The sequence below is a fragment of the Homo sapiens genome, chromosome 8 (assembly GCF_000001405.40).
Source record: "Homo sapiens chromosome 8, GRCh38.p14 Primary Assembly".
NCBI classification, from domain to species: Eukaryota; Metazoa; Chordata; class Mammalia; order Primates; family Hominidae; genus Homo; species Homo sapiens.
In genome coordinates this window covers 76024408-76085355 of record NC_000008.11, presented here as the reverse complement: position 1 = coordinate 76085355, position 60948 = coordinate 76024408, and the positions used below count along the sequence as shown (strand labels likewise).

General features: G+C 35.2%; 1 long non-coding RNA gene across 1 annotated transcript, besides 1 other annotated feature; it reads left to right on the top strand.

The window, feature by feature from the left end:
- The first annotated feature begins 9321 nt into the window (after positions 1–9321).
- On the top strand, positions 9322–41114 carry LOC105375906 (uncharacterized). The gene is made up of 5 exons (XR_929059.3): positions 9322–9462; positions 10624–14209; positions 15074–15220; positions 37148–37325; positions 40363–41114. It is a non-coding gene; the product is annotated as an uncharacterized LOC105375906 (long non-coding RNA).
- Positions 35877–37574: an enhancer, noted in NCBI's record as "VISTA enhancer hs891". NCBI's record gives its function as "enhancer in: neural tube[6/8]" and the evidence as "EXISTENCE:transgenic organism evidence [ECO:0001131][PMID:17130149]".
- Positions 41115–60948: the final 19834 nt, after the last annotated feature.

Here is a 60948-nt window from a genome sequence, read left to right as displayed (position 1 = left end):
ATAAAGCCAAATATTTACACCCAACTGATCTTTGACAAAGCAAACAAAAACGTAAAGTGAGGAAACTATTTAACAAATGGTGCTTGGATAACTGGCTAGCTACATGCAGAAGAATGAAGCTGGATTCTCATCTCTCACCTTATACAAAAAATCAACTCAAGATGGATGAAAGACTTAGTTCTAAGACCTGAAACCACAAAAATTCTAAAATATAACATTGGAAAAACTCTTGTAGACATTGGCTTAGGCAAAGCCTTCATGACCAATAACCCAAAAGCAACTGCAACCAAAACAAAGATTAATAGATGGGACGTAATTAAATTAAAAAGCTTCTGCAGAGCAAAAGAAATAATCAGCAAAGTAAACAGACAACCTACAGAGTGAGACAAAATATTCACAAACTATGCATCTGACAAAGGACCAATATCCAGAATCTACAAAGAACTCAAAAACATCAGCAGAAAAATAACAAATAATCCCATCAAAAAGTGGGCAAAGGACATGAATAGATAATTCTCAAAAGAAGATATACAAATAGTCAACAAATGTATTTTTAAAATGCTCAATATGACTAATTATCAAGAAAATGCAAGTCAAAACCACAATGAAATACCACCTTACTCCTGCAAGAATGTCCATAATTAAAAAATCAAAAAATAACAGATGGTGGTAATAATGTGGTGAAAGGGAACACTTTTACACCGCTGCTGGGAATGTAAACTAGTACAACCACTATGAATAACAGTATGGAGATTCCTTAAAGAATTATTTAATAAAAGTAGAACTACTATTTGATCCAACAGTCCCACTACTGAGTATCTACCCAGAGGAATAGAAGTCATTATATGAAAAAGACACTTGCACACGCATGTTTATAACAGCACAATTTGCAATTGCAAATATATGGAATCCACCTAAATGTCCATAAACCAAGAAATGGATTAAGAAAACTTCGTAAATATATATACCATGGAATACCATTCAGCCATAAAAAGGAACAAAATAATGGCATTTGCAGCAACCTGGATGGAGTTGGAGACCATTATTCTAAGTGAAGTAACTCAGGAATGGAAAATCAAAACTCATATGTTCTCACTTATAAGTGGGAACTAAGCTATGAGGATGCAAAGGCTTAAGAACGATACAATGGACTTTGGGGACTTGTGGGGAGGTGTGTGGAGGGGTAAGGGATAAAAGACTACACATTGGGTACAGCATACACTGCTCAGGTGACAAGTGCACCAAAATCTCAAAAATCACCACTAAAGAACTTAGTCATGGAACCAAACACCACCTGTTCCCCAAAAACTATTGAAATTTAAATAAAATAAAATAAAAGCTGTTCTGATGAGGTATTAGATCAAAATGAGGAAAATCTCATTGAAAACTGGAAAGAAGTCCATTCTTGTTACAAAGTGGCAAAGAACTTGGCTGAATTTTGTCTGTGTTCTAATGCTTTCTGGAAGGCAGGATTTAAGAGTGATGAACTAGGGTATTTGGCAGGAGAAATCTCTAAGCAAAGTGTCCAGAGTGCTGCATGGCTTCTCTTAACTGCTTATAGTAGAATGTGAGAAAAGATAAATAAATTAAACATAGAATTTATAATAAGAAGAGAAACAGAACATGGAAATTTGGAAAATTCTCAGCCTAGCTACATAAGAATTTTTTAAAACATGTTTAGGAGAGAAAACCAAGGGTACAGCTAAGTGACTATGTGAAAAAAAGATTAGTCTGGATACAAGGAAGCCAGATGCTACTGATCAAGACAATGGGAGGATAATTCTGAAAGCATTTTGGAGATCTTTGAGGCTGCTATGCTCATCACAGTCCAGGAGTACTAAGGACAGAAGAGTTTCAAGGGAGTGGTACAGGGTGCCATTGGGACCTTAGGCCTTTCTGTCCAGTGCCACAAGTCTTTACTTCCCACATTCCAGTGAAGCACTCCTTGGCCATCCTAGCTCAAGAGTGCCCAGGTGCAGCTCAGCCTACTTCTCCAGAGAGCACAAGCAGTAACTCTTGGTGGCATTCACATAGTGCTAACTAAGCATGTGCACAGAGTGCAAGAGCTGTGGAAGCTGCCTTCTTCTACCTAGATTTTAAAGAATGCCTTGGTGATCCCTGTAGCCCAGGTAGAGAACTGCCACAGGGTGAGGCTGTCATAGCGTCCCCACTAGGACAATGCCTAGTGGAGAAATGGGGTATGGACTAACACCCACAGTCGTCACAGGAGCAATTCTCAGTAGAGTTGTAGTGTTTGGGCCACTGCAGAGAGCCCTATAAAGGTATTGCCTAATAGAGTTACGGGGTCATGGCCACCCCCAAGACCCCAGAAGGGTAATCCCACCAGTGTGCAACTTTAACCTGGGAAAACCAAAGCATGTAACTTCAATGCATGAGAGTTGCAGCCAGCAAAGCTGTGAAAGGGGGGTTTCTCAGAGATTTAGGGATCCAATCCCCATCTCAATGTATTCAGAGGGTGTAACAGGGAGACAGCATTATTCTCAGTCCTCATGATTTAACATTATTTGCCTCATTGAGTTTTAAACTTACTTGGGACCTGTTATTCCTTTCTACTTTCCTATTGCTCCAGTTTGGAATAAGAATGTCTATCCTCTGCCTGTCCCATAGTTGTATTTTTGAAGCACATAACTTGTTTGATTTCACAGGCTGACAGCTGGTGAGAAATTTACCTCTGGATGACTCATGCCTTGAGTCTCACCCATATCTGACTTGAATGATATTTAGATGAAACTTTGGACTTAGACTGTAAAGTTGATGCTAGGTAAGTTTAGACTTTTGGGGTTATTGGGATGGAATAAATGCATTTTTAATGTGAGAAGAACATGAATTTGTGGGGGCCGGGGGAGTAATAGTATGGTTTGAATATGTGTCCTCTCCAAAATTTATGTTCAAACTTAATCTTCCCCTGTGGTGGTATTAAGAGGAGGGGCCTTTTGGGAAGTGATTAAGCCAAGAGGACTCTGTTCTCATGAATAAATTAATTCTATTATAAAAGAGGCTTCAAAAAGAATTTGCCCCTCTTGCTCTTCTGCCTTCCACCCTGTAAGGATATGGCGATAAGGCACCACGTTGGAAGCAGACAGACTGGGCCTTCACCAGACACTGAACCTGCCTGTGCCTTGATACTGGACTTCCAGGCTCCAGCACTGTGAGATATAAATTTCCATTGTTTATAAATTACCCACTGTCAAATATTTTGTTATAGCATAATAAAAGGAGTAAGAAAAGCCCAGAAATAAATGTTGGCATATATGGTCAAATTATTTTGACAAGGGTGCCAGACCATTCCATGAGGAAGGAACAATATTTTCAACAATTTGTAAATGGCCACATGCAAAATTACAAGTTACCCAACATCATATGCAAAAAGGAACTCAAAGGAATCGAAGACCTATTGTTAGACCTGAGGCAATACAACTCTTAGAAGAAAACTTTATGACACTGGATTTGGCAATGATTTCTTGAATATGACACCTAAGACACAGGCAATAAAAGAAAAAATAAACCAGACTCTGAACAATTTTTAAATGTAGGTACTAAAAGACACTACGAGCAGTAAACAGGAAACCCACAGATTGGGAGAAAGTATTGCAAATCATAAATCTGATAAAAGATTAATGTCCAGAATTTGTAGGAAATGCCTAAAACTCAATAACAACAACAACAACAACAACAACAAAAAACAAACTAAAAACATAATTTAAAAATGGACAAAGGACATAAATAGGTTTTTCTTCACAGAATATATAAATATAGTCAGCAAGCACATTAAAACATACTGAACATTCTTAATCATTGGGAAAATGCAAATCAAAACTACGAATACAGTACGAATGTATTAAATACCACTAAAGTGTACATCTAAACATTATTAAGATGGTAAATTTATGTTATGTGTATTTTACCAAAATAAAAAAATTAAATTACATGAAGTCATTATCACAACCAAGGTAATAGACATTTTCATGAGTATATGTATATGTCGAAACTCATCAAATTGTATACATTAAACTTGTAATTTTTTAAACAGCTTTGTTGATGCATAATTGATATATAAAATTTTTCCATATTTAATGTAAATAATCTGATAAGTTTGGTCATATACATACACCCATAATGTTGTCACCATAATCAGGGTAGTAAAAATATCTATCAACTCCAAAAGTTTCCTTGTGGCCCTCTGTGGGTGGTGTGTGTGTGTGTGTGTGTGTGTGTGTGTGTGTTTTAAGAGCACTTACATGAAGGAGAATTATTGCTCTATGGGTATAAAGTTTCACTTATGCAAGATGAATAAGTTCTAGAGATTCCCTGAACAACATAGTGCCTATAATTAATAATACAGTATTGTGCACTTAAAAAGTTGTAAAAAAATTAGAACTAATTAACTTTTTTTTTTTTTTTTTTTTTTTTTTTTTGCGACAGAGTCTCGCTCTGTTGCCCAGGCTGGAGTGCAGTGGTGCGATCTCGGCTCACTGCAAGCTCTGCCTCCCAGGTTCATGCCATTCTCCTACCTCAGCCTCCGGAGTAGCTGGGACTACAGGCACCCGCTACCATGCCCGGCTAATTTTTTTTGTTTTGTTTTGTTTTTTTGTATTTTTAGTAGAGACGGGTTTCACCGTATTAGCCAGGATGGTCTCGATCTCCTGACCTCGTGATCCGCCCACCTCGGCCTCCCAAAGTGCTGGGATTACAGGCATGAGCCACCACGCCTGGCTAGAATTAGAACTAATATTGTTTATATGCTCCCAGTAATTCTAAATGGGCATTCACAGTTTTAAATGTCATCTAGAATAAAACAAAATCCACTGGAAAAAATCACGCTAATTTCCAAAATACAAAACACTAGCCTAAATTTGTCATTCCCCAAGAAATAAGTATATTTTTTGTTATTCCCTTATAAGCTATTATAATCATTGATTTATCCATTCTTTTATTCATCTTATTCATATTGATTTCATAGTCTTAATTCAAAAAGCATTTATTGTGCTTATTACACTAGTCTCTATTGTAAACTTGAAAATGATTGTTTAGTGCCTAGTACATGAAACACAGTTTTGTAGCCCTTGTGGGAGATACAATAATGGACTTTCCTCCAAAGAACTTATTGCATAGGGAATATAGAAAACATATATGAACAAAATGCAAAAAAAAAAAAATAAGAAACAGAACTATATCAAAAATTGGCATAAAATGCTGAGAATTGAGAAGTGAGAAATGCAATTTCTGATTGAGAATATCAGAGAGGGATTTTTGAAGATGGCTTTTAAGCAAGGCCATCAAGAATAGATAAACTTGATGACACTATGTAGATAAAAATAATCATGTTCTATATAGTTTCTTGTTTATAATAGCAAGGTACCTGCCATTTTGAATTGTACAGACAGCCAGAAATGTCCATGCTTCTCAACTTTCTGTAGTGGAAGAATCTAATAGTAACTGAAAAATCGATAGTTTTAGAAACCATAGCCAGAAATTCTAAAGTATTAAAAAAGATTAATTATTCCTTCTCACATGGAATATTATTTGTGCCTTATTTCAATAGAAACTTATCCTATTAGATCAATGAAGGAAAGATGGTGAGAATTAATACAAAATCTAGATTTTTGGAAAAATAGACTTTAATTCATTTTTAATTACCCAGTACATATAAACTATCGAAGTACTCTATTTTACATTCCTAAGGAGGACGGGTTTAATAAGAAGAAAACTTATAATTTTTATGTTAGTTATTTGTTGGTAAATTGAAAGTAATGAAAACAGTGTTTGGAAATTGGTTGCTCTCTAAATGATCACCCACATGGATCTTTATTGCACTTTTAATTTGTTTAAGTTTTTTTATTCTTTTGTCATATTTGCTAAAAGATAATCTGAGTGGCTTTAAATATGTTTGGCTTCTTGATTATTTGTAAGAATGTTAGAAACAGTTATTGCAGTTCTTGTTTTTTGTGTTTTTTTGGTTTTGTTTTGTTTTTCAGTGATCATGAGGTTTTAATGCCTCTCCTAACCCAGGATTAAAATAAACATGCAGCTATTCAGGATAATGTTATAGAGAGGAGCTATATATTTAGCATTCATTGAATGACCTCTTAAGTAACCTAACAATTAATGAAAGGCTTCTTGGCAAATAGTAGAGGACTATCCTCCACACTGGACATTCGAGGTTCTTATAACACAATTTTTGAGGACCTTCACTTTATGTACTTTTACAAATAAATCAAGAAATAATAGTATCTTAAGGAATGATAGGTGCACCTTTTTTTTTTTTTTCCTGAGACAGAGGCTCGCTCTGTCGCCCAGGCTGGAGTGCACTGGCCGGATCTCAGCTCACTGCAACCTCCGCCTCCCAGGTTCAGGCAATTCTCCTGTCTCAGCCTCCTAAGTAGCTGGAATTACAGGCGCATCCCACCACGCCCGGCTAATTTTTCTATTTTTAGTAGAGACGGTGTTTCACCATGTTGGCCAGGCTGGTCTCAAACGCCTGACCTCGTGATCCGCCCGCCTTGGCCTCCCAAAGTGCTGGGATTACAGGCATAAGCCACTGCGCCCAGACAGGTGCACTTTTTAATTAATTCATTAATTTAAAAAATACCTAACAATTATCTGTTATGTGCAGGAAGCTACATTAGATTATGTTTATTATTTGGAATAAGTTAATTTGAAGGAAAATTGGATCACATGTTCATCCATGACTAAATGATGCTAATATGAATAAATTTGTGCCAGTAGGCTATAAAATGGTTCTTAGTATAAGTTGATTATTGATTATACTGCTTTGAATGAAGCCAACACACTATTTCTCTAGTTTGTTTTAAAAATTACCACAGCATTATATTTTTATTCAATAAAATTGCACGAGAGCTTCCAAATCACAACTTCGAGTGTTAACAAACTGACTGAGTTTGGTAAACTAAATTAATAAAGGAAACATGGTTTGAGACTTACCTGTTTTTGGAATGGCTACAGATTTTTCAGGAAGCTCTAATAATAACTTTTTCAATAAGAATCCTATTGTCACAAGTTTCTATGTTTGTTTTTTCTTTTCCCAAAGAAAAGAGCCTATCCCTAAATAAACATTTCCTCAGAAACCAGAATGCCATCTACTGGTAGCCTCCAAAATTTTGTTAACTTTTAAACAAAACAATTTATGTTAAATCAGTTTAAAATAAAAAATATATTTTTAGTGAAGAAACATCTGACTTTTGAGGTAAATATGTATGTTATCATGTTCACATGTTTAAAAATTGAGGGATTTTTTTATATATACACTACCTTTTATTGCCATGATAGGAAACCATTTTCATGTGGTAATATAAATAATATAATTATCAAAAGGCTAATATCATCACAATATTCTTACTAATTAGAAGGGGAAAGATTCTTTAAATAAAAAATATATTCAAGGTCAAAAATATTTTTAATAGTTCTATATGTCATTAGGTCAACAATTTACATTATAGCTCATTTGATCCAAAGAATATTGATGGCAATTATCCATAGCATAGATATGATAACTTTATTGAAAAAGTATTTATAAGAAATACTTTTGACTGAACAAGACTCTTTGTGGAAACGTTTTCAAAATGTATTGCTAACAATATCTAATTAGTCTTTCTCAGCAGCTCAACATAATATTGAACTTATACCTATAATATAAATATGTATGTTTTAAATGTTTTGTTCAACTGATTCTGCAGTAAAGGAAAATAATGAACAACGAAAATCCCTTTAGATTTTAAAGCACCAAGAGCTTTTTAAAAAATAATCTATGAATTATTTTAATTATGTAATGGTTTACTACAAGCCTTGTATTAACTTTATCTTTTATTGTTCTTTTATGCATAATCTTACACATTTAAAAGATTTAATTCTTCAGTCTTAACAAGAGTAGAATTCACACAAAGATTATAAAAGCTTAGATTCATATCGTGATTGGTTTGGTAAAGCACCCAATTTCCCTTCATTTTCCAGAGGACTCATCTCGTTGGTCATCAGTAGAAAACTTTATGGGAAGCCTAAAGGTAGCCATGCTACCTTATAAATGTGCATAGTCCATGCATAAGAATGCATTTCAGGAAATCTTGAATTCTTATCTTGGTCTTTTTCAGTTAAAGTAGGAGAAGAATACTTAAAAAGTAAGTCCTATCAGTCGAGAAAAGCATTTTTAAAAGGCCATTATAAACGAAGTTCTCAGAACTCTGTCTCCAGCAAAGATATAAAGGTTACAAATTGCCTAGGCAGCCCTACTATATGATCATCTTATTTTAAATACAGATTGTCAGCAACTTTGAACCATGCAAGTTCATGATAAAATTGAGAGAAATACAAAATATATATGAAGAACAAGAGCATTTTCCTGCATCGGAATTTAAGAGAGCACAAAATATTCAATAAACTAGCTTTAAATTTGTGATTATTTTGGTAAAAAGCAGAGAAGAGAGTGTTAATTTATTTTCAATTTTTAATGCATATTGATATATGATGAAATGTTTTCTATTTAAATATTATAATTCACAGAAAATAGTATAATTACCTACTAAAATTTGGAATGATCAATGTAAAACTACTTCTTACAAAATTTTGTAAGCTGTCCTCAAAAATGCAAGAGATGCTGAACACTAATTCATAAAGAAAATTAAAATTAACTTAAACACATACATGGATATGTGTTTGATCTCTTATTGTTTAAATAAAAATTCACAAAGCAACTGGACTATATTGCCATTATAAAAGAAAGTGCAGTAGTTTAGATCACAGTAGTAGTTTAGAACATTTTTGTAAAATGAATTAAACCATTGTATATCATCTACTCTTGTTTCCATCCTGAAAAAAATTTCTGGTAGCCAACTGTTTTGAAATAAATTTTTCTGCAGTTGCTATAGTGATGACAATAAAGTTATTGCTTCTATTTGTGTGATAGAGGTTTCTAGCAGAACACTTGAAAAGGTAAGCTAATCAAAATGAAGACACTGTTAGTTCTCATCTTCAAGGCAGCTTTCTTGAATTTAGTTCACAATTACAGGACTCAACCATTGTTGACAATTTCATTATATACATATAATCATAATATATTTTAATATAGCTGTAAAACATTATATAACAAAGATGAGCTCTCTGTTTTTAATTATAGGCTAAAGTCATTGGACAAAGGATATTTAAGTTAATTCTGAACATTCTGTGAGAAAATCAAGGATTGAATCAAAGATCCTACTCCATTAGCTATTTTTGTCCATTACAAAGCTTTATTTTTTTAACAATACAATGATTGTATGTTATTTTGTTTCGATGGTACAGCTTGTTCAAGTCTCATTTCATCTCAATGTTGATGCAAACTAAAGAGCTTAAAAGCAGACAGTAACTTGTCAACTGGATGAATCATCAAAGACATGTCATGGATAAAGTAGGATTACATAGAAGCAAGTTCTGCCACAATGACATGAAAAAGTAATAGTATTTACCTTAAAACATTTGGAGAATTGAAATAGCTTTAAAAATTATTGGGTTAGAGAAAAAATATGCAAAACAGCATGTACAAATATAGAAGGTATTTCATGTCATTTTTATAAACAAGCAGAAATGTTTATTTTGACTATCAAAATCCAAGTGATTAGTTTAAAATAACCACAGTTCAACAAAGTATTTCACTAAACTACTTACCATACTTGTAATCATGATTGTACTATAAAGATACGTAGCACTTGTATGCTACAAGACCTATGGATATTTAATATCAGAAGCATACATATTATTTTTTTCATTAGCTCCTAAGAATAACTCTTGCTTTTAAATAAGCTATATTATAAATGATGTGTATTAGTTTTCTATTGTTATATGACAAATTGTCACAAATTTAGTAGCTTAAAACAATACCTTTTTATTAATGAGTCCAGACACAATGTGACAAGCTTAGGATTTCTGGTCCTGATCATAATTCACTCATTCTAAGGCTAAAATCAAAGTGTCAGCCAAACTGAGTTCTCATCTGGGGGCACTAAGAAAGGATGACCTTCAAGTGCATTGAGATTATTGGTAGAATTAAATTGCCTGTGGATGTAGTTCTGAAGTACTTGTTTTCTTGCTGGTTATTAGTTGGGGAGCCACTCCATTCCTAAAGGCTGCCTGCATTTCTTGTCTCATGTTCCCCTCCTCCTTCAAAGCTAGCAGTAGAGAATCTCTCTTGTATGGAATTCTCTCATGCCCTGAATCTCTGACATTAGGAAAAGTCCATTTCTTCTCCAGGGCTCTGCTGATTAGGCCAGACTCACCCCAGATAAGATGTCCATCATTTTCAAAGCCCCAAGGATTATGCAGGGTGCACAGACAACAGGGCAGATGTTTTGGGGGCCATCTTTGAATTCTGCTACCATGTGATGCAAATGTAATTGGTTATTCCATGAGATAGAGTTGTTGTTTCAATACAGACTCAAGATAAATCACAAGAATAAAGTGCTGTCTAAAAATATTGATTTAAAAAAATCTGTAAGATTTTCTTAAAATAAAAAATGAGTGAATTGAGATGGGAAATTATTAGTATTCATACAGCATGATGCAAAGGGCAGAAGCTAATTGGAGCCCTCTCTTACTGTCCAAAATTTTCACTCATAGGAGACCATAATCATAACCCAGAATCAAATGGCACTGAAAGGTGACTCAAGAAGTTTGTAGAAGAACTCTGATCAAGAATTTTAACTCAGATAAGTATTCCTATCATTATTTTTCTCTATTGGTGGTCATTGAGCTGGCTCTAAATACTTGGATACATAAGGAAAAGATACAATAGTTAATTTTTTGTTGTCAAGTTAGGAAAACTTGTCATGAATATTTATGTATCACCGTTGTAGTCACACAGCATGGATTTAGTGTTGTATTCTTTCACTTATTCCCCTTATGATCTAGAACAAACTCCTAGGATCTTCAGTTTCATTACTTGTAAAATGGGCATAATAATAGTATGTGATATCATTGTATTAAAGATAATTGGGACAATGCCTGTACGCCAATTCCTTTATAAAACCAAGTGCTCAAAAAATGGTAGTTATTATTATTTTTATTATTATTTTATTGATTGCTGAAGGCTTTATGTGAAATGACTGCTCTGAACTGTACTTGGAGCAAAAATATAGAATTTTAATGAATCATCACAACACTTTATGATATAGATATTATTATCTCAATTTTGTATTTAAGCAAACTAATTGGGAATGTTATAAAGCATGCTCAAACTGACTGGTGACAGAGTGAAGATTCCAAACCAGGTCTATGCTTTTAGTCATTCCTCTTTACTATACACCTCTCTTAAAAGCCACAAGAGACCATTCACTTCAATTACCTATTCTGACCTCATAAATAGATGGCTGCTTAGTTCTTGGTATTTAGGGGAACTAAAAAATGCCCTTCTCCAATATTACAAGTATCAGAGAACATTAACTAAAGTATTTACCACTTTCACCCTGAGGAACAGAGAAGCCATGTTGGACATAGGAAGGACAGTGGGAAACTGAGAACACCAAATATAATGTTTATTCACTGTATGATTTTGGTAAGGGCAGCCGTTGATAAATGTTCCTTAGTATTCTCTATTAAAAAACCAGAAAACTAAATATTAAGTATCTGCATGTATATTTATGAATGTTCAAATGAGGTGTCTATTAATTTCAGAGAACACATACACTGAGACAATTGCATTATATACACCACTGTTCTGGTACATTTATTAGTGGTTTCAAATCATGTAACAAACACTATCTAAGTCCTCTTGGTGACAAAGGCAATTGTGTGCAAATTCCTGATGATGGAATTAATAATTTATTTTACTATGGGCATTTTAAACCAGAAGTTTAAATTTAAAACAGGTATTCTTCAAAACAGTATAGTTAAAAGGCCAGAGATGTGAAGCCATAACCTGACCAATGACATTCAGGTCATGAGTAAACATATGGTCTGCCACAGTGACTCAATTAACCATCCATCAATGTAATTGCATAATACATCAGAGGAGGTAGTCTCCTACCAGTGAGGGTCAGCATCCCCTATTAAATTTAACAGGAAAAGCATCACTTTGCCATTAGCTTCTTTGGCTATATATTTTTAAATATTTTGAAAATACATTCGATACTGTATTTTATACTTACTGTTCTCTGGAAGAAATTTTTGACAAACTGATATTTGGGCTGCTGGTTAAGAAATAATTCTACTTATAATAAAGCTGGCATAAATGAAAAGCACAACTTACAAGACAAGTATTGCATTTTAATCAATTCTAATCACGTTATTGTTGAGATAAGAAAGAAGGAGGTATACCATTTATACATTATGTAAATTGTACATAAAGTTAACATGTTACAAACTTCTATGAAGAGATATGGCTGAACTGGTTTATGCAATCTTTGTGAACATTAAACCTTCTTGGCATAGTACACATGATAAAATAATGGCAATGCCTTATTAAGTAATTTTTTAAAAAAATGTATGGGGTATTAAACTAGATTGTCAGTATGATAGAGAGCTTGAAATCAAGAACAAATAAACATAATACTGGGTTTATGCTTCATAAGCAAGATGTACTTAGTAAATCAGGAAATGCTCTGTTCCTATCTGGTATGTTTCTCCTTCTTTTGAGGTTCACATCCTGAGGGAGAGTTGTACATTATTAATGTTATGTGCATTTAAACCTACACCTTAGCATCAAGAAAAAATAGTGGAGAGAACTTAAAAGAGATATTTTAGCTAATAGATACATAGTTCTCACTTGCATTGTATGCAACCTGCATTCCCTTTGTAGACAGAAAGTAACCATTGGCCAAGGCCCTATTCCTATAGGATTATTGATATAGAAAAAAATGATACCCCTAGATTTCTGCTTTCTTCAGGACTCCACCTTCCTCTGGTATAATACAATTTTTTTCTGACCTACAGTTGTTTGATATAAAATCTTACTATATTTTTTGTTTTATTTATTTTTGGGGGGACTTGGCACATCACTTTAGAATAAAGTACAATATTACTAAATAGTCAACTAGAATTATAAAATATTAGCAATATTTACCTTCTAACAAAACACAAGCTGAATGTATTAACTGATTACCAGTTATATTAGGTAACAGTTTGGAAAAAAATGGCACAGGGCAAGAAGAAAAAATGAACAAGTCTTCAAAAATTGTTCTAAGAAACTAAACTACTGTGGCTATCGGCTCTGATGAGAATGGTGAAATTGTTTGGAGAGGAAACCAGACATTGCAATGAAAAAATAATCTCTATTACTAAAACTAACTTAAAAAGCCAATATCTATATACTGTTTACTGTGAGCTCAAGTAAGAACTATTCCCTATTTCAAAACTGTCAGTCCTCCCAGTCCTTTATATTTGCATTATCAACAAGCCTGTATATATTACTGAAAATTCTTTAGTGTTAAGTATACTCTTTTTAACAATTTTTTTCTGGATATAGAGATATAATCATAGAATAAAGTTCTTCTGGAGTTTGAAAACAACTTTTGTCAGAAATACATTGTTTTCCTAGAAAGTCATGAGGGTTGCTGAGATTATTCTTGCCCATCAAAATCTCTGTCTCATTAGTTATGCCATACTACCTAGGGAAAATATCAACAGTGTTCTCCTCACGCATAGGCAGCAGGTTCTGTGTTACATCAGTACCAATGCCAAAGCCTTGGCATGCTGAATTAGCAAATTCCACTTGGAAACTGAACTGCAACTGGCTTGCTTTTACCATTACGGTTGGGCTTGCAGGCTACCCTGGTTCACCTGCTATGCCACTGTACTGAGGAAATATAATTTTTGTGAATTAGTTCTGTCTGATAATACTTTATACTTTCTCCTATTTTTTTTTAAAAAAGATGTAGAATTGATAGGGATTTACTTAAAATAAAATTAGTCTGTTGTAACTCCTTTATGCTTCACTTTGAATAGATGAGCCAACGTTTTACTTGAGTGAATACATAAAGGCCATGATAGTTTAACTTTTACAACTCTCATTATTCTACCTCCAAGCTTATTTATCCCTTGTTTGCTCCTTCCTTACTTCAGGGGTCAATAATTTTTAATGAGATAACTGAAAGGAACAGTTTTGGGGGTTTGGAGAAAGGTAAAATCATAATCACCAGGAATTCATTGCAGAACTCCACGTAATTACTGTGAAGAGACTGAAGTTTTCAGGCCCCACTTGAATTACCAGGTATGAATAATTACCATGGAGAACTTCTGCTCTGCATGAAATTATGTTACTTTACACACAATATTATTAGTTATTACAGAAATGCAAAATAAATCCAGAATAATTTACCTAATAGAATAGCAACTAAATAAAATTTAGAACTGACAATTGCAAGTGCTGACAAGGATGTGGAAGAACTTGAACTGTCATATATTGCTGGTGAAAATGCAAAATAGTATGATATGGAAAACTGTTTGACAGTTTTTTGGTTTTTTTTTTTTGTAAACTTAAGCGTCCGCTTAGTGTATGACCCGGTTATTCCACTTCTATTTATTTACCCAGGAAAAATAAAATCTATAGTAACAGGAAAACCTGTCTATTAAGGTGCATATAAACTTTATTTGTAATAGCCTAAAACTGGAAGCAATACAAATATCTCTCAAGTGAGGAATGAAAAACCAAAATGGAGAATGTTCATACAAGAAAATATTACTTGACAATAAAAGAAACTGACTATCGAAACACAGAACAACATCAATTAATAGTAAATTCATTAGGATGAGAGAAAGAAGCCAGACTTAAAGGCTGCATATTCTCAGTTCAACTTCTATGAAATTATAGAAATGGCAACATTGTAATAATGGAGAGCAGGTTATTGGTCACTATGGGTTAAGAGTGAAGGGAAGGTTTAAATATAAACAGTACGAAGAACTTTTGGATAGGATAATGAAACTGTACTGTATATTGATTGTGGTGGTGTTTACACAAGTACATGCATTAATCAAAACTCATAGAACTGTTCACCCAACAGTGTTAATTTTAATATATGTATATTTAAAAATCCGAATAACACATACTTTGCACATTTTAATTTGGAAAAACTAGGGTCCCTTTAGAGTGAAAAATGTATGAATCTCTTCCCTGGAGTTGTAGAGGACTTGGATATACATTCTAGAATATGAAGATTGATTGAAATTCTTAGAAGCAGAAAGTGGAAGAGAGAGACAAAGTGAGAAGAAAAATAGCTGCATGGTGAGTGTATATTAATGACTGGAAGGCACATTGGAATGTAGTTAATTTCCTGCAATCAGTAGCTACTTCCATAATAATTACACATGTGTAATTCCTTCTCTCTATATATAATTGCATGTGTGTGTGTATATATATATACACACACACATACATAAAATTGTGTATGTATGTATATATATGTCTCTGTATATAATTGTGTGTATGTGTGTATATAGATACATATATGTGTATATATACATGTTTATATGTAAACATACCTATACCCATATATAAGCATATATATACCCATAAACATATATAAAATAGATATTATATATTATAATATATATTATATATATAATATAATGTATAATATATAAATCTATATTGTAAATTTAAATAAATTATAAATCTGTAATATATAAATCATATATATAATATTATAAATCTATAATAATGCTGTCATACCAGGTTACTAAAGCTAAAGCTTTAGTTTTAGTAACCTGGTAGCAATTGCACAATACTACTCTACCATTTATATGGACTGAATTTTTTTTATATGTTTCTATTCTTAATCTTTCATGGGCTCTGATGAGTGTGTCTAAATGAGATAATGGATGCTCTTCCTGTATGCTCTTTCTGAAATTTATTTCCACTTTTGGGATGGAAGTGACAGGTACTGACAATTGGCCTAAATTGAGGGTTCTTAGGATAAGACATTGTTCCTCTGGAAGCCTATGATTACTAAAATTAGAGGAGACCAGGAGGCTTGCTCAACTAAAATTAGAGGAGACCAAGAAGGCATCCATGTGACAGGGGAGAGACAAAGGTGGCCAGGGAAGATTTGATACACACAAGATTTATATTATAAATAAATGTATTGATGATAATAGTGGCAAGTTTTCTCACTGTTATATGAGACTTCCATTCGTGCAAAGGGAGAAAACTAATGTAAACCTTGCCCTGTGTTGCTGAATTGGGATTGGAGATACCAGTGTGAACTCATGGTTTTCAACATAGACAGTTAGATATGTAGTTAGAGAGAGAAAGATAAGTATATATCAGGAAGGGTTAGAGGAGAGAGAAATAAGAGAAATAGAGACAGAGAAATCGATATAGGTTTGTGTGTGGGCGTGGGGAGGGTATCTTTCCACTGAGTGGGCTGGGCCTGGGAGCAGTGAGATACCAATAGCCATGAGCTCACCTAGACCCAGATCTTAATCCCTAAATATTATTCTTCATCAAAAGCAACCATTTATCCTGGGAGAAATGATAAATAGCCATTTTGTGGGGAGAAGTTCTTTGTTAGTGAAAGTACAACATGAGCCTGGAACATCTTCTTGTGCCAAAAACTTAAAAAGTGCTAAAAGAATTATGAGACATGCCAATAAAACACAGAAGTCAGCCTAAAGTGTTACTACTCACAAAATCTGGTATAAATTGAGCATTAAATTACATAATGCTATAATAAATTATAACCCATTGAATAAAACAATAGGTTATTATTTTATATTTGCAAACAGGATTCCATGAGGCCAAACTGATATATTTAAAAACACACATGTCAAGAACAGAAAGTTTTTTGCTTATAGTAGGATACTAATATATGCAGTAAAAATTATTTTTTCTCTTCATTCAGCAAAAATTCTGGATACAATACACTATTATTAACTGTAGGCCTCATGTATTAAAGGTAATGGCAAAACTGCAATTACTTTTGCAATAAACTATATATTAGATCTTCAGCCTTGTTCGTCCTACATATCTGCTACTTTGTATCTTTCAACTTTAATCTCTCTATTTTCCTCCTGGTAATTGTTGTTTTCTCTATCACTATATATTAGACATTTTAAAATTTTAGATTGCATATAAAAGTGAGATGATGCAATATTTTTCTTTTTCTATCTGGTTTATTTCATTTAGCATAATGTCTTCCAGATCCATCCATGTTGTGGCAAATGGCAGAATCTCCTGCTTTTTAAAGATTGGATGATATTCCATCACATATACAATAGTTTCTTTATACATTTGTCCGCTGACAGACACCTAGGTTGTTTCCATATCTTGCCTGATGTGAATAATCCTACCATAAATATGTAAGTGCAGATATCTTTACAAGGTGCTGATTTTAATGTCCTTTTGTTTAGTCATATGGTAGTTCTATTTTTAATTTCTTCAGGTATGTTCATATTGTCTTCCACAATGGCTGTACCAATCTACTATTTCTACCAAGAGTATATAGGGTTCCCTTTTTTTCCACACCCTTGCCAACATTTGTTATTGCTTGTTATTTATATAACAGCTGTTTTAAGGAGTGTGAGGTGATATATCAAGGTTGTTCTGATTTGCAGTTTTCTGGTGATTAGTGATCTTCAGCACCTTTTCATTTATGCATTGGCCATTTTTATGTCATCCTTGGAGACATGCCTATTTTTGTCCATGGACATTTTAAAATCAGGTTACATATTCTCTTGCTATTGAGTTGTATGAGTTCTATATAAATTTTTGATATGAACTGCTTATCAGATACATGGTTTGCAAATATTTTTTCCAAATACATAGTTTGCTTTTTTGTTGTGTTAATTGTTTCCTTTGCTGTGAGAAACTTTTTAGTTTGATGCGATCTCATTTATTTAATTTTGCTTTTGTAGCCTGAGATTTTGGGGCGATATCTACAAAATTCTTGCCAAGGCCAATGTTAAAAAGCTTTTCCCCTATGTTTTTTTTCTCTTTCTAGGAGATTTGTGAGTTCAGGTCTTCTGTTCAGATATTTTATCCATTTTGAGTTGATTTTTGTGTATGGTATACCATAAGGATCCATTTTATTTTTTTAGCATGTGGCAACATAGTTTTGTCAGAAACATTTATTGAAGAGACTATCCTTTCCCCATTGTGTCCTCTTGATGCTGTGTCAAAAATTGATTGACCATATAAGTTAGGATTCATTTCTGGGCTCTCTATTCTGTTTTGCTCGGCTATGTGGCTGTTTTCATATCAATACCTTACTATATTAATCACTCTACCTTTGTAATATAATTTTACGTCAGAAAGTATAATAATATAATGTTAAATCAGAAAGTGTGATGTGATGCCTTCAACTTTTATCTTTTTCTCAGAATTGCTTTGGCTATTTGGAGTCTTTTGTTACACCATACAAATTTTAGAATTGTTTTTTCTATTGCAGTGAATAATGCTACTGGTTATGTTGTTTATTTGTGTATAGAAATGCCATAAACATTTGTATGTTGATTTTGTATTCTGCAACTTTACTGACTTTATTTCTTTCTCTTTGAAGCAACTTTGAATGGGAGTTCACTCATGATTTGGCTCTCTGTTTGTCTGTTATTGCTGTATAAGAATGCTTGTGATTTTTGTACATTGATTTTGTATCCTGAGACTTTGCTGAAGTTGCTTATCAGCTTAAGGAGATTTTGGGCTGAGACAATGGGGTTTTCTAGATATACAATCATGTCATCTGCAAACAGGGACAATTTGACTTCCTCTTTTCCTAATTGAATGCCCTTTATTTCCTTCTCCTGCCTCATTGCCCTGGCCAGAACTTCCAACACTATGTTGAATAGGAGTGGTGAGAGAGGGCATCCCTGTCTTGTGCCAGTTTTCAAAGGGAATGCTTCCAGTTTTTGCCCATTCAGTATGATATTGGCTGTGGGTTTGTCATAAATAGCTCTTATTATTTTGAGATACATCCCATCAATACCTAATTTATTGAGAGTTTTTAGCATGAAGGGTTGTTGAATTTTGTCAAAGGCCTTTTCTGCATCTATTGAGATAATCATGTGGTTTTTGTCTTTGGTTCTGTTTATATGCTGGGTTACATTTATTGATTTGCGTATATTGAACCAGCCTTGCATCCCAGGGATGAAGCCCACTTGATCATGGTGGATAAGCTTTTTGATATGCTGCTGGATTCGGTTTGCCACTATTTTATTGAGGATTTTTGCATCAATGTTCATCAAGGATATTGGTCTAAAATTCCCTTTTTTGGTTGTGTGTCTGCCCGGCTTTGGTATCAGGATGATGCTGGCCTCATAAAATGAGTTAGGGAGGAATCCCTCTTTTTCTGTTGATTGGAATAGTTTCAGAAGGAATGGTACCAGTTCCTCCTTGTACCTCTGGTAGAATTCGGCTGTGAATCCATCTGGTCCTGGACTCTTTTTGGTTGGTAAGCTATTGATTATTGCCACAATTTCAGAGCCTGTTATTGGTCTATTCAGAGATTCAACTTCTTCCTGGTTTAGTCTTGGGAGGGTGTATGTGTCGAGGAATTTATCCATTTCTTCTAGATTTTCTAGTTTATTTGCGTAGAGGTGTTTGTAGTATTCTCTGATTGTAGTTTGTATTTCTGTGGGATCGGTGGTGATATCCCCTTTATCATTTTTTATTGTATCTATGTGATTCTTCTCTCTTTTCTTCTTTATTAGTCTTGGTAGTGGTCTATCAATTTTGTTGATAGTTTCAAAAAACCAGCTCCTGGATTCATTAATTTTTTGAAGGGTTTTTTGTGTCTCTATTTCCTTCATTTCTGCTCTGATTTTAGTTATTTCTTGCCTTCTGCTAGCTTTTGAATGTGTTTGCTCTTGCTTTTCTAGTTCTTTTAATTGTGATGTTAGGGTGTCAATTTTGGATCTTTCCTGCTTTCTCTTGTGGGCATTTAGTGCTACAAATTTCCCTCTACACACTGCTTTGAATGTGTCCCAGAGATTCTGGTATGTTGTGTCTTTGTTCTTGTTGGTTTCAAAAAACATCTTTATTTCTGCCTTCATTTCGTTGTGTACGCAGCAGTCATTCAGGAGCAGGTTGTTCAGTTTCCATGTAGTTGAGCCGCTTTGAGTGAGATTCTTAATCCTGAGTTCTAGTTTGATTGCACTGTGGTCTGAGAGACAGTTTGTTATAATGTCTGATCTTTTACATTTGCTGAGGAGAGCTTTACGTCCAACTATGTGGTCTATTTTGGAATAGGTGTGGTGTGGTGCTGAAAAAAATGTATATTCTGTTGATTTGGGGTGGAGAGTTCTGTAGATGTCTATTAGGTCCACTCGGTGCAGAGTTGAGTTCAATTCCTGGGTATCCTTGTGAACTTTCTGTCTCGTTGATCTGTCTAATGTTGACAGTGGGGTTTAAAGTCTCCCCTTATTATTGTGTGGGAGTCTAAGTCTCTTTGTAGGTCACTCAGGACTTGCTTTATGAATCTGGGTGCTCCTGTATTGGGTGCATATATATTTAGGATAGTTAGCTCTTCTTGTTGAATTGATCCCTTTACCATTATGTAATGGCCTTCTTTGTCTCTTTTGATCTTTGTTGGTTTAAAGTCTGTTTTATCAGAGGCTAGGATTGCAACCCCTCCCTTTTTTTGTTTTCCATTTGCTTGGTAGATCTTCCTCCATCCTTTTATTTTGAGCCTATGTGTGTCTCTGCACGTGAGATGGGTTTCCTGAATACAGCACACTGATGGGTCTTGACTCTTTATCCAATTTGCCAGTCTGTGTCTTTTAATTGGAGCATTTAGTCCATTTACATTTAAAGTTAATATTGTTATGTGTGAATTTGATCCTGTCATTATCATGTTAGCTGGTTATTTTGTTCGTTAGTTGATGCAGTTTCTTCCTAGCCTCGAAGGTCTTTACTATTTGGCATGGTTTTGCAGTGGCTGGTACCGGTTATTCCTTTCCATGTTTAGTGCTTCCTTCAGGAGCTCTTTTAGGGCAGGCCTGGTGGTGACAAAATCTCTCAGCATTGGCTTGTCTGTAAATTATTTTATTTCTCCTTCACTTATGAAGCTTAGTTTGGCTGGATATGAAATTCTGGGTTGAAAATTCTTTTCTTTAAGAATGTTGAATATTGGCCCCCACTCTCTTCTGGCTTGTAGAGTTTCTGCCGAGAGATCTGCTGTTAGTCTGATGGGCTTCCCTTTGTGGGTAATGTGACCTTTCTCTCTGGCTGCCCTTAACATTTTTTCTTTCATTTCAACTTTGGTGAATCTGACAATTATGTGTCTTGGAGTTGCTCTTCTCGAGGAGTATCTTTGTGGCGTTCTCTGTATTTCCTGAATCTGAATGTTGGCCTGCCTTGCTAGATTGGGGAAGTTCTCCTGGATAATATCCTGCAGAGTGTTTTCCAACTTGGTTCCATTCTCCCCATCACTTTCAGGTACACCAATCAGACTCAGATTTGGTCTTTTCACATAATCCCATATTTCTTGGAGGCTTTGTTCGTTTTTTTTTATTCTTTTTTCTCTAAACTTCCCTTCTCGCTTCATTTCATTCATTTCATCTTCCATCACTGATACCCTTTCTTCCAGTTGATTGCATCGGTTACTGAGGCTTCTGCATTCTTAACGTAGTTCTCCAGCCTTGGCTTTCAGCTCCATCAGCTCCTTTAAGCACTTCTCTATATTGGTTATCCTAGTTATACATTCTTCTAAATTTTTTTCAAAGTTTTCAACTTCTTTGTCTTTGGTTTGAATTTCCTCCTGTAGCTCAGAGTAGTTTGATCATCTGAAGCCTTATTCTCTCAAGCCTTTTTCTCAATACTTACTTTATTTCTAACAGTTCTAACAGTTTTTTGGTGAAGTCTTTGCACTTTTCTACTTATAAGATCAAGTCATCAATAAATAAGGATAATCGTATTTGTTCCTTTCTGATTTGAATACATTTTGTTTGTCTGATTGCTCTTAATAATACTTCCAGTACTATGTTGAATAGAAGTGGCAAGAGTGGGTGTCCTTGCCCTATACCAGACCTTAGAGAATCAGCCTTCAGCTTCTCTCCATTGGACGGTGATGCTAGTTCTGGGTTTTTCATAAGCAGCCACAACCACTATTGTGTTGAGCAACTTGCATTCTATACTGTTGAGAGTTTTTCTCAAGAAAGGATGTTGATCTTTGTTGAATGCTTTTTCTGCATTAAGTGCGATGATCATGTGGTTATTATCTTCCATCAGCTGAGATGATGTAATCACATTCATTCACTTCCATCTGTTAAGCCAGCCTTATATGCCATGGATAAATCCCATATGATCATGATCTTTTTGGTATGTTGTTGAATGCTGTTTGCCAATATTTTATTGAACAATTTTGCATCAGTGTTTATCAGAGGTATTGTCTTGTAGTTTACTTATGATGTCTTTGTCTGGCTTAGGTATCAAGGTGATGCTGGTCTCATAAAATGTGTTAAAAAGTATTTCCTACATCTCTACTTTTTTGAAAGAGTTTAAGAAGTATTGGTACTAATTATTCTTTGAAAGTTTGGTAGAATTCAGCAATAAATTCATCTGGTCTGTAGCTTTTCTTTGTTGAGAGGCTTTTAATTACAACTTCAATGTCTTTGTTGTTAGTCTGTTCAGACTTTCTACTTTTCCCTGATTCAAACTTGGTAGGCTCTATTTTTCTAGAAACTTATCAATTTCCTCTAGTTTATTGAATTTGTTTGCATATAATTGATCATAATATTCTTTATGATCTTTTTAATTACTGAGGTATTTGTTGTAATACCTTCACTTTCACTTCTCATTTTATATATTTGAGTCTTCTCTCTTTTCTTCTTAGTTATTTTAGCTGAGTTTGTCAATTTTGTTTCTTTTTTTTTTTTTCAAAAAACAAACTCTTCAATTTGCTAATTTTGTCTATGGCTTTTTATTTTCTATATGATTTATTTATTTTCTAATCTTTATCCTTTCTTCTGCTAACCTTGAGTTGAGTTTCTTCTTCTAGCTCATTGAGGATAATGTAGGCTATTTATTTGAAATCTTTCTTCCCTTATAATGTAGATTTTTATTGCTTCATGTCATAGGTTTTTGTATGTTGTGTTTCAACTGCTGTGATTTGTTTCAAAATATATTTAGATTTTCCTTTTGACTTCCTTTTTGACCCATGGTTATTCAGCAGCATGTTGTTTAATTTCCATATATTTGTGAATTTTCCAAAATTTATCCGTTTTTGATTTCTAATTTTATACCACTGCATTCAGAAACAATACCTGATATTATTTAAATCTTCCTAAATGTATTAAGACTTGTTTTGTGGCATAACGTGTGGTCTATTCTGGAGTGTGCTTCGTGTGCATAGAAAAGAATGTGCATTCTGCTGCTGTTGGATGGAAAGTTCTATGAAGGTATGTTAAGTCTATTTTGCCTGAAGTGCAGTTCAACTCCAGTATTTCCCTGTTAATTGTCTTTGTAGTTGTCCTGTCTATTGTTGAAAGTGATGTATAAATAGCCTACAATTATTGTGTTGCTACCTATTTCTCCCTTTATGACCATTAAAACATTCTTTCCCTATTTAGATGCTGATTGCTATAAAGAAGTATCTGAGACTGAGTAATTTATAAAGAGGTTTAATTGGCTCATGGTTCTGCAGGCTATATCGGAAGTGTAGTGCCAGCATCAGCTTCTGGGGGACCTCAGGGAGCTTTAACTCATGGCAGAAGGCGAAGCAAGACAGGCCCATCACATGGTGAAAGCAGAAGCATGAAAGAGGGAGAGTGGGGCTTAGGGTGCCACACACACAATTTTAAATGACTAGATCTTGCATGAACTCAGAGCGAGAGCTCACTTATCACCCAAGGGATGGTCCAAGGCATTAATGAGACATCCACTCTTATGATCCAAACATCTCTTACCAGGTCCACCTCCAAAATTGGGGATTACATTTCAACATGAGATTTGGGTAGATAAAAATATCCAGACTATATCATTCTGTCCCTGACCACTGCCTCAAATATCATGTCCTTCTCACATTGCAAAATACAATCATGCTTTGCAATAGCCCCACATTTTATTAGTCCGTTTTCACACAGCTACAAAGAACTACCTGAGACTGGGCAATTTATAAAGAAAGGAGGTTTAATTGACTCACAGTTCCATATGGCTGGAGAGGCCTCAGGAAACATAATCATGGTGGAAGGTGAAGGAAAAGCAAAAACCTTCTTACATGATGGTAGGAGAGACAGAAAGTGAGAGGGGAACTGCCAAACACATTTAAACCATTAGATCTCATGAGAACTCATTCACTATCATGAAAACAGCATGAGGGAAACTGCCCCCATGATCCAGTCACTTCACACTAGGTTCCTCCCTTGACATGTGGGGATTACCATTAGAGATGAGATTTGGGTGGGGGCACAGAGCCAAACCATATCAGCCAAAGTCTTAACTCTTTCCACATTAACTCAAAAGCCCAAAGTCTCATCTGAGACAAGGCGAGTCCTTTCCACCTATGAGCTTGTAAAATCAAAGGCAAGTAATTTACTTCCAAGATATAATGCGAGTATAGAGTTGGGTAAACATTCCTATACCAAAAGGGAGCTGGCCAAGGCTGCAGCCGGCTCCCTCAGCTTGTGGGGAGGTGTGGAGGGAGGGGCGCGGGTGGGAACCGTGGCTGCCGGGGTGCTTGCGGGCCAGTGCGAGTTCCGGGTGGGCATGGGCTTGGCATACCCCACACTTGGAGAAGCCGGCCGGCCCCACCAGCCCGGGCAGCGAGGAGCTTAGCACCTGGGCCAGCAACTGCCATGCTCAATTTCTCGCCGGGCCTTAGCTGCCTTCCTGCTGGGTAGGGCTCGGGACCTGCAGCCCACCATGTCTGAGCCTCCCCACCTCCGTGGGCTCCTTTGTGGCCGGAGCCTCCCGGACGAGCGCTGCCCTCTGCTCCACGGTGCCCAGTCCCATTGACCACCCAAGGGCTGAGGAGTGCAGGCACACAGCGCACCACTGGCAGGCAGCTCCACCTGCAGCCCTGGCACAGGATCCACTGGGTGAAGCCAGCTGGGCTCCTGAGTCTGGTGAGGACGTGGAGAAACTTTATGTCTAGCTCAGGGATTGTAAATACACCAATAGGCACTCTGTATCTAGCTCAAGGTTTGTAAACACACCAATCAGCACCCTGTGTCTAGCTTAGGGTTTGTGAATGCACCAATCGACACTCTGTATCTAGCTAATCTGGTGGGGACTTGGAGAACCTTTGTGTCTAGCTCAGGGATCCTAAATACACCAATCAGCACTCTGTATCTAGCTCAAGGTTTGTAAACACACCAATCAGCACCCTGTGTCTAGCTCAGGGTTTGTGAATGCACTAATTGACACTCTGTATCTAGCTACTCTGTTGGGGACTTGGAGAACCTTTGTGTCTAGCTCAGGGATTGTAAACGCACCAATCAGCGCCCTGTCAAAACAGACCACTGGGCTCTACCAATCAGCAGGATGTGGGTGGGGCCAGATAAGAGAATAAAAGCAGGCTGCCCCAGCCAGCAGTGGCAACCCGCTCAGGTCCCCTTCCACAGTATGGAAGCTTTGTTCTTTCTCTCTTTGCAATAAATCTTGCTGCTGCTCACTCTTTGGGTCCACACTGCCTTTAAGAGCTGTAACACTCACTGCGAAGGTCTGCAGCTTCACTCCTGAAGCTAGCGAGACCACGAACCCACCTGGAGGAATGAACAACTCCAGACGCACTGCCTTAAGAGCTGTAACACTCACTGGAAAGGTCTGCAGTTTCACTCCTGAGCCAGCGAGACCACGAACTCACCAGAAGGAAGAAACTCTGAACACATCCGAACATCAGAAGGAACAAACTCCAGACACGCTGCCTTTAAGAACTGTAACACTCACTGCGAGAGTCCGTGGCTTAATTCTTGAAGTCAGTGAGACCAAGAACCCACCAATTCTGGACACAGTATGAGGGGTGGGCTCCCAAAGTTGTGAGCAACTCCAACCCAGGGGCTTTGCAGGGTTCAGCCCCAGCACTGCTCTCATGGGTTGGAGTTGAATGCCTGTAGCTTTTCCTAGGTTGAAGTTGTAAGTTGCCATTGGATTTACCATTCTGTGATCTGAAGATGGTGGCCCCCTTCTCCAAGCTCCAGTAGGCAGTGCCCCAGTGCCTGTGCGTTTTGGAGCTTCCAACTACGTGTTTTCCCTTTACACTGTCCTAGTAGAGGTTCTCACTGAGGGCATCTCCCCTGCAGCACCACCACTCCACCAAGATTTCAGAGGATATATGAAAAAGACTATCATGTCCCCCAGAAGCTGATGCTGGCAATACACTTTCTGTGCAGGCTGCAAAACCATGAGTCTGCACTGACTATCAGGCCTTTCCATATATCCTCTGAAATCTTGGTGGAGGGTACCAAGCTTGATTCACTCTTACACACTGTGTGATGGCAGGCTTAACACTATGTTGAAGCTGACAAACCTTACAGCTCGCATTCTCCAAAATGGCAGCTCAAGCTGTACCTTGGCCCTTTTGAGCCCTGGCTGAAGCTGGGCCATCTGGGAAGAGGAGAGCAGTGTCCTGAGGCTGCACAGGTCAGTGATGCCTTAGGCCTGTCCCACAAACAATTCTTCCTTCCTTGGCCTCTGGGCCTGTGATGAGAGGGACTGCTGTGAAGGTCTCTGAGATGCCTTCAAATACTTTTCCCCATTTTCTTGGATATTAGCACTTGAATCCCTTTTAGTTACGAAAATATCTTTAGCAGATCATTGCTCCACAGACTACTTGAATTCCTCTCCTGGAAAAGCTTTTTCTTTCTCTGCCACTTGGCCAGGCTTCACATTTTCCAAACTTGTATGCTCTGCTTCTCTTTTAAATATAAGTTCCAACTTTAAGTCATGCCTTTGCTGCCATGTCTGAGCATAGGCTGTTAGAAGCAGCCAGATCACATCTTGAAAGCATTGCTACTTAGAAATTCTTTCCACCAAGTACCTTAAATCATCGTTTTTTAGCTCAAACTTCCACAGACCCCTAGGGAATAGATATAATGCAGCCAAGTTCTTTGCTAAGACATAACAAGGGTAACCTTTGCTCCAATTCCCAAATATGTTCCTCATTTGCATCTGAGACCTTAGCAGCCTGGACTTCACTGTTCATTTTTGGTCACAATCATTTAAGAAGTCTCTAAGAAGTTGCAAATTTTCTCTCATCTTCCTGTCTTCTTCTATGCTCTCCAGACTCTTCAACCTCTGCCCGTTACCCAGTTCCAAAATCACTTCCACATTTTCGGGGATCTTTATAGCAATGCCCCACTTCTGTTAACAATTTTCTGTAGTATGCTGTTCTTGAATGCTATAAATAAATACCTGAGGGTAGGTAATTTATAAAAAGGTTAAATGGCTCATGGCTCTGCAGACTGCACAGGAAACATAGTGCCAGCATTGGCTTCTAGAGAGACCACAGAGAGCTTTTACTCATGACAGAAGATGAAGCAAAAACAGGCACATCAACTGGTGAAAGCAAGTGCAAGAGAGAGACAGAGAGAATTGAGGGGGGGATGCCACATACTTTTAAATAACCAGATCTCATATGAACTCAGAGTGAGAGCTCACTTTTCACCAAGGGGACGGACCAAGCCATTCATGAGGGAACTGCTCCCATGATCCAAACACCTCCCACAGGTCTTGCGTCCAACATTGAGAATTACATTTCAACATGAGCTTTGGGCAAGGACAAATATCCAAACTATATCAGTTGCTCTGATATTGGGTACGTATATATTTATGATTGTTATGTCTCCTTGATGAATTGAGCTCTTTATTATTAAATAATAACCTTTTTTTGTTTCTTGGGGTAGTTTTTGACTTGAAATCTATTTAATCTATTATAGGTATAGCCACCTTTGCTCTCTTTCAGTTATTATTTTTATGGAATGTCTTCTTCTATCCTTTCACTTTCAACCTTTATGTGTCCTTAAAGCTAAAGTAGGTCACTTGTAGCAGCATATAGTTGGGTTTTTTTTTTTTTAACCGACTATATGCTGCATATACATATATGTACATATATAGCAGCATAAACATGGGTTTTTCTAAGTTATTCATTCAGCCAGTTTATGTCTTTTGATTGAAGAATTTAATCTGTTTACATTCAAAGTAATTATGGATAGATTAACACTTACTATTGTCATTTTGTTCATCGCTTTCTGTAATTTTGTAGATCCTTTGTTCCTTTATTTCTCTCTTCATGATTACATTTGTGGTTTGCTGATTTTCTGTAGTGCAAAGTTTTGATTCCTTTTCCTTTACTTATGTTTCTGCTATAAATTTAATTTGCTTTGTGGTTATCATGAGGCTTACATGAAATACTGCATAGTTACAACAAACTATATTGTGCTGATAACAACTTAACTTTCATCACGTACAAAAACTCTACACTTTTACTCTTTCCCATAATTTATATTTTTGAAGACACAATTTAATTTTTTTTATATTGCATATTTCTTAACAACTTAATGTGGCTATAATTATTGTCAGCTCTTTTGACTTTTAACCTTCACATTAAATATATAAATGCTTTATAGGTCACCATTATAACATTGGAATATTCTCAGTTTGACTATATATTTACCTTTACCAGTGTATTTTACACTTTCGTGTTAGTAATTAACATTCTTCTATTTTTGCTTTAAGAACTCTCTTAAGCATTTCTTGAAAGGCTGACCTAGTGGTGATAAATTGCCTCTTTGCTTCTTTTGGGAAAGACTTTTTTCATCGTTTCTGAAGGACATCCTTACTTGATATACTATTCTTTTTTTTTTTTTTTTTTTTTTCTTGAGACGGAGTCTCGCTCTGTCACCCAGGCTAGAGTGCAGTGGCGTGATCTTGGCTCACTGCCAGCTCTGCCTCCTGGGTTCACGCCATTCTCCTGCCTCAGCCTCCCGAGTAGCTGGGACTACAGGCACCCACCACCACGCTTGGCTAATTTTTTGTATTTTTAGTAGAGACAGGGTTTCACCATGTTAGCCAGGATGGTCTCAATCTCCTGACCTCGTGATCTGCCCGCCTTGGCCTCCCAAAGTGCTGGGATTACAGGCGTGAGCCACCGTGCCCGGCCCTATAGTATTCTTGAGAGGCTTTTTTTCCCCTTTTAGCACTTTGAATATGTCATCCCATTCCTTTGTGGTGTACAAGTTTTCTGATGAGAAATCTGCTGATAGTCTCATTCCCTAACGTGTGACTTCATACTTTTGCTGCTTTTAAAATTCTCTCTGCCTTTTATTTTTGACAGTTTGATTACAATGTGCCTTAGAGAGGACCTCTTTGGGTTGAATCAGTTTGGGAAATTTTGAGCTTCACGGATCTGGATATTAATATCTCTCTCAAGACTTGGGAACTTTTCAGCAATTATTTCATGAAATAAGCTTTCTGTCTTTTCATTGCCTCTTCTCCTTCTTTAATATTTATATTGCAAATGTTTGTTCACTTAATGGTGTCCCATAGGTCTCACAGCTATCTTTGCTTTTCTTCATTTTTTTTTCTTCTTTTTCCTCTGATTGGGTAATTGCAAAACACCTGTCTTCAGATTTACAGATTCTATCATCTGCTTGATCTATTCTGGTGTTAAAGATCTTTATTACATTTTTTACTTCATTGATTAAATTATTTAGCAGCATGATTTATGTTTACTTTTTTATCATATCTATATCTTTGCTGAATTTCTCATTCAGATCATGAATGGTTTTCTCATTTTGTTGAATTCTATCTGAATTATCTTGTATCTCACTGAGCTTCCTTAAGATTATTATTTTGAATTACTTTTCAAGCAATTTATAAATTTCCTTTACTGTGGGGTCAGTTACTGGAGAATTAATATGTTCTTGTAAAGTCTAAAGAACTGTGAGCCAAATAAACCTCTTTTCTTTATAAATCACCCAGGAATACTCAGGTATTCCTTTATAGCGATGTAAAATTTACTAAGTTACCTAATAGACAATAATTGTCTCATAGTTCCAGGTTGCATATACATGGGAGCCGACTGGGTTTATTCTCATTCCACACCTTAAACAAGTAATTATTCGGAAAGAAAGTTAAATGTGTGTAGCATGGAATAGAGGTGAAGTGGTATAATCTAGAATGTTACATAAAGCTGTGCTGAACTAGTTTCCATAGAGTGTCTGGAATGAGACAGATGAGGTCTAGAGTATCAGAAGTGGTTAAAAGAAGTGGTCAATGAAATACACCCCTAGGACCATTCAGATTTCTCATGCCATTCATTATATCTGGCTACTATTCTATTCTATGGAATCTCAATTTTTATGAGTGAGGGGGAAGTACAAGGCCAAACTATTGCAGGGTCAGTTCAGATATTGGCCAAAAGCAATCTCTGCAAAGAGATAATGTGGAAGGATTAGTGAGAAAGATAAAGTGTCTAGAGTTATTGGAGATATTTTGTCTTTATTTTAGAAGGTCATATCCTTACTCTGTAACTCAGTTCATACTTTGGCTCTACTATGGGGCTTGCCACAGAACATCACTATACAACAGAGTTTGTAGAAACACTACTGGGTTGGCTTGATTGCATAGCCCATATGCAGGGAAGACTACATTTTATCTTGGGCCCTATTTGAAATAGTCAGCAAAGAAATAGGTTGGATCAGTAGCTCTAAGTGAGGTATGAATGGCCTTCTAAATGCAGATAATTCCACCAAATTCTTTGCCTGTGAGTTATACAAGAAATTGTTTAAAAAGAGAAAAGGGATGTCATATGATGCCTCATACCCTTAAATGCCTAAAATATTCACTTGTCTTTTTTTGAGGCTTAATCTTCTATTCTCTCATATGAATATGGTTTGATAAGGCATCAAGCATACTTCCCAATCCTTGCTTACCTGGTCCAATTGAAATAACAGTATCAATATTGTGAACCAGTATGACAGCATTACCTCTGCAGAATGTCAAGATAATTCTGTTTATCAGGGCCTTTGCAGAACTGGTCACTACATTAGTGGACGAAATGAAAGACAGATAAGGCCAACAAGTTCTGAAGTGATGTATAAATGGTGTGCAAAATAAGCCAGAAGCAAATAACAGAACCTGCAGAACAGAGCATATGGGGTTTCTATTGCTGCTATTAAAAATTCCCACAAAATGTAGCGGTTTAACACAAGCCCCATTATTAATTCACTATTTGAATGGATTAGAGGACTGGGCACATGGTGGTTCAGCTAGTTTCTCTATTCTGGGTCTCACAAGATGAAAAACAAGGTGTGCCTTTTATTTCTAGAGCTTGTAAAGAAGAATCTTCTTCCCAGCTTAGGCAGGTTGTTGTTAGACTTCAGTTTCTTGCATTTGTAGAACTGAGGTCTATGTTTTCTCAATGGCTTTCAGGAAAGGGTTTTCCTTACCTTCTCAGAAGCCTTTTTCCAGTCCTTACGTATTCTGTCTACATCTCAGAACCAGAAAAAGTGCATCTAATGTTTTTGATACTTGGAATCTCTCTTACTCCCACTTCCACTGCATGTATTTTTCTTTCTCTTCCTCCACATCTCTCTGACTTCAGCTGAAGAAAAGTCCTTGGCTTTTAAGGATTTATATGATTAGGTTGAGCCCATGCAAATCATCCAGGATAATCTCCCTATTTTAAGGTTCATAAACTTAATTATATCTGCAAAATCTTTTTGCCATATAATGTGACATTGTTATGGGTTCTAAAAATCAGGGCATGGACATCATTGTTAGGAGGCACTATCCTGCCTACCATGCAGCGCCTTGGACAAAACCCACTGGACACAAGCAGAAAATATATAAAATTTAAAGTAACTAAATAAATGTTTTTCATAGGTGGCTTTCACATGCCAAGTTGTGACATGGTTATGAGAGTCAAGACTTATTTTAAAGCACCTGAAATGATTAAAAAGCCATTTAATATTTATTTGTAAGACCAAATTATCCCCCACCTCAACTTTTAAAATCCATTTTTTTCCTTTGTGTTCCTTTCTCAGTTAAAACCATAGCAATTCCCTCATTCTAAATCAAGCAGCTTGTGGTCCTCATTGCTACCTTCTTCTTTGGCATTCCCACAAGTAGTAATCCAACATATCAGATTACTTTTTTCATAATGTAACTCTTTCACCATATCTAACTTAAAAATTGAAATGGTTTTGTTACTGTTATATGTTTTCTATATAATGTATCAACTCAAATTCTAATGTCTTAAAACAATGATTAGGTATTTGCCAAATGAAACGATTAAGGAAGGGTGTGGTGGAGAGGGCTTATCTCTGCTCCAGCTGGTATTGTTGGGGCAAGAATGTACATAATGCCCTTTCTACTTGCTTGACACTTCAGCTTGAATTGCTGAAACAGCTAGAACCCAGATGGGCGTATTTTTTTCTACATGTGGTCTCCCTACATCACTAGAATTAGCATAGACTTCCATGCAGCTTGGTGTTTGGGTACCAAGAAGGAGCATTTCAAGAAAACAAGGTTCAATGGGAAGCACTTATCAAGGTATCATTTACATCACACTTTCTATTGTCTCTTTGGTCATGTGGTCAAGCTCAGAATCAATAGAGGAGAGGGATGTATAGGTTCATGACTAACAGGAGGCGTTGTTTGTTATAGAGGAGGGCACACAAAAGTAAAAGTATACCACAATGTGTTCTATTGCCCCTAGGGATTTATTTTCTTCCCACATACAAAGCATAATCTCCTCCCCTCCTACCAAAATATGCAAAATCTCATCTAATTTTGGCACCAGGATTTTGCTCAAAGAAAATGATTTTGTCATCTAAATTGGGTCCAGGTGTAGCAGAGAATCCTTTGGTGTGGTTCCTTTCAATCTAAAAAATTGTAAACCAGAGATAAATTGTATTATTCAATATGCCTAAAATACATTGGTAATTTAGGGATAGGAAAGCCACAGTAGATACTACCACTCAAAAATGGAGAGAGTGGGAGTCAAATAGCAGCCACTGGTCCTTAGCAATTCTGAAATTTTGGTAGGCACATATTGCCAGCTCTCTGCTTTGGGCTCAGTTTTGCTCCCTTCAGAACTTTGATTCAGTCTTTTTAGCCCTTGGATTTACCCTATGAGTTTCTTTCTTTTTTTTTTCTTCAATAAGAAATGGAGCATATTTTAGATTGAGTAGCTTTCTTAATATTTTTCCTTCTCACAGGAGAGGATTTTCTTTTTTAACTGTCTCAGAACTTTTAGTCCAAACTGGCAGTTGTTTCATCAGTGCAATTCTCTTAAAACTTGGTGATTGAGGGTACTGTGACTGAGATCTTTAAGATTTTTAGAAGCTTCTTTATCTTCCTCTGAGACACATCTTTAAGCCTTTCCGGAACCTCAAAAAGTGCCCTTCAGTATCCCCTAGGCTTGATGTTTACTATGAGGTCATGTGTTACTGGCAGCACCCAGAACTTGATCATTACCTGAGTTAACTTCTAACTTTGTGAGCAATTTTCCAGGAAACTCTGGGCATAAGAAAAAAATGCTTTTTAACACAGCAAGTCATATCTTCTCTGTAGTTCCTTTAAATTTCGCTTTAACTCTAAACTATTATTTCTTTAGCTCCTCGCCCTTCTATATTTTATGATAGGAAGATTAAAAGCATCTAGTAGACACCTTCAATATTCTTTCTATAAATCTTAGCCAGACCTATTAATACTTTCATGTTTCTGCAGGTGACAATGTCACTAATTATTCTATACTACATAGTTTGGGTACTTTTTACTCCAGCCTTATTACTGCTAAACAATAGTAATTTTATCTATGCTCCTTCGGCCCTTCACCTGTTACCTGGTACAAAAATCAAATGCCATGTATTTTACTATTTTGTTTTGATAGAACTCAACTTCTTGGTTCCAATTTCTGTTGCTGTATAAAAACCACCTTAAAAACTAATAGCTTAAAATAATAAATATTTATTTGTTCATGATTCTGGGCTTGATTGGGAAAGCTTGTCTGTGTTTTACATGGTATCTGTGAGGGTTGAATGGTACATGAGGCCTTCTTATATATCTGGTGTCTTACCTGGGTTGTATAGAGCAACTGAAGTCAGTCTGGGAATCTCTGTTTCTCTCTTCATATGGCCTTTTTATGTCTTTCACAAGGCTTCTTAACTGGGCTTCAAAAAAGAGTACTCCAACAAGACAAGCCTTACTGTGCAAATGCTTATTGAGGTTTCATTTTCATTACGCTTTCTCATGTCCCATTGGTCAAAGCTAATTATATCTAGTCACATGATCAATCTCAGAATTGATGAGGGAGAACACACAAAGGCATACATTTCAGGGAGCTTAGTTGATTGGGGGCCACCAAAATAAATGTCTGCCACAAGATTTTTAAATAATTTTCTTGCCTTTGATCTCTCCTCCATGATCCATTCTCAAAGTTCCTACTAGAGTGTTTCTTTTTTGTTTTTTTTAAAGTAGAGGTCTTATTCAAAGTACATCATTTGAATAATATATGATAAACTGAAGAGTTGTTTATGTATATACTCACATTAAAATAAAAATTTTAAGTTTCAGATAAATTGTCATTTTATTGTAATCAAACACTAGGATTTGAAGTAATTTCAGTTATATTACAACACAGTTTTTTTAAATTAAAAATAACAACTAACGAGCAGTGAGCACTTATGTGTCAAACACCATAATAGGTGATTTATATGAATTATATATAATGAGGAAAATGAAGCTATGAGATGAAACAACTTAACAATGTCAAGCAGTTGGTAATGTACAGGAGCTGGGATGCCAATCTAAGCCTCTTTGTTTCTAGGGAACAACACGTTAACTATTTAAATAATGTCATATACTTTTTTGCTCTTTTGCTATTTCCTCCTAAATACTTCTATTCTACACAATGATATGTATATTCAAAATCTTCTATAAGCCATAGCTTCATTTTTCAATGTCTTTCACTATTCAACAGACACACAAGACAATTTTCTGACTCTGTACTATCACTCATGTATATTTGTCCATGAAATGGATTTTATTTACCTGAAGTTGGGAAATTCTTTTTATTTCTAATATCTCAACTCAAATATCAACAGATCCCTCAACAACCCATACGTTATCCTCTTCTCCTATATCTAAAGTGAACATATATTCTGGTTTGCTTGTCCTTGTTTACTCCTATTGTTTCAACGTAACTATTAACAGCCCACTTTCCACTCTCAAGAGTGTGTAGTTTGGAGATGATAAATTAAGTGGACAGTCTACCTACCCACAATTCATCAAACCTTCTCCTGACTCCTGAGAGCACATTATTATGTTTTTATTAGAATATTTAAAAGATAAGTGTGGTTTCTTCCTGTTTCTTCTACAATGTAAACTTTTTGAATACATCTTTTATTACTATCTATGCCTCCTAAGCCTGTTACACTGCCAGTGCTAAAAATGTTTCTTCAGTAAATGAAAGGTAAGAATGTTCAGAATAACAAAATCATTTCCATACTCCAGCAAAACTAGTAGCAATAATTTCCATATAATTGATAATTATACTTGAAACTAACAAATTCACATGCATAAAAATCATTGAATGTCAAAAATTATTGTGAATTGATCTTTCAGTAAATTGGACATTTATCAATTTGCTTTTAGGCAAATTGGTATTCGATAAATTGATTCTTAGTAAATTTACTAATGCTCTCCTTGTTTAATGGCCTGAGAAGAGTCAACCTATATAATTGAAGCACTTGATTCTGTGTAGTTTGCTGTGTAGGAAAAGCAAATTAAGCTGCACATAATTGAGTTATTTACAGTTACTTTTGTCAAGAGAACAAATAATAACTACTTTTTATTTTCTTCACTCTGTTAGATTCCGAAAGTCTGGTCTGCCTAATCAATGCTATTTTTAACAAAGGAAAAAATAAAAACTTTATCTTAATACCAAAACCATTTTGAAAGTGATCCAGAATTTAGGAAAAGCTTGAAAGGTGTGGGAGCATTATATTTTGATCCTGGTTCCTGCTGCCTATTCAAAGCATTTCTTTTCATGTGTTAATTCAATAGAAAAGAGACTGGGCATCAAGTCTGTCTCTCTAGTATGTACTACACACTGAGAATGTGATAAATGTATTTATTCATTTTAACCAAATTCTACCACAACAAAACAATTTAGAGGCCCCATGGAGTCTATCATAATGGGATTTTACCTGTACTTTGATTGAATTAAAACATCCTATATAGAAATCAGCTATTTAAACATCCTCTACAAAGACCTGAATCATAATGTTTTTCTCTGAAGGAGCACATTATTTACTGAAGTTATAGACAGAGACTAATTAATCCACATTTTGGATGGTCCCACTGCTGGTTTCTGACAATGTGCTCTGCATCCCACCATTCACATAATTCCCTCCACAGAAAGCCCATATGAAATTTTCTAAGCAGGAATCCACATGAATTTCTTAGAAACAGCTCAGACTTTTCATTATGCTTCTGATGTTTATAGGAGGATTTTTTTTTCATATTACTAACTACCATGTATTTAGAATTAGAAATTTGTTTACACAATTTTATTGTATCTATTTATCTTTCTTCCCAAAATGTGTTTTAATAAAGATAGTAAATACCACATGATTACTTTGTAAAGTCATAGCATCAACCAAAAGAGAATATAATGATAATCAATAATCACCAGAAAGCCATCTCATTATGATTGTTTTAGCATATGATAGAAGTTTTGCCTAAGGCAAAGCCAGGAGCTTCATTTATTTCAAAGAGATAAAAACAAGGAAATATGCACATTTTGCATTAAATATTATTATGCAATTGAGCTTTATGAGAGATGGAGAGGAAATTTATATTCACATGTACATTTTCTCTAACCTTTTGAGACTTCCTGGTGACCACAGGGACACTGTTATGCTAGCTATTCTGCAAGTCTAACAGCAGCTCATTCTGAAGAGCCAATGATTGCACACACCTTTGTAATAACATCAGATTTTCATGTGACAAGACATTTGCTATTATATGTTATTTTTTTTAATTGCAAAGCTGATGAGTTTAAGTCAACATATTTCTTTCCCACTCCTTCTGCTTGTCAGCTGTAGTTGGATTGATAAAATGCAAATGAACAAATCATTAATGAGTACTGGTTATGAATCTCTCAGGCAGTTCAGGACCCTATCAAATCCTGCACCTATTACTTTGTGTGATTGATGTACTATTGTAAGTGATTGTTCCTGATCTTATTAAATCTTATTGATTTTTTCCCAGTTTCTATTTTATGCAGGGCCAGGCTTGGGCTATTATGAATGTTGCTGAACACTGTTAATCAAGCTTACACAGCTATTTTGATGGCAAACAATTAGAACTCTGCAGCTCTACCTTGCAATTAGCTTCAGGGATACGGACCTGCACACCCTAATAATGAAAGAGACCTCCTTCAAGCACGGTAATGAGATTTACAATTATGACCCCAAATAACCTCTGAAAAATCACCAATCTGCAAATTTAGATGGGTTTATCAATAATTTTCTCCCTTTTTATGAAAATAAATTTGAGAATTTTTCTCAACAATAACATTTCCTGGCAAAATCATTCTTCCTATCCTTGTAATATATCACAAAGTATAAACATTTCTGATTGTATGGAATTGCTGTCATAAATACTTGACTTACAAATGCCTAAGCAGATTTTTTACACTATTAAAAAATTCCTCAATTAAGTACATAATATTTATATTTTCCAAATACAACTATGAAACCTGTTAAATTAAATAGAGAATGCAAGTATTGTTCCTTCTTTCAGTAGTTGGTTTATTCACTCAGCAAACTTTTATTAAGCATCTACTATGAGTATAGTACTGTGGCAGAATCTGTGAATCATATAAAGACAATTGAACATTACTTCCTGCTCTTAAGTACTCTTCAATAATTTTACAAATGTATAAATTAATATTGTTTGAGTATCCATGTCAATGCAATTTCATTTAAACATAGCTGAGAGAATCTTACGGATAAATTCTATTTCTAACCTCTGCATTCCTCAAGTACAAATTTATTTTTATTCCTTATTCACAGCAAAATACATCATTTCTTTATTTATTCAGAATGCAGTATTGAGAGAGATTTTTCTTATTCAGCCACATCTTTTCCTCTTGTCACATAGGAAGAGATGCAGGTCTTTACCTGCTTTCTCAGCAATTATTTTATTCAGATTCCCACCTTTTCATTTGCCTCACTGTGTTAATTTTATCTCTCCTGTTTATAATTGCCTTCTTTCTACTGACTGTTTTTAATTTTTTTTTTTTTTTTGTAACAGGAACAGGTTACCTACCCCTACAGCAAAGCAAGTAACCAATTAACTAACCACTCCAACCTATATTTGTCACTAATGTTATATAACTACAATTTCTTCCAATTTTTCATTGCCAAAGTTCTGCTATCAAAGTTTGATAACTGTGGCCTCCACAAACGGCAAATGTCATTTTGAAAACCAGCTCTGTTGATAAAAGCTCAAAATAAACCGTTTAACTTCCAGAGTGTTTAATCGCAAGAAAAGTGTTAAGACAGACCTCTCCAGTCTTGGAGCCTCATTCTATGTAAGGCATGGGGTGAGGTTGATACAGGGTCAGAGTGGCGATAAAAGTCAGGGATATTAGTTGTCCACAATTACTAGCACCTGGCCTATTACAGCCTGGCCTGCCTGACTCCCAGTTAAACAAACAGCCAGACCAATTTTAACTTCCTTATTTTTCTTAGTGGTATCGTGCTGTAAGAAGTGAAAAGGGCAAGACAGTAGTTTTAGAGGCAGAAAGTAGAGGATCTGGGATCTTGTCTGCAACCACTTATGAGCTGTGTAACATTAGGTAAATTACCCATCTGAGCCTGAGTTCGCTCATCTGATATTTTGAACTCATCAAGGGCTATCTATTGTCAACAATTAGAAATAATGTATCCTGTACTACACATGACCATAAAATTGTCACCTTACTTATGCTATCTTCCCAAATAATATTTCTCTACCTGCTTTGAGAGAAATAGACTTCATAACCTTCTACCTACCTAACAATGTCAATGCTAATTAGATAGGGGAGACATCTGACCCAAGCTTGAGCCAGACAGAAACTGTTACTTTCTTCTCTCTCTTATTTGAACACAAGAAGAGTTTACTAGTATTTTGTAGTAAAACTTGTAACCTATAAAGTCTAACTTAGGGTTTTTATCCATGCAAATGAAAGCTAATGGCAAGCTGAAATTGTGGGAAAACATTTGGAAAGCCTGCCAATACACAGCAGAGACTGGAGTAGACGTGCCTATAAAAACAGGTTAAGACACCTTGCGGGGAGAGAGAGAGAGATAGAAAATTTAGTGTACAAGCACACCCAAGTGAGCAGTGCCCTGGTTCGTGATGTTCTCCAGTTCCCATGAAACCCAACTAAATTTTAATGGCACGAAACATTACAATATTAATCTTTCTTACATTTGTTTGTGGTTGTGTGAGTTAATTGGGGTGTTAATCTAATAAGTGACAGCTTCGGTTATTTATTCATTCAATGAGGACTTATGATGACATATTCTGGGCTCTGAAAAGCAACAGTAAACAAATCAGGCAAAAACCCTGCCTGTTGAAATTGTAATCGCACTTCCTCTGTTACAATATCCTTTTCTCCAAACCTTGGAGTAATTTCTGACAGTTTTAAATTTCTTATCCAGCTGATGAACAATACTTGGGGATTCTTTCTTGTAGATATTGCCTGTTCTTTCCACTGACTCTCACTTTGGCCAGATTCTCATGGCAGTATATGCACACGTTGAAACAGGTCTCCATATCTTTTGTATGATGCCACTCCAGGCTGTCTTGCACACTTCTAGACAAATCTTCATAAAGTCAGACTTTGACCACATTATTTTCCTGTTGTAAACAATTGCAGACTTCTCACTTATCCATTTCCAAATTCAGTTTTAGTAAAAACTCACTAACATTAGCCCATTTTTTTTCCAGCTAGATCTCCTACCAGCTTCTTCATCATTGGCTCTACATTATTCATATCATATATAATTCCACACTTGTGTCTCTGGGTTGTACTTATACTCCATTACTTTCCTAGAATTCACTTCTCTGTTTGAGTTTTAATTTCTTTCTAGACTCTGTTTTCTGAGTTAGAATCCTAGCCTGCTCATTTATCAGCCATATAACATTGGGAAAGTTATTTAACCAACGTGTACCTCCATTTTCTTATCTACCTATAAAAGTGCTAACCTCATAAGACTATTAATTTTTTCATATTACGGTAGACAGCCTCTAAGACGGATTCCAGTAATTCTAGGCTTTCTGATATTCACACCCTTGTGTAATGTTATCCTCTTCATAATGGCCTGAACTTTTAGACTTCCTTCTAATGAATAGAGTATGGCAGAACTGAATGGATGCCACTCTGAGATTAAGATACAAATGACTGTGGCTTCCATTTTGGGTGTTCTCTTTAGTACTCCCTTGGATTATTCACTCTGGAGAAAATCAGCTTCCACATCATGAGTGCTGTGAAGAGGCTCACATGAGTGAACTTGGAAGAAGATCCCCTGAGGCCTGGCAACAACCAAATAAGCTTGGAAGTGTGCTCTTCAGCCCTGCTTGAGCCTTGACAGGATAGCTGCATGGACCAACTCACAATTTGACCACAGCCTTATGGGACAAATGGAGCCAATGACACCCAGCTAAGCCATACCTAGATTCCTGATGCACAGAAACTGTAAAATGATAAGTGTTTGCTGTTTTAAGCTGCTAATTTTGGGTAAAATTTGTTATATGCAATAGATGACTAGTAGAAGGATTAAATGAGATAATTCACGTAAAGAACTTAGCATGCACCCAAACAATGGTAACTGTTAATTGAACTGCTAATAGTATGGACCACACTTGCCTTTCCCTTTTCTCAATTTTCATAAATAGATTAATCTATAATAATCCTACAGCTATAATTTGATACTTTATGTTACTAAAGAAACTAGTATATACATATATTTACATATACATATGTGCTTATATGTGTATATATGGTTGCATATATATCTATATTTTTATGTGCATCATATATGTATGTGTGTATGTGGTGTGTGTGTGTGTATGTGTGTAAGTCTTTGAGTTCAAGGCTCTTTGGCTTTATCTTAAGCACTGTGTTAGCTTATACAAAATGTGAATTTATTGTATGATGAATAAATTGATGCTAGATAGAATGACACACTTTGATCCATTAGGCTTGCTTTAAGAAAATTCTGCAAGCTGCAGAGCTGGTATTTCTGGAATCCATTTGGGGTGACTGCGAATTGGGTCAAAGGGAATTAAACAGATGGAATTATCTGGTTTCATTTGAGTCAGCTGAGAAAATAGAAAGGCCAGCCTCAATTTCCATAGTCAGCAGTATATAATCTTTAATTTTGGACAAAAAGAGATAATTAAAACCAATTTATATTATCAAAAATGTTTTCAAATACTAGTAAATGGTGAGCCACATACACTAATCTTGAAAGCTTAGTTATTGGGTAGGAAGGATTTTGAATTGCTTTGTGTATGCTTTAATTGTTGTCAAAAGGCTAGACTATTGTCTATGTTCCTTTTTTCATCACATCCATTAGTTTAAATATTACATGGTTGCACAAATTAAAATGCTACAGACATTCAGTTAGAAACCTGGAGGCAAGTTTCTGACCTAAAAAGCACACAGATTTGGTAGACTGACAGATCTGGGCTCCAATCCAGGTTTGGTCACTTACTAAATTTGTGTCTTTGAGTAAATGATGTAAATTTTCTTAACCTTGGTTTCTCATTGTCTAAAATGGAGATAATGATATTTGCCTTGTAGAATTATTCTGGTGATTGAATCAGGTTATAAAGTATCTGCTTCATAGACATCACTAGCCCTTTACTCCTACTATTCTTATGCATGTTCATATAAACAATTCACATTAAGAAACAGAAGTCAATTAAGTAACAAATAAGATGAAAATATCTCAGTTCAAAAATAATGCCTGATATCCAACTAAATTTATTTGACTTGTTCAGTGTGGTAGTCCTTGAGTTCAAAAGATTTCAAATAGTTTGAAAAATTGTGAGAAGTCTAAAACATTGGGAATGTAGATTAACTGTGGAAGAGAAGGTGCTGTGGCTACATACCCGACATCAACTTCATGGCCAGAGAGTTTTGCAGTTTCTGGCTGACTAAACAGGCACCCTCATCTTTCCACATGGACCCATGAGCACTCTTCCCAAATCTACCTTTTTGGTCAAAGAAGGTTAGAGGATATCTGAGGAGAAGTGGTAAGGGGTGAGTCTGGAAAAGGAGGGAGAGCCAGACTGGAAAGGCTTAAAGGCTTATTTTTGCTTTTCTGAGATAATTCAGGTTTTATTCTTTAGTCAATGAGAAAGCAACACGAGTTTTAAAAAATCAAGTTTATGGAAGATGGGGAGGTCAACTAGTGACAGAGCAGAGAACAGACTAGAGACTAATGTAGAGAAGGATGCTTTGGAGCTCACTGCACCATGGACTAGACTAGGGCAATGGGAGAGGAAAGAGGAGAAGAAGGAGACACAAAACTCAAGGAATTCCTGAGGTCAGAAAAGAGGTGGAATCTACAGACTTTGTCAACTGAATGAGGAAGCAGAATATAAGATCACACCAAGTTTTCTAGGATAATGAACTCCTGGGTTAATAGAGACAACATAATTAGAAAATGATAACACAAGAAGTGAAAGAAAGTGATTTACTTGAAGGCTAAAGGAAATAAGTGGATAATGAATTACATTTTAAAACAAGTATCTGTAGTTTGGTGTGACAGACACTAATTGTTTTTTTTTTACTAGGCAGGATAAAAGTACCAGAAAACCTATGTTTGCATTAATAAATCCTCTTTAAATGTTATCATAACTTAATATGTACAATATATTAATGCATTGCTAAACATGAAATTCTAAATTTAAGCAAGCATTTAAATGAAATTGTCAATCAGATTACCTTTATTATTGCTACAAACTTCAAAAATTATTTTGCCAGCTCACTAATAACTGTGAACTCACTCTTAGAACTCCTAAATATATTTTGAAATCATGTTTCTTCTGAAACAGGCACACCAAGCAACTGCTGAGTTTTGGTAAATCTTCAGTGATCAGCATGAGTTTGTTGTGACTGTCTTATGTTAAGTGGATGACTTTTTAGTTTTCTGGAATATAAGAACTTCAAGCTCAAAATAACCTTGGAACTTGTAGCTATTTCTGAGTAATGTCTTAGATATTGCTACATTAAATGAGCCTAAGAGCTGTGTTTAGTTGATTCTCACTCCTTTTTTTTAATCACTCTTCATGATACCTAAAAAAAAAAATAGGCATTTCTGTCTTTTCTCCTCTACAGTCAAGTAGGGGAAAAGGTTATTAGAGTTTCCGGTATTGTGCTTAATTTAAAAATACTCTTGTAATAATTTCTTATACCGACTATTACTTGATGGAGCAACTGCTACTCTTAAAAGTGGCAGAAAACTTTATCCATGAAACTCATAAAACAACAGGGTCCATTTCAAACTTTCAGAAGCTTTTTGACTCCACTTTCTAGGGCTTAAATCCCGGAATAAGAAATAAAACTTCTATGGTAACCTTGACAGTCCATTTCCAAGAATGTCCAAAATTACCTTTTTAGTTGTGGACACTTAGGAATTTCTTTAACTATTACTTCTCACATAACCACCACCAGGAAATGAGGGGATTACATAAACAGTGCCTGAAAACTTTAGCTTCAAACACAATGTTGCCTCTGAGCCAGAGTCGGCCAGTAACTTGCAGCTGTTGATTAAAATGAGCCGTAATCGCCGGGCACAATGGTTTACCTCTGTAATCCCAGCACGTTGGGAGGCCGAGGCGGGTGGATCACGAGGTCAGGGAATAGAGACCATCCTGGCTAACACGGTGAAACCCTGCCTCTGCTAAAAATACAAAAAATTAGGCGGGCGTGGTGGCACGCGCCTGTAGTCCCAGCTACTGGGAAGCTGAGGCGGGAGAATCGCTGGAACTCGGGAGGAGGAGGTTGCAGTGAGCCGGTATCGCGCCACTGCATTCCAGCCTAGGTAACAGAGCGAGATTCCCTCTCAAAAAAAAAAAAAAAAAAAATTGCTAATCTAGCTCTAGCTCTGAATTTCCTTTCCTCTAGTTGCTCAACAACATAGCTATCTACTTTGTACAGAATGCCATGTTTGTGGCTGCAAGTAGGGTATATAGATACATTCATGCATATATGTAAATATAAACATTTAGTATATTTAAATACATGCACATATGTATTTATATTTAAGTGTATATATATATTTATATTTAAATATATCTATATTTTAAAATCACGATAAAAGAGAATCCAAAAAGGCCATGGAGACAAGGCACCTACCATCAAGTTTATTATCAAGTTGGAGAGAAAAATATGTATGTAAGATAGCTGAGTAGTTACAGTAATAAATGAATATTGATAAAATTTGGCAAAAAAAGTACTTATGAAGAACAGAGTAATTAGTTGATTAATTAATATAAATTATAAAAATGAAGAAAATTAAAGGAAATACCTCAAAGGTACTTTTTTTAAGGTAACATATTCCTATGGTTAATACTGAGTGTCAACTTGTTGGATTGAAGGATACAAAGTATTGATCCTGGGTGAGTCTGTGAGGGTGTTGCCAAAAGAGATTAACATTTGGGTCAGTGGGCTGGGAAAGGCAGATCCACCCTTGGTTTGGTGGGCACAATCTAATCAGCTGCCAGTACATATAAAGTAGGCAGAAAAACGTGAAAAGGAGAGACTAGCCCAACCTCCCAGCCTATATCTTTTTCCCATGCTGGATACTTCCTGTCCTCGAACATCAGACTCCAAGTTCTTCAGTTTTGGGACTCGGACTGGCTCTCCTTGCTCCTCAAGCTTGCAGAGAGGCTATTGTGGGACCTTGTGATCATGTAAGTTAATACTTAATAAACTCCCCTATATATATATATATATATATATATATATATATATATATATATATATATATATATATATATCTCCTATTAGTTCTGTCCCTCTAGAGAACCCTGATTAATACAGATTTTGGTACCAGGAGTGGTTCTAGAGGAACAGAATATTAAGAACGGAGTTCTTTTGTTGCTTTTGGGGTTTCTGGCGTTGGCTGCTTAATATGATTAGACCCAAAATTGCTAAGGACTCTACTTCTGATAGTGTGGAGAACACTGATAGTCCTTGGTGTGGACTTTTTAGATAGTTATGCAAAATAAATGCATTTGGCACTCCTGATTCACTGCTCGTGAGAGGCAAGGAGCTGAGTAACCCTATACATAATGCCTTTGATTATATGTGGAAAACCAAGGAACATAATGCAGCTGGTTGGTTGCTCCTAAGTTCAGTGGACAAAGTGATGAAAGAAAATGATGAACTCAGGGATTCTGTCTCCTAGCTTCAGAAGCAGATACCGAACCTCAAATATGCTAAGACTGCCCTGAGAGAGAGTTTTATCTCCTGTAGAGAAAGTGCTGAAATTGTGGAAAAACAGACACAAGCTCTTATCATGCGAGTGGCTGACCTGCAATGAAAGATGGCTGCACAGCCTCACCAGGTGTCTACTGTTAAAGTGAGGGCATTGATTGGAAAAGAGTGAGACCCTGAAACTTGGAATGGGGGCGTGTGGGAAGACCCTGATGAAGCTGGGGACACTGAGTTTGTAAACTCTGATGAACCTTTTTTTTTTGCCAGAAGGAACAGCTTTTTTTACTTGTATCTGATTAAAACGTCATTATTTTTTGGAACCAATATAGAAAAACTAGAAAATATGGATGATAATATGTAAACATCACTTATAATCCTACTAAGCAGAGATAAATTTGTCTCTGTGATTCCATGTTTCACATCTATAATTACAGAATTGTATGTAATTATTGTCTTAGTCTCTGAGTGGATGCTATGGTATGCCACCCAGATACCCTCTTCAGCCCTGAGACATTCATTCCTCAGCTACTGGGAGTGTTGGACCTACTAGCCCTCAGCTGAGTGGTTGGTTCTTTGGGAATTATCCTCAATTGAAGGGATTTCCTTGGCTGAATCTTCAACACTTCCCTCTGCCCAATCCTTCTTCTTTTATTCCCCTAAAGGTGTTAATTCCAAAGGCACATCTCAAAAGACTTCCTGTAAGAGAATCTCTGTCTCAGTCTGTTCCCCAGGAAACTTCATCTAACACACTCTTCAAGTGATTTATTTAATCTGTTTTCCTCCACTTGAAAATATTTATTATTAGCAGAGCAGAATTTCAAATTATGTGTAAAATGTTTTCAGTGACTCCATGGTCTTTTATTCCATGAGCACACTATTCTATATTATTGAAAAGTTACGAAAGGAATTTAGGGTTAGAAATACAGGAGAACTGTGGGAAACAAAGACTGACGTTAAGGCTGGAACATGAAACAGTCAACTATAGGAAAGGCATGCATATTTAACTTGACAAGAGCAGAGATTCTAAAGAGCGAGAACAGTTAGCTAGGAAACGCAATTGACAGTGGAACACTGAAAGCGTAAGATAGCCAGATTTAGAATAATGAAAAGTAAGCAAATGACTCCTTGGAAAAAGAAGGACTGGAGGAAAATTATTTTAGAGGATACAGGGAATTAAGTACAGTGGAGAAACCCTGGAGGCAAGGAAATGACTAGGTCTCTAGTACAGTTATGCAGATGAGACACCCTGGATGCCTGAAATAAAGTGTTGGCTATTAAGATGGAAAGGAGGCTTAAGAAACGTAACAGACCAAAAAAAAAAAAAAGTGCCCGGGAACATGAAAATGATTATGAAGGATTTACCCTGGGGAACTGGGAGAAAGACCTTTAATGTTAGTGGTGAAATTGGGAAAGAGTGACTGTTGGTAAGAGAAGATGATTAACTTAACATGTGATGGGTTAAATTCCTGGTATCAGGATTTCCAAGAGGAGATATGTGGGTGACTCATTACATAATGCAGAAAGAAGAAGGTGAAATAAATTTTTTTTTTCTGTGTGAGATGTGCAAAAAAGAAAGGTTTAATTACAGCAAAACAAAGCAGTGTTACAGCAAATCATATATATAAGTATGCAAGGCACAGGCGTTTTCTCAAATAGTATTATCAGTAAGAAGTCTTATCTATCTAAATAATACAGAATGTTATAATTCTACACTTTTCCTATCACTTTGAAAACTAAGTATAAAATATCAGACTTCTTGGGACAATAAGCAGATCTCATATTTATAGAAAAATAAACATGCTACTTAATCAATGCCAAGCTTCATTACTCACACTAACAAAAGTGAATACTATTTTATGTAGCTAGATCAGATTTGCCACATTTTGATATATTCTTTTTTTTTTTTTTTTTTTTTTTGAGATGGAGTCTCGCTCTGTCGCCCAAGCTGGAGTGCAGAGGAGGGATCTCAGCTCACTGCAAGCTCTGCTTCACGGGTTCACGCCATTTTCCTGCCTCAGCCTCCGAAGTAGCTGGGATTACAGGCGCCCGCCACCATGCCCGGTTATTTTTTTGTATTTTTAGTAGAAACTGGATTTCACCGTGTTAGCCAGGATGGTCTCCATCTCCTGACCTCGTGATCCGCCTGCCTCGGCCACCCAAAGTGCTGGGATTACAGGCATGAACCACCGCACCCGGCCGATGTATTCTTAAAATATATTTGATGTTAAATATGATAAAATTAGAATTATTTTGTGAACAAAAAAATTAAAATTATTTTGGAGAATTAGCTTGGAAGCTTAAACTTGCTCTACAATCAAGTTAAAGGATCACCCCTTTTTTGAACCATTTTCAAAACAAAGGATCAGTGTTAACTGGGAATTTATTAGTACAATTCACTGGTTCTTTCTCCAGCTTGCTCAAAAAGTAATTATTTCTGGTAGCTTTTGAGGAGCACACAGTAGTCTTGTGTATGATATTAAGCTCTAGCCTTCCAGGCTGATGGTGGCTATCCAAGAAGCCATTTCAGAATCTATTGGTTCTTCCCTTGCTTCCAAGCCCCACTGAAATAAGCGTGATGTTTGTGCCAAGTGTGCAATCTCACAATGATCCAAAAGCCACAAACAAGACCTCAGATTGGTACTAGTTATTCTGGATCACAGCGAGTCTAAGGAACCTTAACATTGCACATAGAAATAAAAGAGACACTTTCATGAACTATCTCACATTTTGTCATTTTGTGTCTTGCAGCCTTGCTTCCGCACCATAAAATAACACCCTATAAAAAAAGCTTCTTTGTTTTCTGTGATATTTGAGACAATCACCTTGCTGTCCTTGCCATTGCTTTCCTTCTCTATTGCATGTATCTCTTAGCTTTATATTTTTTCAACGTCCTTAAAAATTGGCTTGTGTAAATTGATTTCTCCTGGTCCTTTACCAGAAACTCCTAGTCAAGTATTCCAACACTGGCAACATCTGAATTTGCGGTCCTAGTTATCTTTGTTTGGGTGACCATACAGAGATCAATACCCAAAATTTAGAATTAGGAAAGTCTAAACATTGGCATCAGATACATACTAAAAATAATTAATTGATTACTGGAATTTAAAATATCAACATTTATAGGCATGATGTTACGTTATAATAGAAATTAGGATTTTTGACCACACAAACATGCCCTAGCAGCATTTGTTTTTGGGACTTCTTTAAGCTTTTTTCTCTCTCTTTTTAACATTACACGTTTCTCACCTATTTTGCCAAGGCTTATAATCCACAAAACTTCTGCAGGGATTTCCTAGTCTAGTCATTCTTTATTACATATTCCAGCAAATTTTCATAATACACATCTATGAATAAGTGTAACAAGTTTGTAGCTTGCATAAAATAATTAAACAAGAAAACATCAATGTTCAACATTTAAAAGAAGGAAAATAATACTGAATGATGCTTAATATAGAAGAATAAGCAAAAACTGCAGTGGATAATATTTGTAAATGACTTGTAATTCACTTTATCTATATTAATGCCTATGTTAGTTCTTAATATATAATGTATTTACTTTTATATTGAGGATTTAATTCAGCTCAAATAATCCTTTACTTTTTTTTAGTATCTTGAATTCAAAAAATCATTTTTGGTATAAATAAGGGCTGCTTCCTGACATAGATAATGCTGGCTTTTGTAGTGATTAACCTGATAGTCAGTTAAACAAATCAGATATGAAAACTAGAATGTGTAAAGAAAGCCTGTTTTTACTATAATCAATGATTACTACAAAAAGAAAATTAGCTATTTTTTAAACCTTTACTTGCACTATGCCTAGTAGCTTTCATATAATTACTAGCTACATTATTTCATATAATTCTCATTGTAGCCCCATAAGAAACATCTTTTAATGACCAATGGTATGAATACAATGGTATAAATAATGTAATTGAGTTGTGGGAAAATTAAACTCATCCATGGTCATAGTGGGGAACTGAGATTGAAACCCATGTTTGGCTATCCCAGATCTACTGCAGCAGCCTCTGTCAGATTGGCCCACTGTGCAATTGCTCCTCCCTATTTCAATATTGCTCCTTTCATCTGTGTCATAAATTCCCTCCAATCTTCCCACAGGCACCCAAAACCAGATGGGCAATGCCTATCATTTAATGTAATATATACATCTTTCAATATAAAATAAGGGTTCTTCAGTAATACACATAATTGCTTCTTTATATTTTCCTTTACATCCCTGCTTTTTTCTTCTCTGATGCACAAAGTGGCACTTTTCTTCATTATGGAAAGAAAACGTTTGTGCTGTGTGCAAGAAGGAGAGTTTCTGATTTTTTCATCATGAAAAAGAAATACCACAAAATAAGAAAATGCAGTGCTGAGATGTTAGAATAAATAGCTAATTGTGTCACTCAAATACAGTTTATGTTTATAGGCAGGACTACTTTCAAATATGAAAGTGGTAAAGATATATGATAAGGGTATAGGAAAAACAGTAGAAAGAAAGATTGGAAAGATTTGCTCTAACTTGCCTCTCTCTGTTTGAAATTGCATTTCTTAATTTTAGATAATTATCATTAGAACCCCTTTGGTGATTGCAGCAGCAAACTGTTCCATTGAAATCTTTGGGTTTCATGACAGGAAACTTCAATTCATCAAACTAAGCAATTCTGCATTTCACATCATGTATGTTAACTCTGTAATAATGGTCTATCATCACCAGGTACACAGATTAAAAACACATACATCAAAGTACAACACTCCATGCCATGTTAGAAATGTCATTAATGCTTGAGGCTTATTTTTTCCAAAATGTATTTTTCAGTTTTGTTTTCAAAGGAAACAAATTGCATGACTAGCAATTTCTTATACAATAAGTGAGTAATATTTTAACACTTTTGATTCCATATAAATTATATCCAAGTGGTCCTTGTTCATCAGAAATAAAGAGTCTACAGTTGGAATGCACACATACACACATATGTGTGTGTGTGTATATGTGTGTGTGTGTAACAAAAACTTAGGCGTTAAGGGAAATAAAATTACCCAACCATGAGTGATTTGGTGTGAATTATTAGACAATCTCTGACTTGGAATAATTCTCAACCCAGCTTGCAGGGAATAGTGAATTGAGAGGAGTTAGTGAGATGCTTCAAAAAAGTCTTGTAATCCTGTCTTTTGGGAGGGGATATGACATTTTGGTAAATTAGAAAGTAGAGGTTGCTGGTGCCTTTCAGAAGATGTGAAACGCTTCACTTGGTACTAATGTACATAAAGCAATTAGTTACCTGTCATGATGGGTGTTCCCTAAGGCAGTGCACTTTCTCCATTAGTATTTATATCTACATGCCATTATACATCGGGCAGCACTAAATAGATGAGATACGGTCAGAGAATTACTCAAGTCATGTGCCATCAAGAAGAGAGATATTAGCAAACATTATTAGCATACAGGTGGAGCTGGATTACTTAGACAGTTTCCAGTGTGATATTTATTGTAAAATGCTTGCTGAAAATGTAACATAAACTGATTAACCCTTAGAGAATTTTTTTTTTAAATCAGTAAATATTTTTGGCTAGTGATCTTGAACATGATGGTTTTCTTAGAGGTCATATTCTCCCCCTACCCTTCTCCAAATAACCCTACCCTTTTCAGCTAGAAAATTCAATGTCTCTTCTATCCATAAATTATTAAAAATGCAAATACTTAATTCAGAGATCTTAAATATAAAAGCAAATCACATCCTGTCACATCTTTGGCTTAGGGTATAGATACAAAATGAAAGCAAGGTTATGTTATTTTATGTTATTTGCCTCTAAGTACCTTCTTAATCATTTCCTCCTTTTTTCTCCACCCACAGCTCTTGAATATTCATATGTTTTAAAATATAATCTACTTTCAACTTGGCATTTTTCAAATATATATTCTGTTTAAAATGCTATTAAGTTTAAATTCACCAAATTTTCTATGGAAATGATTAGAGCATAATCTTTCTATGATTAGAGCATAATCATTCTCACTCACTAGACTTGCAGAAAATGTTTATGAATGTCTTATATATTCAATGTATTGAAAATTATCAGAGAGTCTGTACTCTGGTTTAGGGTTCATATTTTGTTTAGTACTTGCCACACAGTGTACTATTTACTTCTATATGGGTCTCCTTCTCACATTTATTCATGATGCATTTTCAGGCCAAGTAGAACAACTTGTATAAATAACACTGAAACACTGAAATACTAAAGTTATTTATGATATTTGTTTCAAGAATTTAAAACCATTGTTATTTATCATTCATCTAAAAATTATGGGCCTTTTCCAAATAAGTTTCCATGCTTCACTATGAGGAGGGAGCTAAAAATAATTGGTTAATAGTCTCAGAAATATTTTTTCTAAACACATCTTAAATATAAAAATAAAACATTTTTCTACTGGTATTGATTGGAAATATTGCTGTTTAATGAAATTCATTGTTTCATTGCATACTTGGAAATTCCAGATATTATTAATAGAATGGAATTTTAATATCAGTTAATTTGAAGCTTTCAGACATACAGAAGTTTTAAATCTTAAAGAATTTAAGATTCACCATGTACCTACTAATGTTTTTGAGTCATACATATTTACATAATATTTAGTAAACAAAAAACTGTCCATAACTTAAAACATACAATATTTCTCTAAGTCATGTGTTCTGAGGCTAGGGAATTAACTAGCATGGCAGCTAAATAAAAGTCACTTTTACTTATTATATTTTTTATAGCCACTTCCATAGTAAGACATAGAATAAAGAAAATTGGATTATAAAATATAAATATATAACTCCTAAAACAAGAAGAGAAAGATATAGCTACATGCACACTGGTGTTTAAATTTCTCATCTGTGCATGCGACCCTAGCCATATTATTCAGAGTTGAGGCATTCAGTACACACAGAAAGAGTACAGAGTGTCCTTGAAGGATTCTTTCTATTGTAAATCTTGGACAAGGAGAATTTAGCCTTGAGTATGAACTCAAGGCAAAATCTGTAGAGAATAAAAAAGACTAAATAGTCTGGAAATATTTCTAGATCAACATTCCTCGATATCTCTCAGAGAAGAAATGTTTAAAATCCTGCACATGATACGCCACATAGGACAGGATCTAAAGGTTGTATTAACCTTCTCTCTCATTATAAAATTCTATACAACCCCACTCTATTGCTGTTTTCTAAATAATAATTATACAAATATGCTTCCAACCATTTTGCCAGCCTCAAGAAATGTCTTATGAATTAGCTAATACAACTGAATTGATTGGATAGTGAATCATACTATCTGATAAATATATTGATAATTTTTTCTAACTAATTCAATCATTGCAAACATACTAGGTTGAGGTAAAATATATAAGGTATATTTACTCATTTCAGGGTGCAATATATAAATCCCAAGCCATCATTTTACTAAATGTTAGGATGATAATTATTTTGTAACTAAGCATACAAAACCTAATTCAACCTTAATGAAGTGTTGCCAACTTTTTTAAAATTCATGACATCATACTGGGATAAATACTAATGTATCCAGAATATTTTACTTAATTATTGCTTTATCAAGTTCCATTGCATGATTATAAAAAAGAAAGGCGTCAACTGAGTTATATCTCAGGTTTTTACCTGGTTTTGTTTCACTGGAGGAGGGAAATGAGCTCAGAAATTAGCCAACACTTTGTTTAACAGATATTTATTGAGTAAGTACTTTGTGCAAAATACACTGCTAGACAGGACTAGCTATATAATTTGTTAGGCCCAGTGCAAAAGGAAATTTTAAGAACACTTGTTCAAAATTTAATAATTTGAAGATAGAGACAACAGAGCATGAATCCAAACCTGGAGCCCTTCCAAGAGTGTAGCCCCATGTGACTGTACACTTCACACACCCGTGAAGCCTGCCAGACTGCTGGACGATACACAGTACCTAAGGAATAACGTGACATTTCTATTTCGGGTCAAAATCAGGAAAGGCAATAAGGAGGTTTATTATGCTACCCCTCACATGAAAGCAAACCTGAATAATTGTTTTTATTTTGGGGAGTTAGGAGAGGTTTGTGAAAGAATTAGTATCTGAAAGATAGGCAGGGCTTAGCATTGTGGAAATGGGGAAATGCAGTTAGACAAGGGCATATAACTGAGCATAAGCTTAGGGATAGAAAAGAGCAACGTGTGCTGGATATAGTGTGTAGATTGGGTTCATGTAGAGTAGACAGGGGAGATAAAGTTAAAATTACAGGTTGGGATCAAAACAAGGGATTACATGAATGCTAGTATAGTGAGTTTGAATTTCACCTTGTAAGCAAATGGAAGGCTTTGAGTAACATGATCGCAAGCAGGCTGCAGGGTGAAATGGGAGTAGAAGATGAGGGGAGATACAGGGGCCCAATGTCTAGTTAGTAAGACAACTACACTAGTTATCAGGGCCTGTATTAGAGAGACAGCAATAAATGTGGAAAACAAGGACTGGATAAAAAAGGCATTGCAAATGAAGTATTGATAGACATGGGAGGCCATGGACAAAGATTATTTAAATGACCATGACACTCAAACAACTCAGACAAAAAGAAGAAAAAACGATGTTCTTGGACAATTTAGAAATCATTCCCTGGAAAACTAAATGATGAGTCTATTGACAAACATAGAAGTAGAACGTGTGCAATGCAATAGGAAGAGAATATTTGGCCATAAACTAGATTGACTTTTTTTGAGAAATAAAAGGAATCCTAGTATTTGACAGCATGGATGATTTTATCTGTGGGTAGATAGAAAAATACATTTTTATGTTACTATCTGTTTCTATAGCATGACAATCAGGGAGCATGTATGTGCATCATATTTGGGTTGCACTTGTTCTTAGATAATTTAGAAAGGTCTTTTTCTGTATTAAGTGCTGTATGGGAGCAATAGTAATCCATTCATCTTTAGTTTTGGATCCCTGAATCCCTCATATTCTTAGAATCAACAAATATGTTTATGTCATCTACTAAGTGCCAGGCACATTTGGAAGTACTAGGACATAAAACGTGGACAAGAAAATATGTTCTCAGCCTGCACATAGACCTACAGGGAAAGAAGATGATCCCCATTCTGACAGCTGTGTGGGGCACCCAGAGGAAAGGGAAAACAAGTCTTCCTGAGTGGATCAAATAGTCTTTCATAATGGTGATCCTTGCACTGAATCTCTTCAGGGACAATTTTGTAGTTTTGAATGTGTTTCTGTCTGTATAGGTTAAAATGTCATGGAATTTGTAGCAAACTATTTTGTAACAACTGTTCCAAGACAAATATAACAATATCAAATACTCAAGTAATAATGAAATATTTGCTATTCAAATATTTTTACACATATTTTTGCTAATAAAAGCAGACAAAAGCAGTGTTTTAAAATTAAGAATATAGTGAACTAAGAGTACAACGACATAGTACTTGTAAGTTTTTCTGATTTTTTTCATATACTTTAAAATCTCTTATTTAAACTCAAAATCTCTGTTATATACACTTTTATAACATACTACAACATTGCATAATTGAGCCATGTGTGTTTTAAGACAAATATTGGAAGATGTTATGTTCAATACCAATGTCTATACCATTTAAACAATGGAAGCATCAGGTAAGTAACAACACTTGGACAGCAAGTCAATATGACTATGAAAGGTCTCCAATAATGAGCAAATTCAGACCAATACACAGTTTGAGTATTTGCCCTTCTTATTGACAAAGGTTGCTTTCAATCACACTGTATCTATTACCATATCAATCATCACTCTAAATGAATACAGTGTTATCATTGACAAAGACATCATTTAAGCTGAGAAAGTAAAGATTCTAAATAACAAAATAATGAAAAGTAGGTTGTTCACTGCAGGAAAATGAAAAATATACCTTAACAATCTATTCACAGGATGGTAAGGACATTGGGGAGCAGTATGAAAAACAGCAACAGCAATAACAACAACAAAAGCTCACTTACTCACAAGGACCTTGAAATAGATAGTGATTAATATCACACTGTTATTTATTAAAGTTAATACAACTGAGTATTTTACTTGGTATACAGATTAAGATATAGAATTGAACTGATAAAAATGATTTACATGCAGGATTAAAATATTGGCAGCTTTATAGAGTGAAATGTCACTATTTTGCTGTACCTTCAAGTTTTACATTTCCTCCTTTGAATCCCTGTCAGCCTTCATGAATAGCAGAGAGTTTAATCAATGCTTGAGGTAGCGACAGCATAACACTGAATATTTCTCTTGCTAATAATCAAAATGGTGTTAAGTAAGCATCATAAAGTAAAACGACATACACATTTATCCTAATTATCATATAACAAGTTAACTAGTGTTCCAGGTTTAAAAATACCACACATTTCAAAGAAGCCTGTATTTCCACTAAATACAGTTTTATGGTTATGGGTTTAGCCTGAAGCATTTGGCTTGCACTAAGAAATTCGAAGATCAGGAAGTTCAAAATTTTTAGTTATCACACTAGAAACCAATTTTTTAAAAATTCTGTGATGCAAAGTACTTATAGAACAAGATGGTATGTGTGGGGTGTGTGTGTGGGTGTGGGTGTTTGGTCGGTACGTTTTAATATTCTTTGAAGTCTTGGATTTAGTTTGTAATTTTGTTTCATTAAAAAAAAAATCCTAGTAAAATTCACATTGACTCAGATACAGGAAAGAAAGCGTGTTGTTTTGGCATTAAAAATGTGAGCTATTTGTTTAGTTAATTTGTTAGATACTAAAAAATATTTTAGGAATTCAGGAAACAAAAGGAGGAGAAAGATGGTATAAAATGACAAAGGAAATCAAGAGCAAAATTTCAAGCAGATTCAGCTGAATGAAGGGACCATGTGGAATAGCACGACACATTTGGCCATTAAGGAAAATCATACAAATGAGGGTGAGAAATGGCTGGACAATTTTATGGTAGGGGGTAGGAAGAGCATGTAGAGTGTGGATGCATAAAGTTCACAAAGAAGGGAAATGGGAGAAGAGAGGCTTACAGCAATCTACCTTTATTAGGCCAATGATTACTCCTCACCTAGAAATTGCTTCTCAGCCTATAAAATATCTGAGATTTTAAGTAAAAAGGAAATACCATTGACAACTTATGAATGTTTTAAATGAACAGAATGTATGTTCTCTTTAAAAGTTTTGAGAAAACATTTTTAAATGGAAACTAAATTTCTGTTGTTTTCGAAATAATTTCTGTAAGTTAACTTCATTTTGCTGTGAGACAGATAAAACTTAAAGTCAGAGCTTAAAATTTTTGTCAAATAAGAATAATTAAAATGAATGTTTTTAACAAATAAATTTTGTTCTTAATATATATTAAGAAAACATAACACAAAGCAAGTAAACGTATCTTCAGCAGGCAAAAAAGACAGGACAGTTATTAAATACGTATTATATTTGCAAACTTAGTGATGTGTTCATACTAAAGGATTCTTTTCTCTCATCACTTAGAAAGATATCTCTCATAATTAACTCATATCAGAATTATCATTCTCTTTCTTCTGGGCATATATTTCTCACCATACATTCCAGAGCCTCCTTGAATATGTAGGTCATTGTCTCCTGAATTGAATTATACAAGACAGAGTGGCTTTCAACATTAGGCCCTAAAATGACACTGCTATTCCCACCTTCACTTTTGCTCCAAATCTGACACATTTTACCCTTCATTCTAATTGTATCTGCAAACATATTTCTTTTTTACATATTTCCTACACTAAATATTTTATGGAGAGGAAACATTTTATTCTTCTAGCTAATGAGAATAGCATTAAACATGAGGTCTAGGCCCTTCGTTAAATCACAATTTGAGCCATGATAACAATAACTTGTAAGCCTTAATGCAAATGAAACCTTATTTTTATTTCATCATGCATATAGCCACAAGAAAGCTTTGTAAGCACCAAAACATCATATATAATATCTTCTTTAAGAATGATGAATTTATGTAAACAAAAAAAGAAAAAAACGATAAATAAGAAAATTTACAGTGAGCCACGTTTTGTCATTTTAACACAAAAGCTTCAGAAGATCAGATTACCCTACCAGAGTGAAATGGGCGTAACACAGACAGATTCTTATCTGATCACAAACTAGAAATAGAAATCAGGAGACACTGAGCGCAGTTTCCAATCAGTATGGAGAAAGATATTACGTGTGCAGCTATTTTAATTTCCCCAATATAGAATAAAGAATTTGTGAGAGCAGAAGGTTGCTTAAAGAAAAGGTGTTTCGTCAGTGTATAAAAAATAATTCTCTACAAAATAAGCAAAAAGATAAGAACTAGCAAGCTAAAAAACATTTCTTCCTAATAAACTTGGGAGGAACATTCTCTAAGGAGTGCATTATAAAACCCTGATCTGTCTGTCCAAGACACAGCCAGTGAAAAGGGACATGAGAAGCAGTACAACTGAAGATATGATGACAGCACCTGAGTAGCACCGAGCACCAGCATCTCAGAAATATCAACTCATCCTTAGCAAAAACTGAAAAGTTACAATGTGAATAATAGTCTAAAAGAAAATAAAATAATTCATTACGTTTTATTCGAGCAGAGGCTTAGAGACTCACATTTATTGTTTGCAAATTTACTTACTCGTGGATATTGCAGCTGAAATATCTCAGATTTCCAGTTCTAGTCCAAGGCTTGAAGCATATATGGTATTTGTGTCTGTATTTTATTGAAGAAACATATGAGGTCCAGAAAGTTTCAAAAAAGAGTTATAGACACAAAAAAGCTACTAAATACACAGCTAATAAGAAGAATGTCATTAAAACAATAATAGCCAATGCATGTAACCATATAAATACATATCTTTTATTTGAAGCCATTTAACATGAGCTTTCAAATGAGAAATGTCTCCAGATAATTGCTTTATTCAGTTTCTGCTCATCCCAATTTCTCTTAACTATTAATTTTTGTCAAGATATTGTGGATCTCTGCTCTTTAGGAATTTAGCCAAACTGAGTTGTAGGGGGAATACGGCAATTGTGGTTAACAGAGCAAGTTGTCATTTGAATATTTTGTCCTAGTATATTTTAGTTCAGATTATTCTAGTTTTGTCTGAGATAATATAGCTTATCTCACACAAATAATGAGGAAAATAGGAATCTCTGATACTCTATGAAGATGCTAGACAAGTGCCTACCATGGAGTTCAACTAAAAATGGTCAGTGGATTTATTTGTTCATTACCAAGTGTTTATTGAGGCATTCTGCAAGGCAGTTTGTTATTTCTAAACCGCACATAAATTTGCCCATTTCACAACTGAGGAAATTCGGGTTTAGTGAGGCCTTGCTAATGGTGATAAGCCCAGTAAGTTGGCACTGGTCCTGTGTGACTTTAGAATCTGTGCTGTCTCTGCAAACCCATGAAACTTCCCATCACCACTATCAAATCATGTAACGGATTTTTTTTCATCTATTACCTATTGGATGATGCAATCATATAATAATAAAACTTTGATTCTAATGCCCACTCAAACAAGAATATGAAGGGAAGACAGGATTGATTAGAGGTCTATGGATTACTCAGATAGTTAGATGAAAGAAGTTCTAATGTTTAGTAGCAGAATAGGATGACTATAGATAACAACAACATAGCAGTCATTTGAAAGTAGCTAGAAATGAGTTTTGGAAAGATTCCCAACATATACAAATTGTCAATGTTTGATGTGACAGATATTCTAAATACCCTGATTTGATCACTACACATTCTATGCATGTAACAAAATGTCATATGTACCCCAAATGTGCAAATACTATGTATCAGTAAAAAATTTAAAAATAGGAACATTTATTTAAAATTTTAAAGACAAATCAATAGCTTTTAGAAGTTTTTTTAAAAAAGAAGCCTATGAGTTACTAAATACCATTGTATATGCTTAAATATGAAGAGGAAGAAACTTTGATAAAACCAAAATGTAATTTTTTGGATGAGTAATATAGAGTTGTTAAAATCACACAAAGTTATTACATTGTAAATTATATGTAAATATAAGTTACACACACATATACATGTGTACACAGCATGTATATGTGTGTATATATGGTGTATATATTTACACATATATAGTATATGTGCTTATAGATACATATGTTTTTTTCTTAAAGTCTTAGGCTTTTTTCTTTTTAAAGATAAGTTTTTTTAATTTTTAATTTTTTCTTTGCATTATGTTTTAGAAACAAATATTCATGTGCATATTATTAACTACTATGATATAGGAAGAAAGAACTTAGACTTTAAAGATCTCACTTTTGAAAGCTTACACAAGTTACTATATTCCTAAAAGATAGAAGGGCATCAGACACTTTCTTCACTTCTAAAAGTCTCCATTTCCACATCTTTAAAATTCAGATAATACCTATATCTATAAATAATTGTCAAGATCGTATGTAGCACATAGTAGGTACTCAAAAATGGTAGGTTCCCTTCTCTTCTACCTGCTTTATTAGTGACTGCATTGTCAAGCAGAGATTATTTTTCTCTGTACGTTTGATGTAGGTCAAGCAGAGAAAATTGTTTTTAGAATTACCAATATAAATACCAATATCTTGTGTTAATGGTTAAACTGACAAATTAAAACTTACTTTCCGAGCTTTTGGAACAAAGCCATTGAAAGTACATGTGAATTCTGAAACAAGGCAGAGTGATAGAAACCATTTTGGGAGATGAGAGGTGAGAGAGTTGAAAAAATAACCCCAAATGCACAAAGTTAAAGAAGTCTGGAAGAGCTGCCCTTTCCATTACAGAAACAGCACACAAATCAGTGGGGAAATCTTACTCTAGGAGGTGGAGACATCACTATTTAGTCAAACTTTTCTGTTTCATTCATTATTTGTTTTCATGTATACTGACATGATAGAATTTTTAGTTGAAGAGAAAAAGAGAAGGGAAAGCATGATTATTCAATTATTTAATTAATTCAAAATTATATTGTGAGCCATTTATGTTCCAGGCATCATTCTACCTATTAATGATGCTGGCATAAACCATCTAGTGATTTCATGGACTTAAGAATAATTAGAAAGGCAAAGATTCCCAAAGTAGAGGAAATGTTTATGTCAAAATGAATTGATTCTTTAATTTTAGATGCAGTTTTTTGTTCATTTTCTGATCATTGCACTTAAGTGGCATGTTTAGAACAAAGTTTGGAGTTAATCTATCGTTAATTAAATATCAATATTAAGTCTCATTTTACAGACTAATCTGCACATTTTACAGACTCAAATCATTTGCTTATATTTTAGAAATATGATTTCTATTAAGGTCAATAGGAATAGTGTGGCTTCAAACTCCAACTAGTACTTTGAAAAATTACCCCTACTAAGTATTACCAGTTTTTCCTGCTGTTGATATTAATACTTACCAAAAGTGGAATTTGGAAAATGTCCACAGATGAAAACAATTTTATCAGAATTTTCCTTATCCTTATTTCTGCATGAAGTAACATATTGAAACATTTGGAGAGTGTTTTCAAGTAACACTCTTTTTTATAGGTTAAAAAAATGTTAT